The 72,089-nt window shown below is 42.9% G+C and overlaps 1 protein-coding gene across 2 annotated transcripts; it reads left to right on the forward strand.

Annotated features, from left to right (window-relative positions):
- Positions 1-39,056: 39,056 nt before the first annotated feature.
- EDN1 (endothelin 1) lies at positions 39,057-48,349 on the forward strand. 2 transcript variants are annotated; one of them, XM_040353732.1, is made up of 5 exons: positions 39,057-39,559; positions 42,955-43,129; positions 44,960-45,103; positions 45,247-45,360; positions 47,361-48,349. In XM_040353732.1, exons 1-5 carry the CDS (start codon positions 39,499-39,501, stop codon positions 47,500-47,502), a joined length of 636 nt encoding a protein of 211 aa, XP_040209666.1. In that variant the 5' UTR covers positions 39,057-39,498; the 3' UTR covers positions 47,503-48,349. The 2 variants fall into 2 exon arrangements, with proteins under 2 accessions (XP_040209666.1, XP_040209665.1); XM_040353731.1 differs by lacking the exon at positions 39,057-39,559 and having other exon boundaries at positions 41,910-43,129.
- The last annotated feature ends 23,740 nt before the right edge of the window (positions 48,350-72,089 follow it).

A 72,089-nucleotide genomic window follows, 5' to 3' on the forward strand; every position in this document is an offset into this window, starting at 1 on the left:
GCACGTCTGCGCCAAACACCCAGGGTCCAGCCATGACAGCTACATATACCGTCAAAGCCCCATCCCAGCGGAATTTGAACAGAACATGTAAGGGGACAGCTGGCTGGTTGGTGAGTGACATGGGTGTCAGGCATGACTGTCCCCCCCATGATGCAGACATCACGAGGGGCACATGCATGACTAACATCCTCCTGTCTTTTCCCTTCCAGGTGACTCTGCATATGCACTTGGACCCCATCTCATGACTCCATTCCGGAATCCCCAAACCCCTGGAGAGGAAAGATACAATGAAGCACACGCACGTACCCGTGGAGTGGTGGAAGGCACATTTGGCCTCCTGAAGTCCCGTTTCCGATGCCTGGATAAGTCTGGGGGTACCCTGTTGTATTCCCCAAACTTTGTGTGCCAGATCATCGGTGCATGTTGCATGCTGCACAACTTCGCCGTGAGAAAGGGCCTGGAGATTGACATACGTGATGACCTGACCCCCGAACCAGACAATCCCCCCAAAACCGAGGCTACCCCGTCTTCTGAGGGAGCAGCAGTCAGGAGATGCCTCACAGTAGGCATCTTTGCACGTTAAACACACACATTAATCATGGCACAAGGAGAATGCACGCATGCACACCACTGTGGTCCCTAGCACACACACCCCACATCCTCATCAAATTGGATTAGCACAAGTCCACCATGCAGGACTTGGGAGCAGCAACGCCACGCCAAGGCTCCAATTATGTCACTGTACATTCATACATCATTCACACGGACCTGGGGATCACTTCTCCCTGGTCCTGGGGATCCCTTCTCCACCACAACCGAGGGTGACAGCCCTTTTCCAGCAGGAATGTCACCCCCACAATCATACATCATTCACACTGTAGCCTGCCTGGGCTACAACATAAAAAAAATCATAATCACAGTAAAAGAACAAATAAACATAAAACACTAAAAAAAAATAATTACAAAAACCTAACGGCGCTGGCGTGCCCCACGCCTGGGGCGGCCACGGCCCCCGGCTCCTCAGGGGAGACTCATGGGGGGGGGATCAGGGGAAGGAGGAGCATCCCCTGGTCTCTGCCCACCTGGTGGCCTGCCCTCCAAGGCCAGGGCGATGCGCGTGAGGCCCACATTGAGGGCTGCCGTGTTGGCCTGGACAGCCTGGGTCAGGCCACGCACCTCCTCACCCACGCCTGCTGTGGTGGTCTGCAGGTCATTGAAGCAGGTAATCAGAGCCAGGGAGTTGCAACTCATGTCCTGCATGGACTCCTTCATGGAGGCCAGGCTCTCCTCCATCCGGTCCAAAGTCTGGGTGACCTGACCCAGATGGCGGGTCTGACGGGCCTGGTCCCTCCTTAGATTTTCCGGCAGAACCTCTGCCACCCCCCTTGTCTTGCGGGTCGCCTTCCTGCCTCCTGATGAGGCTTGTGGCCTGGGAGAAGAGGAGCCCCTTGGGGGGAAGCCCTGTTGGGGGAGGAGTGGGAGGGGCTACCCCTGATGGAGGCCTGACTCATGCCAGGACTCCGGGCTTGCCTGGGGGGCTGCATCAGCCTGATGTCCGGGGGATGGTGCAGACTGGCCAGATGGCCCAGCACCCTCTTGCACATCTGTGGATGACACAAAACATACACAGGTTGGAGGATCCACACACTTGTCACATATTCCCTTCCCCCCCACACATGCTACACACCAGAGAGAAAAAAAAAACTTACCTGTCCTCAAGAGCTCCTCAATGGAGTCAAAGCCAGGCACTCCCTCCACTTGATGCCTGTGGAGGCACTGGGCAACCAGCCGCTCCTCAGCAGTGAGCCTGATATTGGATGGTGGTCCCCCTCCAGTGCCGCTGGCATGAGCGACCATCTTTGCCAGCTTACCTCTAACCAGGAGCCTGAGATCATTTATCTTTTTAAGGATCTCATTGGGGTCCTGGTCTCACACCCCGATGCATTTACATCGTCTGCAATAAGCTGCAGGATCTGCCTCCTCCTGGCCGCGGTGGTGTCCCGACTCTCAGGCCCACGATCATATTGGGTCATGGCCCTGGCAATGATCTCCTTCTCCCGCAGAGAGAAGTTCAGCTTCCTCTTCTTCGTTGTCATCTGTGCAAAACACACGGTCCAAAAAACACTCTCCAAAAACACTCTCCAAAAACACACGTACACAAACTAACAAACACCAACAGACAACGGAACAAAAGCACCTTGCTTCAGGGGGGGAAACAAATGGATGTACTTTTGCAATGGAAGGGCTTATGTTTGGGCGTATTTATGCACTGGGCGTATCTCACTAATTACGCCGGGCCTAGTTCATATCTCACTGATTACGCCGGGCCGAGTTCTGAGCATGCGCAGAGAGGCGCTGATCATTGTCAGCGTCATGCGCGCATGCGCAGCCCGGCCGGCCCTTCATTTGCATGGGGTCACGGCTCATTTCAATGGAACATGCCCACTTCCTTCCCACTTTCAATTACACCGGCTTACGCCTCGTAATTTACGTTACGCCGGCGCATAGTTGGACGCAAATACTCTGTGGATACGGTACTTGCCTCTCTACATTGAGCCGGCGTAACGTAAATGAGATGCGCTACGCCGGTGTATATATGCGCCGATGTACGTGGATCTGCCCCTTGGTGTTTACTGCACTTGTGCTCTGTAGTTTGCACCTAAAGCTACTTGGTGTGTACTGCACTTGTTCTCTGTAGTTTGCACCTAAACCTACTTGGTGTTTACTGCAAGTGTGCTCTGTAGTTTGCACCTAAAGCTACTTGGTGTGTACTGCACTTGTGCTCTGTAGTTTGCACCTAAAGCTACTTGGTGTGTACAGCACTTGTACTCTGTAGTTTGCACATAAAGCTACTTGGTGTGTACTGCACCTGTGCTCTGTAGTTTGCACCTAAAGCTACTTGGTGTGTACTGCACTTGTGCTCTGTAGTTTGCACCTAAAGCTACTTGGTGTGTACTGCACTTGTGCTCTGTAGTTTGCAATTAAAGCTACTTGGTGTATACTGCATTTGTGCTCTGTAGTTTGCACCTAAAGCTACTTGGTGTGTACTGCACTTGTGCTCTGTAGTTTGCACCTAAAGCTACTTGGTGTGTACTGCACTTGTGCTCTGTAGTTTGCACTTAAACCTACTTAGTGTATACTGCAAGTGTGCTCCATAGTTTGCACCTAAAGCTACTTGGTGTGTACTGCACTTGTGCTCTGTAGTTTGCACCTAAAGCTACGTGGTGTGTACTGCACTTGTGCTCTGTAGTTTGCACCTAAAGCTACTTGGTGTGTACTGCACTTGTGCTCTGTAGTTTGCACCTAAACCTACTTAGTGTATACTGCAAGTGTGCTCTGTAGTTTGCACCTAAAGCTACTTGGTGTGTACTGCACTTGTGCTCTGTAGTTTGCACCTAAACCTACTTAGTGTATACTGCAATTGTGCTCTGTAGTTTGCCAGCAGCACATTCAGTGCTGCTGGAGGCTTTGTGACCGATCACAGGGTGCGCCTCTCCACCGACTCCGTCGATCGACTGACCTTCATTAAAATGAATCAGGCTTGGATCACCACCAGCTACCAAGCACCTGATGCTGATGTAACTGAATAATTTTTTTGAAATGTCAGATCCCTTGGAGACTGCCTATGCTGATGCTGAGTGACTATCCTGTTATGCTGACTGAATATCCTTTTCCTCCTCAATGATCTTGCTGATATCTTGTAAGAACATTGTTGGTTCTGGGCACCGCTACCAGTGGCTAAGGTCCAATTTTTCTGCCCCTGTTTAACAGGGGCGTGTAATTAAAATTTTTGATGAAATACTTTGCAGCAGGCTTTTTTTTCTGCGCTCCAAATAGAGTATCTGTGAGGGGTTGCAGTGTTGTGGCACCAGCACCAGTGCCTAAGGCCCAATTTTTCTGCCCCTGTTTAACAGGGGCGTGTAATTACAATTTTTGATGCAATACTTTGCAGCAGGCTCTTTGCTGCGCTCCAACTAGAGTATCTGTAAAGGGGTTGCAGTGTTGTGGCACCAGCGCCAGTGCCTAAGGCCCAATTTTTCTGCCCCTGTTTAACAGGGGCGTGTGATTAAAATTTTTGATGCAATACTTTGCAACAGGCTCTTTTCTGCGCTTCAAATAGAGTATCTGTGAGGGGTTACAGTGTTGTGGCACCAGCACCAGTGCCGAAGGCCCAATTTTTATGCCCCTGTTTAACAGGCGCGTGTAATTACAATTTTTGATGCAATACTTTGAAGCAGGCTCATTCCTGCGCTCCAACTAGAGTATCTGTGAGGGGTTGCAGTATTGTGGCACCAGCACCAGTGCCTAAGGCCGAATTTTTATGCCCCTGTTTAACAGGCGCGTGTAATTACAATTTTTGATGCAATACTTTGCAGCAGGCTCTTTGCTGCGCTCCAACTAGAGTATCTGTGAGGGGTTGCAGTATTGTGGCACCAGCACCAGTGCCTAAGGCCGAATTTTTCTGCCCCTGTTCAATTCTTGATCTAATATTTCACAGCAGGGCGTTCCAGCACCCACCAAGACTAACTGTGAGGGCTTACAGTGTTGTGGCAACACCAACACCTAGGTCCCAAATTTCTGCAGAGTATATATACGGCAGGCCCCTACTTTGAAACATCCAAATTACAAACGACTCCTACTTGCAAAAGGAAGGAGACAACAGGAAGTGAGAGGAAATCTACCAATAGGAAGGGAAATTCTCTTCTGTAAGAGGTGTCTCCTGTCCACTGATGCTTTATCACCAATCCTTGTTTCACAAAAAAAAAAAAATGTTTTCAAAAAATCATTTGTCATTGGGACAGAAAGTGAGGTGCAATCTTCTGAACAGATGCACACAGACAGCAAAACAAATGTTACAGGGGTGATAACCCTTCTCTATGTTTTCAGAAAAGCTTAAAAAAAGATTTTATGGTTGAAGCTACACTTTAAAGAAATACCAGTTGAAAATTACAAATAGATTCTACTTAACAACAAACCGACAGTCCCTGTCTTGCTTGCACTGCCTGTATACTTCTGTTCAAAGTATATAGGGCCAAAGGGGCTTGTAATGACCTGGGGGGAGGGGGGCGGGGAAACCCATGCTATTTTTCTCAGTGATTTTCATCCATATTGCAGGGACCAAACATTACATTATTTTTTTTTTTTTAAAGTGTATTTTTGTGCGTGTACTCGAGAGAGGAGCCGGACTGCAGGAGTTGGGAGTAGGCAGGCCTCCCCCAGAGGCAATCTGCCACCTTTCTCCATGCCCCGGGTGGCAATGGCGGGTGTGTGAGGGGGTCCTCCCACACAGCCCGCCCTACCTGCTCCGCTTTGAAGCCCAACGGGGCAGAGGGACTCCCTATAAGGGAGTGAGAGGATTAGCCCGCTCAACCAGCCCCATTAGTCCTTCGCCTCTCTTTTAGAGACCGCGTGGTCAAAGTGCGTGTGTTAACCCAATTTAGAGTGCGTGTGTAGGTGTGGTGGTTTTTGTGGGAGGGGGGTGGGCGTACTAAGCACAGGCTTACCTTGCATAGCACACCCACCGGGAGCCGGGCTGAGACCACCAAACTCAATTCACATGAAGCCGAGACCGGGATCCGAACCTCTAGCTGCAGAGGTGAATGGCTTGTCAGCGCAGTGCCAATCGCGTTGAGCCACCGCAGCTCCCGCCAAACAAACATTACATTAAAGCCGCAAGCAGTCTTAAATGACTTTTTTCATATAGTAATCTCATTTTGTGCAGGGACAGTTCTAAACACTTGCCACTACTATAGACACCCAGCAGGTACGATATTTTAAGGAATTTTTCATTTTTTTTTCACTTTAAGCATTATTAAAATCACTGCTCCAGAAAAAACGACCGTTTTTAAAACTTTTTTTTCCATTGATACATGTTTCCTGGGGCAAGACCCGGGTCCCCAAACCCGTTTTCCGACAATAACTTGCATATTGGGCTTTAAAATGAGCACTTTTGAATTCCCATTGACGTCAATGGGGTTCTAAATGTTTGCGCGAACGTTCGGTCCGTTCGAAGGTTCTGGTGCGAACCGAACGGGGGGGGGGGGGGGTGTTCGGCTCATCCCTATCATAGACCAATGACATATGAACAAACAAACAAATGGGGAGAAGAACAGCGCTAAACCACAGACATGAAGATGATCCTCAGGTAAATAACAGTAACTTTATTCCATTGGAAGTGAAGATAAACTCCCCTCCATTGGACCCCTCGTTCCATGGTCCTGGTCGGGCCCCCCTGCCAGTGGTGTTTCTGTTATCTCCCGATCCATGGCTCAGCCATATCCCTTCTAAACCCCTGTGACATCCATGTGGCTCCAGCAGTGCCGGCCCAAGACATGGTGCTGCCTGGGACCAAGAATGAAATGCTGCCCCCCCACAAAAAAAAATAATAATAATAATAACGCCCACTAAAAGCCCCCCCACATTCATTGTTTTACATTTATCACAGCGCTGCTTCTTTTTTCCTTATTTTTTTGTTTGCAATATCTCTGATTGGTGATTGCTGATGACATCCACTTTACTATTTTTTTCTTTTATATACAGTAATGCAATTTTTCCTTTATATGTTGACTTATATTAGGACAAACTCAGTGGTGGTGCATCTATAAAGGGCACCGGAGCACCGCCCCCTCTGGCTCTCGCACCGCCACTGATTAGAATACATGCATTGCATGAATCTATGTTGTTGTTGCCACTGCCGCCGACTATTCAGATGGCCGGATGGTGAGCGCCTGCCACCTGAATAATGGCAGCTGGTTGGCTGTATGGAAGTGCCTATCAGAGACATAGGCTTTCCGAGTACAATCCTCAGGCTGTACTCGGCTTCTGAAAAATTATCTAAGGAACGTACGGGGGTGCGTTCCTTGGATAAGACTGACAGGCGTCTCAGCCAATCAGGTTCACCGGTTCTGGTTACCGGTAACCTGATTGGCTGAAGCATCACTGAGGGCGGGAAAAGACATTGAGGGACGTGGAAGGAGGATGGCTGACCCCCAGAAAGTTAAGTGCCGGGTGTGGGCGCAGTGGCATCAATGGGCACAGTGGCATCAATTGGCACAGTGGCGAAAATTAAAGGGTACAGTGGCAACAATTGGCACAGTGGCGACAATTGATGGCACAGTGGCTGTGTTTGATGGCATGGCACAGTGGCTGCGTTTGATGGCATGGCGCAGTGACTGCGTTTGATGGCATGGCACAGTGGTGACAATTGATGGCACAGTGGCTGCGTTTGATGGCATGGCACAGTGGCTGCATTTGATGGCATGGCACAGTGGCTGCGTTTGATGGCATGGCACAGTGGTGACAATTGATGGCACGGTGACTGCGTTTCATAGCATGGCACAGTGGTGACAATTGATGGCACAGTGGTGACAATTGATGGCACAGTGGCTGCATTTGATGCCATGGCACAGTGGCTGTGTTTGATGGCACAGTGGCTGCGTTTGATGGCATGGCACAGTGGTGACAATTGATGGGCCCAGTGGCTGCCTGCATATGATGGGCACAGTGAGGCTTCAATATTTTTTTTTTTTTTCGTTTGGAGCACCAGCCGCAGGCCACTGGACAAACTAATGAATAATAGTTTGCAGACAGACAGACAGTGCACAGCACTGTGCACATGATGCATGATGTGATGCACAGTACCATGAGGAAGTAAGAGCTGCCCAGGCCCCAGCACACATGCCACAGTGACATTGCCACAGCTACGTACCTTTCTTTCAGAGTCTGAGAGGCTGGCTCTCAGACTCAGTCGGTCGGTGGTCGGCCACAAGTCACACTCAGCACAGTCAGCGACAGTGCCGCACAGGCAGCTCTCTCTCCTCCTTGTCCTCAGAGTCAGACCTCAACCCCACACTTCCCTCGCGCTGCGGACTCGAGATGGGCGGATGCACACTGCGGAGCAATTTGGCACGGAGGCTGTGCGGCGGCGCGCTGTGAATTCTGGGGCGGCCTCCTCGGCTCCTCCTCCTGATGTCCTGATCACTCTGGTTGCTAGGCGCCGGTCACCGCGGTCGGCACCGCTCTGGGCTCCAGCCTCCAGGTACTGTCAGCTCTCCATTCCAGGTCTCTGTATGACCGTTCTCAGACTGCTCTGGTTTTTATCTTCACTTTCAATGGTTAAAGTGTTATTGTTATTTACCTGAGGTTCATAATTATGTCTGTAATTCAGCGATGTTCTTCCCCCCCATTTGTTTGTTAGTTTCCCTTTAAACTGCTCGTACTTGGGCCGATTTTACCTTGACCTATTAAACAGATAGTCAGGTTGGACCTAGGTAGCTGTGTATGCTTGGTTCATTTAAAGTTTAAATGCTCGGTTCACACTGTCACTGAGACCCCAAGTCGCGTGACATGTGAAACCCCATGTTAGTTAATAAGAATTGTCTTAATTAGCACTACTGAACTCACGCCAACTTCAGAAAAGGTTTATGTACTACTTCAAGGCGACTTCTATACGACTATTCTTTTATACTTCTACCAATATAATACTCAAGAGAAAAAGCTACGGGATTTAATGGAACAGGAAACTAAGTGGGTATTTGATAACACGAGTAAGAGGTTTTTGTTTGTTTTTTTCAACTTCTGAATGGATACATTTTTATTTTCTTGGATGACAGCTTGACTGGCAATAAGAAAAGTGCAATTCTGCTTTCCGCATAAAGAAATAAACAGCCCTAAATTCAGGGGTCAAGTCCTGGGGAAAAAAGTGTGGGAACTCCCACCCAAGATCCACTCCCCCACCAAAAATGTTTTAAAATGATACACTCATATGCATAATTACTAAACCGCATGTTTTTTTTTTTTCAATCCTTAGTAATCCTTTATGTTACTGCCCGCTTCCTGTATATGGATTCATCGGGTAGTGTGCGGGTAGCGGCATCGAGGAAGTGACGGAATACCCGCACACTACCCGATGAATCCATATACAGGAAGCGGCCAGTAACATAAAGGATTACTAAGGTTTGTCTTCCCCTGACAGTGACTCGAGCTGGGCATCGCCGCTTAGTGAAGAATCGGCTCGGGCGGCTCGGCTGCTCTAGTCCTGCAAAGGGAACTGCGTTCCTGCTGTGAAAAAAGTGCAGGAACTCCGTTCCCACGCGTTCCCGCAGGACTTGAGCCCTGCCTAAATTACAATACCGGTGTACCATTTATCACTGTTTTTCACTGGGCCAAGATATCACAAATTGCAGTGCTTTTTGATGACCACAAGTTTCAAGATTTGTATGAATATAATAATTACATAAAGATTTTAGAAAAATAAGCAAAATTAAGCTGCCTTTTTTTAATTCAATTCATTTGCTCATCAAGATCATAGAAATGCAAAAAGAATATATTTTACATGATCACACGAGTAAGAGGTTTTATGCCATGGGGAATAAACCCGGCAAACTTTTAGCAAAGACAATTAAACCTAGAAACACACAGAACTTTATTTAAAAAATGAAAGATAAGAATGGAGATATGAGACACTCTACTAAAGATATAACAAAAATCTTTCAAGAGTATTATCACAATTTATATAAAGTAAATAAAGAACAAGGTATAACAGATATACAGAGTAGTGTATAAAAGGATATTACTGCGCTATCTAGTATGTGAAGCAGCCGGCACAAACGAATAGAAAATTGTGTGAAGAAAAAAGTCTAAAAATGTGCAGCGCTAATAGTAAACAATATGTTTGAAAATATCAAAAAATGTCAAACAACATACAAATGAATAAATAGTGTGAATCAATTACACTGAAACAGGTGTGTCTGAGTCACAGGTGAAAGAACATCAGAGAAGTCTAAATACTTAAGAACCATGAAAAACACACCTCCCAGATTAAGTGGAGTGATGAATAAAGTGCAAATGTATAAATAATACTGATCACACATGAAATAAAAAGTCCCATAAAATAAAAGTGTCTCTAAATCGCTAATATGCGATCTCCAAAGTGCCAAGGTGCAGACGAAGAGGGAGGACATCCATCATGGTATCACATGGGTGAAAGCATCAGATACAAAGGTAGTGATCCCGCCACCATGAAGTAAGGGTCGGTACTCTTACCGTAATCGGTGGACTCACACACTGATCAGTGGCAAGTCAGAATCGCAAAACAGCAAGAGTATCAGGGTCTTCTTTTCTTCAGATGCTAATCAGAGTAGATGACCGGTGAGGTTCCTGATGGCTGTCGGATCAGACATGCACCCTGTGTGAGAGATTGGAAAGGATCCCACTTTCAACAACCGTCCCCTTCACCGGGAGATGGAGACCTCAGAAGAACAAAAATGAAAAGAAAAAAAGGAAGCCTCCACATGGCATAGATCAAAAATGACCAAAGAATTTAATGATAAAAAAGGATAAAATACACACATCTGGTAAATGAATGTAGCATAAGTGATCACAAAAATGGTTGTAGGCGCAGTAAATAGCAACAGATGTAAAGCAACCTATGCCTTTCGTCCCATAGTCACACCCCTGTAGAAGTCCTATGGGACAAAATGGTACTATGTTCCAACGAAACTCCATAGAATAAATAGGGAGACATCATCTCTATGCTGGAGAGACTGTGGGATGGATGGAACCCATGCCCATATATGGTGGCAATGTCCCCTGATACAGATATATTGGGGAGAGGTATTAAGTCTGATAAAGAAGATAAGCGGATTTGAGGTAAAATGTGATCCCTGGTTTTGCCTGTTCCATAATACGAGAAAAACAAGGAAAAAATATAGAATGTCTTTGATCCCTTACCTATTGAATGGAGCTAAAGCATTAATACCAAAGAATTGGAACAAAAAGCTCCATCAATAGGGGAATGGCTTAGAGAGGTAGATAGAATTAGAGTGATAGAGGAGCTACTGTCAATTTAAAATGAATGTAGGCCAAGGAAATCTTTACTGATGGATTGGGGTATTAGGAGTATATTGGTGTATTGGTGTATGTCCTTGCCCCCCCCCCCCCTTATCCCTCTCCCCCCTCTCTTTTCTTTTTTTTCTTTTATGAGATATTAGATGTGTAAATTAGCACCATGATTTTTTTGGGGGGGGGGGGGAGGGGGGGAATATATATTTTCCCCTTCTTTTTTCTTTCCCCTTTTTCTTTTCCCTTCCTTTTTTTTTCCCTCCTATTTTTATCTATTACTAGATATTAGATGTGTAAATTAGCACCATGATTTTCTAGGGGAATATTCTCCCCCCCTTTCTACTTTTTTCTTCCCTCTCTTACCAAACTTTTACTAATATGCAGTAACACGAGACTACGTTTTTTTTGGGTAGTTTTGGTTTCTACACATATATAGGCCTAGAATAGGGGCTTTTTTAGTAGTATTATAAATTATATATATATAAAACACTTAACACTATAGATAGTTGGTTAAGGAACTATCTATACTAGCACTTGTTCCCCCTCCCTTCCCCCCCTTTTTTTTTCTTTTTCTCTACATCTTAAACACATAATAATACATTCTTTCCCTTCTTCCCCCCCCCCTCCTTTTTTTTTTTTTACAGACACGGGTCACTTTGTATTTACACTTTAGAGAGTATTGATTCTAGTATTCTAGATCCTAATCACATAATGTATATATATTTTTTTTCATTATAGGCACGGATCACTCTTTACTAGATCCTAAACACATATGGGTAGATTCACACACAATGGCTTAAAATTAGGAGGCCTAGCCTACTTTTTTTAGGCTACACCGCCGAAAATTATTTAGGTTAGAAGTGATTCTCAAACCACTTACCTTCAAATTTTCGGCGGCGTAGCCTAAAACGAGCGGGCGTAAGCGCAGCTAATTCAAATGACTGGGAGGGGGGCGTGTATTATTGAAATGAGGCTTGACCTCACGTTTTTTGATGTTTTTTACACTGCGCATGCGCCGGGCGACTACCTTTCCCAGTGCGCATTGCGGCTAAGTAGGCCGTACGGGCCTATTGATTTCGACGCGTATGTAAACGACGTAAATCCCGATTCGCGGACGACTTGCGCAAACGACGTAAAAAATTCGAACCTCACGGCGGGAACGGTGGCCATACTTAACATTGTTATTCCACCTCATAGGTGGAATAACTTTAGGCGGCCTATCGCGTACGGAAACGACGTAACTCGACGGTGTAGGCCCGGCGTACGCTCGTAAATCGTCGGGAATCGGCGTATCCCCTCATTTCCATAATCTAGGCCGGCCGCAATGTAAGCGCCACCTAGCGGCCAAAAGAAACATTGCAACCTAAGATAGAATGGCGCAAGCCAGCCTATCTTAGGTATGTTTAAGTGTATCTCTGTTTGAGAATACACTTAAACATAGGCCGGCTTAGATTCAGAGTTAGGTCGGCTTATCTGTAGATAAGCTGGCCTAACTCTTTGTAAATCTACCTAATAATATATAATCTCTCCCCCCCCCTCCTTTTTTTTCCCCCTTTTTCATCTTTTCTTTTTCTTTTTCTCTCTCTCTCTCCTTTCCCATTTCCCTCCTAGTTCGTTGACTCCTCTAGCTAGAGATATAGAATACGGGGAGCATAATTTCTAGATAAGTTAAATATAGGATAAGTAGACTATCCAGTATAACTTCTACCAATATTATTAGACCTTTTTATATAGGAAGTATATTGAGACCGTTTATGTATTTGTCTATGTATTTGTATGTGTGAGCGTTGTATGAAATGTAATGTAATGGAAAAGATTAATAAAGAAAGATTGAAACAAAGAGGAAGAAAAAAAAAAAGGAAAAAGTCTCCTGACAAAGTCACACCGCAATTCACTCAACTTGCAGGTTGCGGCAGTGTGAATTTAAGCTGAGCTAAAATTGCACAAAATCATCTTGTCCTGCAACACACTTTATTTCAAGATAACTTTAAAAAATTCTGTGACTTGCCACTGGTTACAAAACTCAGCCTAAATATAGGGAAAGAAAATGTAATAGTACGTTGTGTTTTTTTTTCATCAGACATCATTTATCTGTTCTCAGACTTCAAAGTCATAGAGATCCTTAAGAAGGAAATATTCTAAAGGTCAGACTTTGATGGTATGATCATATTCATGATAAAAAAAAAACACACTGTGTTAAAGTCAGCAGTCATGAAACAATGCTAGGAGCCTTTATGGATGAACTAAAAGGAGGTATTGCCTAGAATAAATGCAGTATAATCCTCTGGGGTTAGGGACTTTCAGGAGAGAGTTCTTGCTGTATGATTCACTCTGTGTCAATAGTGTATGCGGGCAGATGATCTTTATTACTTTTTAATTAATAGAATACTAAAGTGCCCATTTTACCCTTGGCACCATATATATTTTCCAAAAACATCACTGTGCTGATAGGGGAGGAAATAACAGTTTATTCATCAGTGTGACTTCTGAAATGTGTTATATTCTTGTGTTTGATAGCGAAGATGTAATAAAACAATAGCATTCATTTTCATTTTATAGGGTGATGGCCGGGAAATTAGGGAAAAAAGTTTCAGTATATATTTAATATACATGATTTCAAGGGCCATTATCGTAAAATGACAATTAATACTTGTAAATATAGTATTGAAGAATACGTTACCTCAATATTTAATATTCCTGAAATGTGTCTGTTGCAGGGTGGATTTGATTTAAATCAAGTCGATTTAATTCATAATTTTTAAAAAGCAACTGTCTTCTCTGTCGCACAGCGGCTCCTGCTCTGACCCGCTGTTGACTCACCGACAGTCCCATTCACTTTAATGGGATGGCTGGTGATGCGGCAGTGACACAACCAGGTGAAGGACGTAGCGGCAGGTTAATTAACAGGAGCTGCCATGATGGATCTGAAATGACAGGTGCTCTTTAAATGTAAGGACATATTCTTGCTGGTAGTTAGAAACTTTATTATTTGCAAACAAAATTAAGGGGCCAAATTCTCAAAAACGCCGCCTAACTAAACTTTCAGCAGTTAAGTTACACAGGCGTTAAATTTCTACCTAAGTGCCCGATCCACAAAGCACTTACCTAGAAATTTCAGGCCGTGTAACTTAAGTGCCTCCGTCGCAAGGCGGTCCTCCTCTCCGGGGGGCGATTACAATTTAAATGAGGCGCGCTCCCGCGCCGGCCGTACTGCGCATGCATGTGACGTAATTTTCCCAACGTGCAGCGCGAGAACGTAATTTACGCCGGGCTTTGTGGATTGCGACGGGACAATAAAGTTGCGACGGGTGAAAAAAAAAATACGCGCCGGGAAAAAAAATTCAAATTTAACAAAAAATCGCGGCGAACGAAAAAAAGGTCTGGTTTTACATGGTGTACTAACTTTACACATTGTAAAACCAGCCCTAATTTAACGCGTGCAAAACGTAACTTATGCAGAAAACACAAAGCTTAAATGCTTTGTGGATCTGCTTAAGTACTCATTTGCATACGCTAGCCGGCATTTCGACTCGAAATGCCCCCAGCGGCGGATGCGGTACTGCATCCTAAGATCTGACAGTGTAAGTGTCTTACAGATGTCAGATCTTCTGCCTAACTTTGGAAAAATCCTTTTGAGGATCGTTTCCAAAGTTAGGCACAGAGATAGGCAGGCTGAACAGCAGTTCCGCCTGCGTATCTCTTTTGAGAATTTGGCCCAAGGTTTCCTATTTAAAATTTTAAGCTGTCAGGTTAGTAAAACAGCGATTTATATTAAATCAGAACTGATTTTAAGTTAATAGGTTAATTAAACATAGTTGGAGAACAACTCTTTATTGAATGAGTTTACCATTTTTTTTAATATTGCAGACTACATGTATAAGCTAATTAACCCTTTCACGCCGAGCGTACGCATATATGCGTCCTCGGCTTTCAGGGGTTGTACCGGGATGATGCCTGCAGCCGCAGGCATCATCCCGGTACCGTTGTTTAGAGCGGGCGATCGGCTTTCCAAACATAACAACCGATGCGGCTAAAAGCCGCTCGGTTGTTATGCCGGAGGAGCGGGAGGGGACATCCCCCCCCTCCCGCCGCCTCTCGCCGCTCTGACCGGGACTCCCGTCCCACCGGGAGACCCGATCCACGATCCGGCGCCTCCAGCGTCTCGGCGCGCTCTGAAACAAAGCCGTAAACGGCTTTGATTCAGTGTGCGCATTGAAACCACGGAAGCGGCGTCATGACGTCACTTCCGGGTTTCTCGGCTGCCAATGGCGCCGGATTTAAAAAAGTACACAGTATTCAGAATCGCCGTTTTCGGCGATCTGAATACTTTGAAGTGCAAAGGAGGGCTCGGAGGTCTTTTAGACCCCGATCCCTCCATAAAGAGTACCTGTCACGACCTATTGCTGTCACAAGGGATGTTTACATTCCTTGTGACAGCAATAAAAGTGATCAAAATGTAAAAAAAAAAAAAAAAAAAAATGTAATATTAGAAAAAATAAATAAATAAATAAGAAAACAAAAAAAAAAAAAATTTAAAGCGCCCCCCTCCCCGCGAGCTTGCGCAGCAAAGAAAGCGCATACGGAAGTCGCGCCCGCATATGAAAACGGTGTTCAAATAACACATGTGAGGTATCGCCGCGATCGTAAGAGCGAGAGCAATAATTATAGCACTAGGCCTACTCTGTAACTCTAACCTGGTAACCGTAAAAAAAGTTTAAAGCGTCGCCTATGGAGATTTTTAGTTACCGTAGTTTGTCGCCATTCCACGAGTGCGTGCAATTATAAAGCGTGTCATGCTTGGTATCTATTTACTCGGCATAACATCATCTTTCACATTATGCAAAAAAATTGGGCTAATTTTACTTTTTCATTTTTTTAAAATTCATGAAAGTAAATTTTTCCCAAAAAGTTGTGTTTAAAACACCGCCGCACAAATACCGTATGACATAAAATATTGCAACAATCGCCATTTTATTCTCTAGATTCTCTGCTAAAAATATATATATAATGTTTGGGGGTTCTAAGTAATTTTCTAGCCAAAAATATGGATTTTAACTTGTAAACACCAAATGTCATACATAGGCATAGGCATGAAAGGGTTAAGCATTATTTCATGCTTAATAAACTAAATTGTTATTGTATCCTAAATATAAAACTATCTTTGGATAGATTTTTTCACCAAAAGTATTTTATTAAAATAAATTTGATGAAAATCAAAAAAATATAATTGAAATCAAATAAATCAGATTTAAATAAAAAAAATGTTTTTCTTTAGATTTGTTTTAAAAAAAATGTTTTATCCACCCTGGCCTGTTGTACCATGCACTTGTGTTAGGAGAACAGCCTGCCTGCCTGCCTGTCCACCAATGATCCCCCCTGCACAGCCATTAACTGGGCAGATCAGTGAACTGCTGTTTCTCCACCTCATGGCTCTCTAAGCCCCTTATGCAGATGAGAACAAAGGTTATGTGATCACTTATAAAACAAAAGTATGGATAATATTTTGTTTTTTTATTTACGAATACACAAATGTTTTAGCTTTCATTTCTAATTAAACTGAATGGGTTGTTTTACAAGGTAAGGGTTCACGTATACTTTAATATTCTGCTCCCCTTTTAGTTTAAACCAAAGTATATCAAACATTTATAACATTTTAATTAAGGAAACAGAACCAGAATTCCCCCCATATCTGGGAAAATGGGAAGAGGAGATAGGCCCTCTCAGGGATGAGGAACATAGAAGGAAAATCTTAAGAATAGCCTGTTTTTCCTCGGGTGATATAAAGACAGTGGAAATGTGCTATAAACTCCTGGCGAGATGGTACATGACCCTCCCAAGAGGGCGCATAGGCTTGGGGCAGAGGGACCCCCAACCTGTTGGAGGGGTTGTGATGGGACCTTTGCGCATCTGTGGTGGGAATGCACAAAGATTCAACCTTACTGGGAGGGAATTCTAGCATCAACCCACCAAATCACGGGAGAATGGATTCAGATGGGCCCCTGGCAATGTCTTTTTCACGATACGAGGAAAATGGTTCCCCAATATAAGAGCACCCTAGCCCCATTCCTTTTAAATGCAGCTAAAAGCTTGATCCTGAGTCTATGTAGGACCTATGAAGTTCCGAGCATGAAGGAGTGGGTAGTAAGGGTTGAAACGATAAGAGCTTTAGAAGAAACTATTCCCACAGTAGAGGACTCATTAGAGATATATCGGAATATATGGGGAAAATGGATGGAGTTCAAGGAATATGGAGGTTGGAGGAATTTGATGGAGGTATAGGGAATTGTGTGGGGGGGGGGGAGGGAGGAGAGGAATATCCCTTTTATTTTATTTGTTATCGTTGTTTTGGTGGAGGGTCTGGGGATAGGGAGAATGCTTGTATAGAGCTGATGTAATAGGGAATTTAGATATAGGAATATGACTTTTATCATGTGTATTTGTCTATACCTGTTTTTATAATAAAAGAGAGAATATAAAAAAATATATACTTTCATACCTCTAATTACGTGCCTTTACATTTACAGTTAGCTCCACCAGGGTTGGGTAAACTATACCGCTGCCAGGACTGAGGCCAATTACTGAGGTTGCACTTTGCAAGGGAATTTGCCCCTGAGCTTAGCAATTGAGGTGAAACTCTGTTGACTTCCATCATCCATGCAAAAATGCATTTTTTTCCATCAGATTCACTAAGCTTTGAGGAAACTTCCTTTTTCTTTAGAAAACCAATCTCATAGAATCAGCGATCGTCTCTGTACACAATAGAACAGTACCCACAGTGGTCAGTCTTTCACTTTGTCTGAGCTCTAGGTAACAAAATCCTCTTCCAGCTTTCTAGCCCCAGAGCTCTATACAAAGGCTCTCTGGTTCAGAACTGTCTGCACGTGCTTCCGAGCTGACAGCAAAGAAAGCAGTTGAGTCCAGCTCTTTGCTCTTACAAGCACAAAGAAAAACTCTCACCAGGCTCTGTGTAGCAGCAGTCTCTGAGTCCTCAGTCCTGTTCTCCAATTGTAACACACTCTCCAGACCGTTGGCGGTGCGTCTATAGCCCCCTCTGGCTCTTGCACCGCCACTGATTACAATAACATAGATTCATGCATTGCATGAATCTATGTTATTGTTGCCGCTGCCGCGACTATTCAGATGGCCGGATGGTGAGCGCCCGCCATTTGAATAACGGCAGATGGTTGGCTGTGTGGAAGTGCCTATCAGAGCCAGCTGCAGTTGTTTTTTTATTTTTTTTATTTGCGCCCCCCCAAAAATATGAGGAAGCACCAGCCTCCACTGCTCCAGACACCAAGTGCTCTCCTCCCTTGTCCCACAGCACTGTACTTGGATCCAAGGTGGGTCTTTTGTCCTTCCTCTGAGGTAGACAGGACTAAAAACAGCCAGCAGCCAATCAGAAGCCAGCCTGGCCCAGACAGCCAATCAGAAGTCCTCCTTCTCAAGGTCCTTTTCAGCTGTAGCAACAGCCAGTCAGGGTACAGTCCAAAAAAGAAAAAGTAGAGCTGCGCAACACAAAAAATGATAAAGTGAATTACCATGAGTGCCAAAGCTGATAAATCAATAACCAATGTGATGTGAAGCATAAAGAAAAAAACATATAGGGGTAGATTCACGTAGATCGGCGTTTCTTTGTGCAGGCGTAACGTATCCTATTTACGTTACGCCTCCGCAACTTTTACAGGCAAGTGCCGTATTCTTAAAAGAAAGTTGCGGCGGCATAGCGTAAATAGGCCGGCGTTAGCCCGCCTAATTCAAATAGTGAAGAGGTGGGCGTGTGTTATGTAAATTAGGCTTGACCCGACGTGATTGACGTTTTTCCCGAACGGCGCATGCGCCGTCCGTGGAATTTCCCAGTGTGCATTGGTCCAAAGTACGCCGCAAGGACGTCATTGGTTTCGGCGTGAACGTAAATGACGTCCAGCCCCCTTCACGGACGAATTACGCAAACAACGTAAAAAATAAAAAATTTGACGCGGGAAAGACGGCCATACTTAACATTGGTACGCCGCACTTACGTCACCATATAGCAGGGGTAACTATACGCCGGGAAAAGCTTAACGTGAATGGCGTAAAGATACTGCGTCGGCCGGACGTACGTTCGTGAATTCGCGTATCTTGCTGATTTACATATTTTGACACGTAAAGCATACACGCCCCTAGCGATCAGCGGAAAAATGCATTTACGATCCGATGGCGTAAGAGACTTACGCCGGTCGGATCTAATAGAAATCTATGCGTAACTGATTCTATGAATCAGGCGCATAGATACGACCGGCCGGACTTAGAGATACGCCGTCGTATCTTGTCTGTGAATCTACCCCATAGTATATATAAATCAAAGTGCATATATAGTCCATATGTGAACCAACGAAAAAGGAAAAAGGAATATCCAATCACTGATGAATCGATATGATAGTCCTATAGTAAGATACACAGTGCAGTAACCAGTGAGCAAATAGAAATCCTGTGCGAGGAAACAGCAGAACCACAATGTGTCACCAATCACACCTGTGCACCACCACCTATAAAGTTGTATGCTTATCAGAGGTAAGCTGTAATGGGCCAAAAGTATTGGACGTGTTCCCAATAGATAGCATTCTCCAATGGCAGGGAAAGCGAGTGATCAGATGGAACAAACTCAATGGGTACAAAGGCCGCGAAGCTCAGCGTGGATACCCAAAATGAAGAAAGACTCACATAGCGTGTATCGTATGGTGAATCAGATTTAATAACCAAAATGGCAACTTACAGTTTAAAAAAGTAACAAACATCCGTATAGGACAATGGAGAGCCGGCCGGCATATGATCTCCCGTTCAGAGCGATGACGTCAGCGCGTCTACCTCCCGACGTACGTTTCGCTATAAGATAGCGTCGTCTGGAGGTACAGTCCAACCTTTTCTTTCCCTGTAGCTAAGAAAAACAAATTTCCTTGATGCTGTCTAAGTTGTCATCACTGCTGGGTCAGATTTAACCGCTTGACCTCCGGAGGATTTTACCCCCTTCATGACCAGGCCATTTTTTGCTATTCGTCATTGTGCTATTTTAACTGACGATTGCGCGGTCATGCAATGCTGTATGCAAAAAAAATTGTTAGATTTTTTTCACACAAATAGAGCTTTCTTTTGATGGCATATGATCACCGCTTGTTTTTATTTCTTTGCAATACAAATAAAAAAAGACTGAAAATTTTGAAAAAGCATGCAATGTTTTTTACTTTTTTCTACAAAACATATCCAATAAAAAGAAAATCAAATTTTTACATACGTTTTGCCCAAATTGTATTCTGCTACTTCTCCCAATTAGGTGTACAGTGAAACCTCGGATTGCGAGTAACAAGGTTAAAGAGCGTTTCGCAATACGAGCACTGTATTTAAAAAAATCCTAACTCGGTTTGCGAGTGTTGTCTCACAAGACGAGCAGGATTAAAGCCAAAGCAATATGCAGCACCACGTTTGGCCTGAGGTAGGGGGACGCAGAAGCTGAGCAAAGCCAAAAGGCGGCGATTGCAGCAGATCGGCGCCGTTCGAAAATGCACGGAAAAGCCCGAAGACATCTCGACTGACCTCTGCAAGCCTCGGGAACAGAGTCTTTCCTGAGGTTTTCTAAGGTCAGCCAAGGTGTCCTCGGTCCTTTCTGGACGTTTGTGAGGCTCTCCGGCGCACCCCCACCTCTGGCCGCGTGCGGTATTGCATGCCATTGAAGTCAATGCGGAACAAATTATTTAAGTTTCCATTGACTTGAATGGGGAAACTCGCTTTGATATACGAGTACTTTGGATTACGAGTATTCTCCTGGAACGGATTATGCTCGTAATCTGAGGTTCCACTGTATATTGATTGGTTTGCGTGTGGTATATATACTGGATTTTTTTATTTTATTTTTAATACTACTAATGGCAGTGGTAAGCGACTTATAATGGACTGTGATAGTACGATGGGAAACCTGACACTAACTGACACTGGGGGGTACCGACTAACTGCCACTGACATCACCAGTGACATTAATACAGTGATCAGTGATAATATTATACACTGTTATTGTACTAATGACACAGGCCAGGAAGGAGCTAACATCTAGAATAATCAAGGGGTTAAATGTGTGCCTAACCATGTTGATTGTGTGTAAAGTGTGCTGCTTTTACTTATAGATCTCATCCCTGCATGGATCTCTCTGTACAGGTCTCTGTGTTGATTGTCAACACAGAGCTCTGGGCTGTGATCGTATACAGCCGTGAATCATTGGCTTGAACTTACTGACCGGCTCCTGCTGTGTGCAATTACAGTGGGTGCCAGCCGGGGGACCCCCCCGCACTCCCTAAACTCGGAAGTAGGCATAGACGTGCGGGTACGTTGCCTTGCCTACACTGGCAGCCTGTACATTGTGGGCGGGCAGTCGGGAAGTGGTTAAAAGAGCCCAGCCCAATGCTTCACATATTAAATTTGGATGTGAATGATTTGTCTGAAGTTTTCCTATAGCACTGCATATGATATGAAATATTAGGCTGCATTCACACCTAAGTGACAGCCGCGTACGCGTGTAGCGGCAGATTTGCCGCGATTACAAATGTTTCTTTTTTTTTTTTTTCTAAAGTCTTCCCATTGCTGTCTATGGGAAAACGCGCCTGTCGCGTGAAAAAAAGGGTCCGGGACTTTTTTTCAGGCGACAGGCGTTGCGCGTCTATGAGATGTGAACCATCTCCATAGACGGCAATGGGAATTCTCCCCTCAAGCGACAGAAGCGTCCCGCGTCGGGCGTTTTGTCGCTTAGGTGTGAATGGGGCCTTATTGTACTCAGTATCCCCAAGAGCTCTACATTCAATAGAAATAAATTAGTTCCTTCGTATATCATTACTTGTATATGCTATTTGTTTTCCCAGACTAATACAGGAGTTGTTTTATTATTTTCATAATCTGAGCAATAAAAGTGTTCAAGCTTTAATGCCATAAAATATATTATGCTTTTATTGACTTATGATAGCTAAAGTAAGTTAATATAATTATGCATTGGCTTTGTGTCAACAAAATAAATAACAAGCACATCAGAAACAACCACGGCTATGAATATTATATATTGTGAGTTGTATAAATAGTTGTATAATTATCTTTTGATAACAAATGACACCCTTTGCCAAAAAAAGAGAAAATGATGCATTTCACAGTAAACTGTCAGTTATGCTTGCTTTTATAAAGTCAGTTTGGATGGTTATATGAAATTCTAGTCAAATGTAGAATGTGTATCCTATAAAGAGTGCTATTATATGAAAATTGGCATGAAAATATAACTAAAGGATAAACTTTTTTTTTTCATTTAGTTTTGGATAGAGTGGAGAGGGATTACAGTGCCTTAACCACTTCATTACTGGGCACTTAAACCCCCTTCGTGCCCAGACCAATTTTCAGCTTTCAGCACTGACGCATTTTGAATGACAATTGCACGGTCATACAACACTGTACCCAAATTATATTTTTATCATTTTTTCCCCACAAATAGAGCTTTCTTTTGGTGGTATTTGATCATCTCTGCTATTTTTATTTTTTGCGCTATAAACAAAAAAAGACAGAAAATTTGGAAAAAAACCACAATATTTTTTACTTTTTGTTATAATAATATCCCATTTTTTTAAAAAAATTTCCTCGGTTTATTCCGATACGTATTCTTCTACATATTTTTGTAAAAAAAAATCGCAATAAGCGTATTTGATCGGTTTGCGCAAAAGTTATAGCACCTACAAAATAGGGGATAGATTTATGATTTATTTATTTATTTTTTTACTAGTAATGGCGGCGATCTGCGATTGTTTTTTTTGTCAGGCCTGCGATATTGCGACGGACATATCGGACACTTTTGACACAAATTTTGGACCATTCAAATTTATACAGTGATCAGTGCTATAAAAATGCACTAATTACTGTATACATGTGACTGGCAGGGAAGGGGTTAACCACTAGGGGGTGAGGAAGGGGTTAAATGTATTAGCTGGGTGTGTTCTAACTGTGTGGGGGGAGGGGACTGACTGGAGGAGGTGACCGATGCTGTGTCCCTATGTACAAGAGACACAGATCGGTCTCCTCTCTCCCTGACAGGACGTGGAGCTCTGTGTTTACACACAGAGCTCCACGTCCCTGCTGTCACCGCCGATCGCATGTACCCGGCGGACATCGCGGCCGCCAGGTACACGCATCGGCTTCCCAGCGATGCGCCGGCACAGTGTTTACCCGCTGCGCGCCCCCCAGGGTAATGCACAGAAAAAGACGTCCACTCGGCACTTGAGAGCCGCGCTGTAGACGTCTTTTGTCTATAGCGCGGATCTCAAGTGGTTAAAATTTTCCACATTTTGTCATGTTACAACCAAAAACATAAATTAATTATATTGGGATTTTTTTTGGTGATAGACCAACACAAAATGGAACATAATTGTGAAGTGGAAGGCAAATAATAAATAGTTTTTCAAACTATTTACAAATAAATATGTGAAAAGTGTGGCATGCATTTGTATTCAGCCCCCCCCCCCCCCCCGAGTCAATACTTTGTAGAACCACCTTTCACTGCAATTATAGCTGCAAGTCATTTGGGGATGTCTCTACCAGCTTTGCACATCTAGAGATTGACATTTTTGCTCATTCTTCTTTGCAAAAGAGCATCTGTGAACAGCAATTTTCAAGTTTTGCCACAGATTGTCAATTGGATTTAGGTCTGGACTTTGACTGGGCCATTCTAACACATGAATATGCTTTGATCTAAACCATTTCATTGCAGCTCTGGCTGTATGTTTAGGGTTGTTGTCCTGCTGGAAGGTAAACCTCCGCCCCGGTCTCAAGTCTTTTGCAGACTCTAAGGCCTCGTACAGACGAGCAAACATGTACGATGAAAATGGTCCGCCGGACCGTTTTCAGCGTACATGTCTGCCCGGAGATTTCTGTATGATGGCTGTACTCACCATCATACAGAAATCCGCGCGTACTCGAAAACGCGGCGACGAGGCTGTGCCGTCGCCGCGACGATGACGCGGTGACGTGCGCGGCCCTGGCAGTTCAATGCTTCCACGCATGCGTCGAAGTCATTCGACGCATGCGAGGGATGGCGGCCGCTCGGACATGTACGGTAGGTCTGTACAGACGACCGAACATGTCCGACGGACAGGATTCCAGCGGGCATGTTTCTAAATATGTTTAGAAATATTTGCCCGCTCGAAAAAGGCCCGGCGGGCAAATGTACTGTGGAATCCTGTCCGCTCGGCTGTACAGACGACCGAACATGTCTGCTGAAACTGGTCCGCGGACCAGTTTCAGCAGACATGTTCGGTCGTCTGTATGGGGCCTAACAGGTTTTCTTCTAAGATTGCCCTGTATGTGGCCCCATCCATATTTCCCTTAAAACTCTGACCAGCTTCCCTGTCACTGCTGAAGATAAGCATCCCCACAACATGATGCTGCCACCACTGTTTTCAGGGTGATGTGCATTGTTAGCTTTCCACCAAACGTAGCATTTTGCTTGTAGGCCAAAAAGTAAAATTTTGGTCTCATCTGACCAGAGCACCTTCTTCCACATGTTTTCTGTGTCCCCCACATGGCTTCTCGCAAACTGCAAATGGGACTTCTTATGACTTTCTTTCATCAATGGCTTTCTTCTTGCCACTTCCATACAGGCCAGATTTGTGAAGTGCACGACTTACTCCCCGTACACACGTGCAGGATTTCAGACGGGAAAAAATTCCCATCAGAAATCCCGAGGGGAAAGCCGAGAACCTGCTCGGTTCAGTCTTTCCCCCTACACAGCAGTGGCGGCTGGTGCTCAAAATTTTTGGGGGGGGCTCAAACGGAAAAAAAAATTGCAGCCTCACTGTGCCCTTCAAATGCAGCCACTGTGCCATCAATTGTCACCACTGTGCCATGCCATCAAACCCAGCCACTGTGCCATTAATTGTCACCACTGTGCCATGCCATCAAACGCAGCCACTGTGCCATCAATTCGCACCACTGTGCCATGCCATTAAACGCAGCCACTGTGCCATGCCATTAAACACAGCCACTGTGCCATCAATTGTCACCACTGTGCCCTTTAATTGTCGCCACTGTGCCCATTGTCCCGTCCCCACTGTGCCTATTGTCGCCACTGTGCCCATTGATGTCGCCGCTGTGCCCTGTAAAGTGCCCCTTTCCCCCCCCCACCCGGCACTTACCTTTACTGGAGTCAGCCATCCACGTCCCTCGATGTCTTCTACCGCCCTCGATGACTGACAGGCGTCTCAGCCAATCAGGTTACCGGTAGCCAGAACCGGCCAACCTGATTGGCTGAGATGCCTGTCAGTCTTATACAAGGAGCGCATCCCTAGTGCGTTCCTTGTATAAGCTTCCGGGACCCGAGGGCTGTACTCGGAAAAGCCTATCAGAGCCATTGGCTCTGATAGGCACTTCCGTACAGCCGACCAGCTGCCATTATTCAGATGGCCGGACATGAGCGCCGACCATCTGAATAGAACAGCGGCAGCGGCGATAATAACATAGATTCGTGCAATGCATGAATCTAAGTTATTAGACTCAGTGGCGGTGAGAGCCAGAGGGGGCGGCGCTCCAGCGCCCTCTATGGACGAACCGCCACTGCTACACAGTGACGGTTTTCCCGACAGGAAAACTGCAATGGAGCTTTGGCCGGGAATCCCGGCCGTGTGTATGCTCAATCGCAGTTTTTCCCATAGGAAAACTGCTAAAAACCGCCGGGAAAAAGTCTGCCTGTTTACCCGGAAGGAAAAAAGAGAGCTGGTTCTCTTTTTTTTGTCTGGCGTTTTTTGGCCAGTTTTCACTTCGGAAAAACTGTGAGGAGCATACACAAGGCCGGGATTCCAGGCCAAAAACTCTCCCCGCAGTTTTCCCATCTGGAAAACCGGTCATATGTACGAGGCATTATAGTTGTTCTGTAGACAGATTCTCCCACCTGAGCTGTGGATCTCTGCAGAGTTGCCATGGGCCTCTTGGCTGCTTCTCTGATTAATGCTCTCCTTGCCTGGCCTGTCAGTTTAGGTGGATGGCCATTTTTTTTGTAGGTTTGCAGTTGTGCCATACTCTTCCCATTTTCGGATGATGGATTGAACAGTGCTCTGTGAGATGTTCAAAGCTTGGGATATTTGTTTTATAACCTAACCCTGCTTTAAACTTCTCCACAACATTATCCCTGACCTGTTTGGTGTGTTCCTTGGTCTTCATGATGCTGTTTGTTCACTTAGGTTCTCTAACAAACCTCTGAGGGCTTCACAGAACAGCTGTATTTGTACTGAGACTAAATTACACACAGTTGGACTCTATTTATTAATTAGGTGACTTTTAAAGGCAATTGGATCCACTAGATTTTAGTTAGGGGTATCAGAGTAAAGGGGGCTGAATACAAATGCATGCCACACTTTTAAAACCATTTATCATTTTCCTTCCACGTCACAACTATGTGCCACTTTGTGTTGGCCTATCACATAAAATTCCAATAAAATACATTTACATTTTTGGTTGTAACATGACAATATGTGGAAAATTTCAAGGGGTATGAATACTTTTTCAAGGCACTGTAGAACACCTGTCAGGTGTTTATTGCTGTCTGTTAGGCTTGGTTCACACTATGCTGTTTCCCTGCAGACCCATTTGCACCAACACAGCAGCCCTTTCATTTAAATGGCCTGTTGTACCTACGAAAAACACAAGGAAAAGATTTCTGTACCTTTTTTTTTTAAATGGTAACTGCAGGGAAACCACATAAAGGTATGCAGGTCTCAGCACAGGAAAACGCTCTGTAGTTTCCAGTGAATGGGAGTTCCACTAAGAGCTAATGGAACCCTAGCATGTCTGCTAACTGCAATTTACATCCACTCAGATTGAAACCTAACCTTAGGGAGATTTACCCTCTCTATTTGTCCTGTTTACCGTTATCACTGAGAGTGAAATTGAAAGCAAATCCCAAATTTTGGGGTTTCACCAGAACAGGAATAGGGTAAACCTTCCAATGGGGACACTAGTTCTGGTGACAACCAGGAACTCCCTAACTATAGAATAAAAAGTGAATAGAAATTTCACCAGTGGGACACAGATGGCAAAAAAAACAAAAACTGACAGTGGTCATAACCCTCCCTAAGTCTATCAAAAAGTAAAGTTAATGTTTTTTTAATTCCTAATAGGCTGGCCATTTATGACAGAAGAGACCCTATTGGTCTCTTCTGTCATAAATGCTTTTTTTCTGCCTATCAGCCTTCATATACACTGAGCCAAGCATGTGCAGTTCAGCGATTATTTATGGCCCCAGATCTGTGCCGTGGCAATGTGACTTCTATGTGCATGTGCGGAAGGGACGTCATCATGGCCTGGCCATTCAAACGGCCAAGGGCACTGAATCCAGAAGGAAGATCGGGTGAATATAGATGCACTGGGGGCCAGCCAGGTCAATCACACTGTGGAGCTGTGAACAGAGGTGATTCCCTTCCTGGAAAAATAACCAATAATCTAATAGGAGCAATTGTGAGCAGAGGAGCTACTGCAACTAGCATTTAACATTAATCATAAGTATATAGATGCACACCAGTATGGAAATAATACAAGCTTTATATAAGAAAAGATTATGAATAGTATATACATCCAATGGACACATAAGAATTATCAGCAAAGGGCCCAACAAGAGTCCTGGTGGAATTGTGCACATATACCCGGGTATATATAGTTATTAATAGAGATACCTCCAGATTAATGTTGCAGCAAAGTTCAGTTGCAGGGGCCCCTGAGGATCACGATGTGGAGTCTTTCTTCATTTCAGGGACCTGAAGAAAAGATCATCAGTGATGAGAAGATTTTCCAACTGTTGTCCAAACAGCCTGGAACACAGCTTCTCACAGGCAGACACTGTGGTGTTGCACTGGAACACAGAGTCAGTCTACTCTGCACTTTAGTTCCTTCCTAATAGTTTCTAATCTGACATGCAATCGGGCCTCTAACTACCAGAAGTGGCTGTCTGATGTCTAACCTGGTTCTAGCCTATGCTGTTTGTCGAGCCTTAAAGCGGAGGTTCACCCAACGCTTCGAAAATTAAAAACCAGCAGCTGCACATACTGCAGCTGCTGACTTTAAATAATCAGACACTTACCTGTCCTGGAGTCCAGCGATGTCAGTACCCACCCACTATTGCGGGTAAGGGAACCCAGCAGGTAGCCTTACGGCTTCACGCTAGGAACCCTATTGCGCATGCGCAAGGCTCCACTTATCTCTCCTATTGGTCCGGTGGCAGGGGAAGGAGGAGGAAACGAAGCAGTGACGTCAAGGGCCATGGCACAGGCTCCCGGAAGTGGGGCCAGGATACCTGTGAAAGACGGGTATCCGCTCCATCCTCCCCCCGAAAGGTGCCAAATGTGGCACCGGAGGGGAGGGGGGGAATCAGATGAGCGGAAGTTCCACTTTTGGATGGAACTCCCCTTTAAGCTAAAACTAGCTATGGAATCCCAGACCAGAAGGACAAGGACAGGGTTAACTAAAATAACAGGAGCTACATAAAAGTAAAATATCAGGAGCTGCATATACCTAAAATAACAGGAGCAAAATTTTAATTCTGACACTGTGCATGTAAGATAACAATAATAGGAGATAGGCTATTCAGAACAAGAAGTTTTGGGTAGCTACAGTTAGAACATGAAACAGAGGAACAATTACCCAATAGTATCTGCTTCTGGTCTGGACAATCCACAGCATTGCAACATTGAAACAACAGAACTCCTGTATGTGGAAATGTGATGACAGCACTCTCTCTCTTCCTCTCCACTTCCTCCCTCTGGGGTTTGAAAGCCAGCAACCCAGGGACTGGAAGTGCCTACATAATACTCAGAATACTTATACAATCATACAATGACAAAACTGAAACATATCATGAGTACTTGTTGTTACATATTTTTTTGTCATAAAAGAGTACATAATATAATAAAATTGATAAACTGGGATTTGGTCGCTTCTTCAGAGCCTTTAGGAGAGTGGTAGCTATGTCTTATAAATAAATATGGGATACGGATCACAGAGCATTGCCATTCAGCAGTCTCAGTTAGGCCATAAGGGTGGCAATGGGCAAACTTTAATTCATAATGAAAAAAGTACATAATCAATATGTTAGGGCCGTGTTTATTATTTGTTTAAGTACAGATACAGTTTAACTATTTATTCATTTTGAGTTCCTATAGGGAAACAGAATCCTTAAAGTTGAACTCTGAGCTAATCAAATATTGTCTCAATACAATCAGGGATGGTGCAAGGTTTTTTGACACCCTAGGCAAAACCTAATTTTGCCACCCCCCTTGGCTCCACCCCTGACTCCATCCCCCTTTCCGTACCCATGTAAATCACGCCTTTTTAATGAGGCGCCCATCAAATACAGTCTCACCAGTGCCCATCAAATGCAGCCACACCAGCGCCCATAAAATGAAGCCTACCAGTGCCCATCAATGAATGTTTGCTTGCTTCTATTCATTCGGGAATCAGGACACAGACACAGTCCTCCTTCGCCGCTGCGCCTCTGACACTATGTGCGAATGAAGCGGCGGCTGTCTGATGCTGAGACTTAGTTGCTTGCTGCAGAGAGAAGAGAGTAGGAACATCAGTGGATAGGCGCCCTAGGCAGCAGGGCACCCTAGGCGGCTGCCTAGTTTGCCTAGTGGTAGCGCCGGCCCTGAATACAATTGACGTGTGTATTTTTACTTGACTCTTGGCCTCCTTTGTGTAGTTCTTCAATAAGTGCATTAATTCAGCATGAACAAACTCCTTCATGTTTCCTTTGTGCAGAAGTTTCTTCTAATAAAGACTGGTCACTGATGCTTTCTCTCCTTGTGCAAGGTGACTGGTCCACGATCTCCTGTAGTTTCCTGCAGGCAGCTTCTAATAGGAGAACCCTTTCCACAGCTCTGCTCTCTGTAGAGATTGTGCAGCCCAGTGATAATGTCACAGCTACTTTTACAAGGCATAAACTGGGTTTTCAAGCATATCTGGTGAACATATCTATGCTTTGTGACTATTGCGAAATATACACTATATTAGCAAAAGTTTTGGGACGACTGCCACATAAACTTTAATGGCATCGCAGTCTCCGCTTTAATTCATCCCAAATGTGTTCTATCGGGTTGAGGTCAGGACTCTGTGCAGGCCAGTCAAGTTCCCCTACCCCAGTGTTTCTCAATTCCAGTCGTCAGGCCCCCCCAACAGGTCAGGTTTTCAGGATTTCCCTCAGATGAAAAGGCTGTGGTGATTACTAAGGCAGTGAAACTGATCAAATCACCTGTGCAAAATAATGGAAATCCTGAAAACCTGACCTGTTGGGGGGCCTGAGGACTGGAATTGAGAAACACTGCCCTACCCCAAGCTCGCTCATTCATGTCTTTATGGACCTTGCTTTGTGCTCTGGTGTGGAGTCATATTGGAACAGGAAGGAGCCATCCCCAAACTTTTGCCACAAAGTTGGGAGCATGAAATTATCCAAAATGTCTTGGTATGCTGACTCCTTAAGAGTTCCCTTCACTGGAGCTAAGGTGCCCAACTCCTGAAAAACAACCCCACACCATAATCCTTCCTCCACCAAATGATTTGGACCAGTGCACAAAGCATGGGTCCAAAAAAAAACATGGATGAGCGAGTGGAGGAACATGACTTGCCTGCACAGAGTTCTGACCTCAACCCAATAGAACACCTTTGGGATGAATTAAAATAGAGACTGCGAGCCAGGCCATCTTGTCCACATCAGTGCCTGACCTCACAAATGAGCTTCTGGAAGAATGGTCAAACATTCCCATAGACACACTCCTAAACCTTGTGGACAGTCTTTCCAGAAGAGTTGAAGCTTTTATAGCTGAAAAGGGTGAGCCAATGCAATATTGAACCCTACGCAATAAGACTGGGATGTCGTGAAAGTTTAGGTTTGTGTAAAGGCAGGCGTCCCAATACTTTTGGTAATATAGTATATTTAAATGTGTCTGGAATTCAGCTCTACGCATATGACAGGATTTTTGCCAGCTGGAATGCTTAATTGGGCCTTTTGCTTACTTCATCTGTAACAAGACTAACATAAAGTTACAATAGTACAGAATAACAATATAAAGTATACAATCTCCTTCATCTTAAATAGTTAAGAAAGTAAAGAAAGAATGTTTTTATCATGTTGGCTCCAGTGTCATTCAACACACTACTCTATGTGTAGCTGGATTTACAATGTGTATGTTCCTGTAGTTGATCCAAAATTGGGTACTTACTTGGCTTAGTAGACATTTTATTGTACTGTTGTTCTTAAAATTCAATCCATAGCACATTATTTTAAGGTCTTTTGATTTCGAAAACAATTTGTAGTGACAGATCCCTTGTTACATCATCATGTACTGGAGGCAGTTAGCAGGAGCTTTAAAAAATAAAATAAAATAAAAAAATTGTTTTCAGGCTCATATCAAAAGGGTATGTGTGTGCCAATGTAATTTTAATTGAGATTAGGGTATTTGCTCTTCCTGTTTTATTTTATCATTGATTTTGGGAAGTTCTCTATCTTGGATTTTTTTTTAAAGGAAGCCTGTGTTGGGAACAATGTTTATTAACCACTTCAATACCCGCCCATAGTCATACGACGTCCACAGATGGGATCTCCCATTCTGGGTGGACGTCATATGACATCTTGGGCTTTGTGAGGGGATATGATGGCTGCAGCTTGAGGCATCATTCAGATATCATTATTTTCCGGCTGCGATTCTGCGCACCATAAAAATGACCATAGCGGCTTGATCCTTCTTATAGGCGGCAGGACGGGACATCCCCCCCTCCCGCCGCCATTTGGTGCTTCTCCGGGTTCTCCCGTGCCATCGGGGGCCCGGAGAAAGAATCGTCCAGCGCCGGATGGAAAGCATAGAGATGACTGGTGACCAGATGGTCACCATTCACCTCTATGACCGTCGGAGGCCCCTAGCGCGATGTGATGATGTCACGCCTGGGTTCCCAGAAGTAAACAAAGCAGCGATTGCGGCTAGTAAGCATGAGATCTGTGAATTTTTTTTCACAATCTCATGCTTTCCAGCCTGGAGGTGAGATGAGGGGTCTTATTGACCCTGCATCTCTCCATAAAGAGGACCTTTCACACACCATTCCTATTAAAACAAATGTTTACATTCCTTGAAATAGGAATAAAAGTGATAAAAAAAATGTAAAGAAAGGTGTAAAAATAAAAAAAATAAGTAAAATAAAAAAATAAATAATATATATTTTTTTTTAAACGCCCCTGTCCCCTGTAGCTCGTGCTCAGAAGCGAACGCACACGTAAGTCCCGCCCATGTACAGTATGTAAACGCTGTTCAGACCACATATGTGAGGTATCGCCGCGTGCGTTAGAGTGTGTGCAACAATTCTAGCACTAGACCTCCTCTGTAACTCTAAACTGGTAACCTGTAAAAAAGTGTTGCCTCTGGAGATTTTTAAGTACCGAAGTTTGGTGCCATTTCATGAGTGTGCGCAATTTTAAAGCGTGACATGTTAGGTATCTGTTTACTCAGCGTTACATCACCTTTAATATTTTACAAAAAATTTGGCTAACTTTACTGTTTTGTTATTTTTTTATTCATTTTTTTTCCAAAAAAAAAAGCATTAGCATCTGACTGATAGATTTCACTTGTTGCCTGGGGTGTCTCTTTAAGCATCCACTGTCTATTCTGGTCACAACAGACTCTATAAGGTATTACCGGGACTGCATTAACAAAATACCACAAGTACATTAGACCAGCAGAATTTCCTCTTGGGGAAGTTATGACAGAGAGACTTGGAATGCAGTCTACGTTCCCTAGTGCTGAAGTCCATCAGTGCTCCCGTAATATGCGACTTCCAGAACAAAGATATTCTTTCTGTATGAATCAGTAGACATTAATTATTAGACAAACATTGGCATTTGGCACTGACATTGCAGCATTGTTTGAATTTCAAAACAGCTGTCTGATTTCTCTGTTTCAGTATATAATATCTTTCAGATATATCACAAACTTCACAGCCAGACAGACTACAGTTTTATGATATGTTGGAAAGTACATAATTAGCTCACTAATGACCGATAATAGAAGTTTAGCCTTGAAAAAGTAAAAATTACCCATGATTTTTTTTTTTTTTTGCAGCATTTGGAGATAAATGCACTGTTGCCAGCTTCAGCTACTCATTATTAAATGAAGCTGCTGATGACCATGGCACACCATCCATTTGTAGCTGCCTGGATAAGTATTGTAGTCGCCAACAGCAGTAATTGTAGCTAGTTAGAGATAGCTGGAAAAATTATGCATAGAGATTTGTAGCTGCCACAAAGTTAACAGTGTGACATGGCCCTTATAGTGGAGATTCAGAAGTTGGCTGTGTTCTCTGAAATAGGTGTTTAGATCAGTGTTTAGCCTCATACACACGATCGGACTTCCATCTGACTTTTCCGTGGATTTTGCTACGAATGGGCGTTGGCCATGAACTTGTACTGCATACACACGGCAGGACTTTTTCAGCCAACATTCACCAAATCCCATGGTTTTTCAGCTCTTTACCGCCACCCTTTGGGCAAATTCTACTATTGTTGTCCGATCTGTAGCATTGGTTCTGAGCATGTGTGTTTTTTCTCTTTGGACTTTAGTCCGATGGACTTGTGTATATACGATTAGGATTATCCCCCATCAGACATTTGTTGCCGGAAAGTTTGAGAGCATTTACAGCGAACATTTGTCCATTGAAAAACCGAAAACAATTGTCCGATGGAGCATACACATGGTCGGATTGTCCGATAAAACACATCTGTGAGACAATTGTTGTCAAAAAGTCAGATCGTGTGTATGAGCCTTTACTCAACTCCAGTCCTCATGGCGCCCCAGCAGGTTATGTTTTCAGGATTTCCCTCAGATGAAACGGCTGTGGTAATTACTAAGGCAGTGACACTGATCAAATCACCTGTGCAAAAAGCCTGAAAACATGACCTGTTGGGGCGTCTTGAGGACTAGAGTTGAGAAAAAAACGTCCTTGATTGACAGACTGAACGCACAGCTGGTGAAGCTCAGACCATTGCCTCATTTGTCAAGGGACATGGAATGCCTGATAGATGTTCCAGTTCCTGCACAGCTACCCAACTCGCCAATGTTTAGAGAATGGACTTGGCCTCCCATGCATTATACTGACAAGAAAGTGGATGGAAAATTTGCAGCTCAACTAATGATAATCGTAGCATTAAAATATTGCACAACTGAATCAAAATCATTGGCAGCTTAATTCTGTATATCTAGACCTTTGAAGAGTATTCACCATAAAGGGCCCACCCCCTAATGCCCATACCTCACCCACTGCAGGACCCAAGGAGTACTCCCTGAGTATTTGGGGTCTTTTAATACTTACATTTTCTTATAGGCTGCTCACATGACTTGAGTCCTCTTGCAATCCCTTCCAGTGGTGGGCAGTCTTCAAAGATGTAGAAAGTGACACTAACAGGATGACATCACTACCACTCCTGGCATCTTTGTATTTGAGTGCATGGTGCTGTGGTGCTGTGGTGTCACCCCCTCAGAACTCGCAAGATGTCTTCAGTTTATGGTCTGGTCTTCATTCAACATTTAAGACTGATGACATCTAGTGGTGGAAAATAATTACTGCTGGCTGGGAAGGGGGGCTAGACAGATGAGTATAGTAGCTAGAGCTGCTTTTGTGTTTGAAAGACCAGCTGGAGTTTTCCCAGAGTTGGCCCTAAACCCCTTCCCACCAAGCAAACGCATATATGTGGCCTCACAGAAATGGGTCTTTATTTGTAGGAATTAATGAATGTGTCGCTGTGTTTGTGCTGAGCATGCTCCCAGAACAGAGACTAAGCTCTCACCGACAGTTCTGGGTCTGGTACTGAGAATCAGGAACTGGAATAACCCCTTTCCCGATCACCTGATTGCTGTGATAACCTCTGACTGGCTATCAAATTGATCAGTCCCTGTACAGCTTGCCCTTGTGGTGTTCTATTTAATGGAGATTTTTTTTTAATCTAATACAGGATACATTATATCATACATTGTATCCTGTTCTCCTTAATAAACAAGAAAAGTGTGAACAAAAAAAAAAGTGTGTGTAAAAAATAAATATATAATCATAAAGAGGTTAGATTAGGGATTGATCCAGGTCAGTGTCAGGGTTAGAGTAGGGGTCAAGGCTGGGGTTAAAGGTCAGGTTCAAAGGTCAGGTTCAGTGTATCATGGGTAGGATCAAAAAAATGTCACTGCCCAAGGGCCCCATGCCACTAGGGGGCCCCTGTCAGGGTTGCCAGCCTCAATAAAATCAGGGACAGTATGTAAACATCTGTGTTTTTTAAAAAAAATCACAAGATTATAGCTGCCCTGCCTCTCCAGTACCTTTTCAGTGTGTGTATGTGTAATCTGTGTGTATGTATACTGTGTGTGTATATTGTGTGTCTGTGTGTATACTGTGTGGCCCCATGATCTATTGCCTGGGGGACCCATAATCTCCTATTGCCGAGGGGCCCCATAATCTCCTATTGCCAGGGGGCCCCATGAGTTGTCAGTCCGCCCCTGAACCCCACTATTTATTATTATTATTATACACGATTTATATAGCGCCAACAGTTTACACATCGCTTTACAATGTAGAGGGGGGCAGCACAATTACAGTACAGTTCAATACAGAAGGTACAGGAGAGCTTACATTCTGAAGGGAGGGGTGGTTGTACAAAAGGTAATAGCTGTGGGGGATGATTTGATGGGGTGGCTCTGGTAAAGTTCTTAGGTGGGTGTGGGATAGGCTTACCTGAATAAATGAGTTTTCAGGGATCTCCTAAAGGTGGACAGGTTAGGGGCTGATCGGACATACCGTTCAGGATGTTCCAGAGGATGGGAGAGGCTCTGGAGAAGTCATGAAGGCAAGCATGGAAGGAGGTGATAAGGGAGCTAGAGTGCAGGAGGTCCTGGGAGAAGCGGAGGGGGCAATTTAGTTACCTTAATATTATTGGATCTCTGAAAGCCTTGAACACACACAGATTATAAAGCACAATTAACAGTTTTTTTTAGCCTGATTTTTTTATTTATTTTTGCTCACAGTGGGCTGGGATTAACAAAAATAATGTCAGTTTTATGATGTAAATACGATGTATGGTGTGTCAAATTAGCAATGTCGAAGGACAACTTCTAAGTGGTCCTGCACCAGCCGCACACAATCACATAGAAAGTGCTATGGGATCCTATTTATGTCCAATAGTGTGTGCCAAATTACTCACATTACTAAGTTACTAAGAACACCATTACCACAGTGGCATGATATCTTTACAAAGGTGCTAGTTGTGAAGTGGCATATGTGGGCAAGAGTATAAATTGAAGCAAGCATTTCAGCCAAGAACTGTAAAAGTATATTTGAACTGTAAAAAAAAAAAAAATAATAATAAAAAAATATATATATAATATATATATTATTGTTTTTAGCTTGTCAAAAACTTCAATCCTCCATTAAGCAATCATTATATGTGAAACTGGAGAATGAGTGCTGTGCATATTTGTATTTCATGCGACACATTAAGGAATTCTTAATTTGGCACAAAATGCTCCACATTGATACTCATAATGCACTTGCTTCATTTCTCTCCATGTGCCAGTCTGTATTTAAAGTGGCACTAAACTCACACATTTTTTACATCAGTCCTTCTAAAATATAAATTATACCACAGCTCTGTTTTTTTAAAGTCTCTTACAGTTTTTTTTATGGTTTGTTTTTGTCCTCGGCGCACTCCTGATCCTCCACTGATGTGCCTTACCACTACTAGCTCAGAGCTAGCAGCAGAGCTGGCGCTACCACTAGGTGAACTAGGCAGTCGCCTATGGTGCAGCCCCAGCACATGGATGTAGATAAGGTAGCGGTTAGGGGGTCTGAACCCCCCTCTCCCAGAGCACCCTGCCCAAATGCCCATTTGGTCCTAGCAACCAATCACATGCTTGCCCCGCCCCCAGGCCCTGACATTCAGAGAAGGAGGAGGGCAAGGATGGAACTTCCTCAATCAGACCTACCCGGCCAGGGAGTGACACCACTGCAGGCATGAAACTGGGACCTAGGGCGGGCTCTGCACAGATATTTCAGGCTGACCGGCGACACTGAGGAATTCAGGTGAGCTGAATATCCTGCTACTGGTACCTGTAAAAATGTTTTCCCACCTCACTACCCACCACCTCACCCAATCCCCATACTGCCTCACCCACCCCTCATACTGTCTCACCTGTCCTTATACCGCCTCCTCCACCTCCGATACTGCCTCCCCCCACCCCTATCCTGAATCACCCACCCCTCATACTGCCTTATCCACCCCATATCCTGTCTTAACTACCCCTCATACTACCTCACCCACCACTCATATAGCCTCACCCACCCCCCTATGCTGACTCACTTTCCCCCCATTCTGCCTCACCCACCCCTTATCCTTAACCACCCTCATACTGTCTCACCCACCCCTTATACCACCTCACTCACCCCTCATACTGCCTCACCCACCCCCCTATGCTGCCTCACTTACCCCCCATACTGCCTCACCCACCCCTCATACTGCCTCACCCACCCCTCATACTGCCTCATCTACCCCTCATACTGCCTCACCAACCCCCCTACTGCCTCACCTCCCCCCTCCCCCCATACTGACTTACCTACCCCTCACCCCCTCATCATGGAGGGGGCTGCAAGTAGCTGCTCTTGCCCAGGGTGCAAAATAGTCTAGCACCAGCCCTGGCTAGCAGTGCCCTTAATTTCTGGTCGTATACTCTGCTCATTGCATACCACGATGCCCGTGGTTTGGGGGTGAGCAGTAAAGGGTGGCTGCTTTCATATACACAAGGGGGGCATGGAGAACAAACACAGCCACCCTAAAACATGAATTCTCAGAATACTAGGATAAAGCCTCCAAAGTACACTCTACTTATATTTGAACATATTGGGGCAGATCCACATACATCTGCACCGGGCGCAGCGTATCTAAGATACGCTACGCCGCCGTAACTTATCTTTTTTTTTTAATCCACAAAGAATCCGTGCCATAAGTTACGGCGGCGTAGTGTATCTCTCGCGGCGTAAGGGCGCGGTATTCAAATGGATCTAATGGGGGTGTGATTTATGTTAATACGTTGTGACCCGACGTAAACAACGTTTTTAGGAACTGCGCAAGCGCCGTCCCTGGGGATACCCCAGTGGATACCCCAGTGCGCATGCTCGAAATTAAACCGGAACCCGCCAATGCTTACGACGGTGACGTCATTCTACGCAAATTCCTATTCGCGAACGACTTACGCAAACGACGTAAAAAATTCAAAATTGTAGGCGGGAAGGACGGCCATACTTAACATTGAATACGCCTCAGTATAGCAGCTTTAACTATACGCCGGAAAAAGCCGAACGGAAACGACGTAAAAAAAATGCGCCGGCCGGACGTACGTTCGTGGATCGCCGTAAATAGCTAATTTGCATACTCGACGTGGATTTTAACGGAAACGCCGCCTAGCGGCCGCCGAAAAGTTGCATCTAAGATCCGACGGCGTACGAAGACGTACGCCTGTCGGATCTAGCCGAGATGCCGGCGTATCTTATTTTGAGGATTCAAAACAAAGATAGGACGTGGGAATTTTGAAATGATGCCGGCGTATCAGTAGATACGCCGGCGTAATTTCTTTGTGGATCTGCCCCATTGCATTTGTTTTAATCCATAAACAATGTTTACTGTCACTTTAATTCCCCCCCCCCCAGCATTAAAAACGGATAACTAAACCCACTCCTAATATCTAATTAATATACTATTTTGCTGCCCACACAGTGTCTGATAAAAAGTAAAAATGATGAATTGTTAAGGTGGCCCTTGCTGCTAAATTATGTTTGGCAGGATCTGCCAAAGAATCCAACAAGGTGTCAAATTCCACAATAATCTACAGTTAATTGTGTACAGAGCTGTGATGGAAAAGAAAACCGCTCATTAATAGAACATTCTTGTTTCTAAGAGTATTTACCATCCAGTTCCAGTTTTTCCAGTTGGTAGCAATATTAAGCTGACAGGTGAAATAAGAAATGTAATTACAGTGCAGCTCCCAGTCCTCATAGCAGCTCTCATCATGTATTTCTGCAGGTGAGGATCTCGCTCCCTCTAGTGGCAGGAACACACAATGTCACGTTGTATCCTGTAGACCGGAGTCAGGGATTTCTTCTGTAGCCCTGCCCATGGTGGGTCAGACACGGCGTCTCCCTTTCTGTAGTTAGCAGAGGGTTTCCTTTCCAACCTGCCCTTATCTTAGTCTGCACGTTGCTTCTCGGTGACTAATAGCACAATAACATTGTCTAAGGATAATATAAATTGAGGGCTGTTTACAAAGTCTATGGCTGTTCAATATAAAAAGGAGCACTCAGGCTGGCTACATCACAATCACTTTGGGACCTCTCTGAGCAATAACCAGCACTAATACCTTCTTCTCAAGGACTTTGGACAACTCATTGAGGACATTCATTTACAGATACTGGAACTACCAAGGACCATTTTCTTCACTTTTCTACAGAATCAAAAAGCACTGGGACTTTTATCATTAATACTATTTATTGATTTTTTTTTTTTGGAATTCTTTTTTTTTTCCTGATTTTCCAGGAGACTATTTAAGAAGTACAATGGAAATAGAAATGTTATTTTATCTGTTCTTGGTTCTTCTTCAAGGGACTTTTGGAGCAGGTAAAGTAGACTTTGCTGGATCTGTTACTATGTCCTCTGCTAACAATGTGTGACTATTAAATTAGAATGCTAGTTAGTTCTGGATTGTCTAAGCACCTGCTTATTAATTCTTGTGAGACTGTAGTCAAGACTTGGGGATCTAGGTAACATTTAGAAGGCAATCTTTGGGTCCTTTCCCAGGTAAAAAAGAAATAGAAAGGGAAATACCTGCAAATGCATTCTTTAGATGAAATATGTGATCTACACATTATAGCCGCAGGCTGGAAGATGTACATTAAAAATCACTTTGTGAACATTGTTCAGTCCAGCGATGGCATCATGGCATGGGACAAGTAGGGTTAGTCTTGTCACTGCAGGACATAGTCCAGTTCATAGACCTTTGATCTTTAAAGGTCACATATAAATATATAGGTATAACCTGGCACAGGCAGGGTGATCTTGGCACTGTGGGACATAGTCCATCCTATAGACTTAGGTCATACAGAAATATACATATATAAAGTCATGGCACAGGTAGGGTAATCATGCCAATACAGGACACAGTCATTGTCATAACTATAATGGTGTGTGTAAGTATATATATATATATATATATATATATATATATATATATATATATATATATATATATATATATATATATTTATTTATTTATTTATTTATAAATGATGTTACAGGTAGGGTGATCATGCCAATACAGGACACTGTTTGATAACTTGAATGGTTATACTGTGTGTGTATATATATATATATATATATATATATATATATAAAAAATTTTTTTTAAATACATTATGGTGCAGGACAGGACACAATCATATTAATATATGCAATGCTTATACTGTAAATAAATATATATATATATATATATATATATATATATATATATATATATATATATATATATATATATATATATATATATATATATATATATATTTATTTATTTATTTATTTTTTATGTTGTATACCATAGTATAAATATTTTGACATTGTCTACCAGTAATAATGAATAGAGAGCTGTGTTTGGAAACTCTGTGGGTGTTCAGTATATATAAAAAAAAAAAAAGCCCGTAAATTGGCTACACTACAGTTTAGGACCCTATATTACATTCGATTTTTATAGTATTTATGACCTATTATTAGATATCAGATTTAATACAGTATCCCCTTTTAATAGCTTTTTTACTTGCTATGCATTATACAGAGTAGTAGCAAACTTTGATCAGAAGTGGGGGAAAAAAAAGGTTCTGTCCCAAGCTCCTGATCCCTTGTTAATTTTTGCGATGGGAATATGCACAATTAGAACAGGTTGTGCTCGGTAGGCGATGTATCATGGCTGTAAAAGTGTGATTGTTGTGGATTGTTAAATTGCTATGTGGATGCGTTTTATGGCCGGATTTGGCAGCCGGCAGAGATCAGGTGTAGGAAGGAGAAGCAGATCGGGATTAGGAGGAAGGATTCTCTCTGGGAGATGAAGCTGACAGGCTGAGCAGCTTGTTGTGGGTGTTCCAGCATTGAGCTCTACATTTATTGAGCACATGGGATCAGGAAAGGCTGAGCAGCAGGACTGAGTTGTGCAATGACAGGGACTCTTTATGTGCTATCCTAAATCTCCCTCGCACCTGTCGCTGCATCACATCATGACTTCATTTTTATCATAAGATGCTCAGAAAAATAGGCAGAACCTCATTAGCTGAATGCATACTGACTATAAGTTAAATTCATCATTATGTAGTTACATGTAAGATGACAGATGTAAGATTACACATTCCATGTGTGGAGCTGTATGAAATGTAGTCTTTGCAGAAGTAGGGGGAAGCCAGGAATACAATCCAGAATGCTGCATGGATTCTGATAAACCTTGTGTTCATGTGGCAGGGCATCTTTAGCAGTCAGTTATGATGATAAAGTAGAGCCAGTGAGTGTGCTTGGCTCATGCCTGGTTGCATGAAGATGCTCAATGCTCTACATGATTGTGAGCAGAGTCCTACTTATTGTGTATTACTTGGAGCTATGCTAGCAATAAACCCATCTCTTGATGTTTTAATACCTGATGGTAATATGCTGCTATAAGACATTGGGGGTTATTTACGAAAGACAAATCCACTGCAAAGTGCACTGCAAATTGCACTGAAAGTGCACTTGGATGTGCAGTCGCTGTAGATCCGAGAGGGACATGCAAGGAAAATAAAAAACAGCATTTTAATTTGCACATGATTGGATAATAAAATCAGCAGAGCTTCCCCTCATTTCAGATCTACCCCTCAGATTTACAGGGACTGAACTTTCAGTGCAATTTCAAGTGCACTTTGCACTTGTAGTTTGCACCTGTAGTGCAAAGTGGATTTGCCTTTCGTAAATAACCCCTATTGTGTGTTTGTTATATAGTACTTTGCTGCCAAAATACAAGAATTTAGTATACTAATTACCTAGTACTTGGTGCATTGCTGCCATAAGACATAGATCTCAGTGTGCCTATTACCTAGTACTCAGTGCCATGCTGCCTTAAAACATAGATCTTTGTGTGCCTATTGCCTAGTATTTGGTGCTATGCTGCCATAAGACAACGATCTCAGTATGCCTTTTACCTAGTACTTGGTGCTATGCTGCCATAAGACATAGATCTCATTATGCCTATTGCCTAGTATTTGGTGCTATGCTGCCATAAGACAACGATCTCAGTATGCCTTTTACCTAGTACTTGGTGCTATGCTGCCATAAGACAACGATCTCAGTATGCCTTTTACCTAGTACTTGGTGCTATGCTGCCATAAGATGTAGATCTCAGGGTACTCATTACCTAGTACTTGGTGCTATGCTGCCATAGAACATAGATCTCAGTATGCCTTTTATCTAGTACTTGGTGCTATGCTGCCATAAGATGTAGATCTCGGTGTACCCATTACCTAGTACTTGGTAATATGCTTCCATAAGACATAGATCTCAGTGTGCTTATTATCTAGTACTTGGTGCCATGCTGCCATATAGAATTCATTGTGCTTCCTACTTTCAATCCTGCCTTGCAGACTCCACATGTAAATGGATGTTTAAAGCTGCTTCGTTACATCTGTGGGACAGCATGTTTAGTCCTGCCTGCTCCTATTATTATGATAGGAATGCATTACATTGCATTGCACAACAGACAGCTGGAGTTACATGATGTCCTGACGTAGCAATACTAATTTCAGTTTTAAAAGAAACTCAATCAGGAAAGAAATAAAGAAATTTATGATACCCCTAATGTAGATAGCAGGGGTGCACATATGCTTTCGAATGTCTTAATGTTATGATTTTTATTTTAATTTATGATTACACCATTAACAAAAGTTTGTTAAATAAGCGCTGTATGCTTTCAGTATCATCATTTAACCAGTGTCTTCTACTTTTTGCAGGGTTAAGCAGCACTTTTTTGGAAGAGACTTCCCCATCTGGAGCTCCAGACTCTCCTCACAACTCTGGTGCCCCCTGGAGGCCGCGCAGATTTAAACGTTGTTCTTGTTCTTCCCTTATGGACAAAGAATGTGTATACTTCTGTCATCTAGACATCATTTGGATCAACACACCAGAGTAAGTATCAAGCTCTTGGGTTGTTTAGTTAAACACATTCTTCAAGAGTTATTCTAAACAGATAAGCATTTTATATTACAAATCTCATGCTTGCTACAACCTGTGGTTGTAAACGTGTGGCTGTGTATATTAACATCTCACAGCATTTCATTTCAGGGAGATATATATATATATATATATATATATATATATATATATATATATATATATATATATATATATATATATATATATTAGGGTTGTCCCAATACCACTTTTTTAGGACCGAGTACAAGTACCGATACTTTTTTTTAAATGTCATGTGACAGTTTTCAAACCACAATACAGACTAAGGATATTTTCTTTAGAATTATGAAGAACTCTAACTCAAGACATTATAAAATAATAAAAATGAGTAAAAATGAATAAAAATGTTTTATTTGCTTGTCACGCAGTAGTAAAAAACTCAAAGAATTTTCATAGAACATGTTGATAAATACAAAAAAGTATTCGGCCAGGCATCGGGAGCATTTGCGCGAGTACAAGTACTCCCGCAAATACTCGGTATCGGTCCCGATACCGATACTAGTATCGGTATCTGGACAACCCTAATAATAATAATATATATATATATATATATATATATATATATATATATATATATATATATATATATATATATATATATATATATATATATATATATATTGTATGAGGAACCCCGATTTCATGAGATGCTATTGAGATTGCACAATTCTTTTCCATTAAACCTGACTTTGGAGAAGAATTGACAGCAGCTAATGGCCATTTGGCACACCCAGCCTTTCCAATTTGTCTGCTTTTTCTATATTGTATAAATGATTGTTTGGGATAGTCTCTGATTACTGGTTGCTACCTCTGTGACCATCCCAGTATTTCATAATTTTCAAGACAGTTTTTTGCTCAAATATACATAGCAATAAAATTATACTGAAGTAGTAAAACATTAAGGACTTAAGTGGATTTTAATGAATTGATCTGGGCCACAACATTTATGACTAAAGCTAAAAACCTTAAGATCCCAAGGAAAACAAACTCTGCATTAAAATATTAACTTAACCATAAAAATAAAAAGGTTATTGGACAAATATAAAGTAGATGTAAGCTAATGACTACAAAGCACATGCAGTAGCCTAGGTGACTTATGAAATACAGCCTATATAGCCTATCAAACTTAATTTTTATCAGTTCAGATAAAGAGTGAAGGTATGACCTACTTGGCCGCTGTAGGCAACAGTTCTTTATTTTTATTGCTAATCAGATGAAGCCACCTCTGTGTTATAAGTGCTCTAAATTCTTAGCTCCTCGATCGGCTAACACAGTAATAGATTTGGTTTTGTATCTGTTGACACATAACTGGAGAGCTTTAAGCATGTATAATGCACTAATTACTCAGAACCCATATTATGATAAGCTGTAAATGTTTGACTTACTTTTTACCTCTTAGGCATTTACAGCAAAATACTCCTAAACTGTGATTTAACAACCATTAACAAGCTATTAATTGAAATACAGGTCGCAACCTGAACAAGTTGATGGTATGCCACTGTGAAACCAAATCTTGCAATTTGTGAAATTGTATGTCATTAAAAATAAGCTGGAAATTAAGATCTTTTGTACAATGGTTACTACTGCAGTGCATTGTGTGGGAAGTTTTCATATTCTGACATTTTCTTGGTTGGACACCGAATACTGCTCACAGAACGCTTTATTTTTCTAATCTGCGGTTGCATCATCTTTATGTTGAAATGTATACTGGTATTATTTTACAGCATTATTGACAAAGCCTGTTTCCTTTTTTTTCTTCTGCAGGAAAACGGTGCCTTACGGTCTCGGTGGGCCTCGCTTGAAACGTTCAGTGCGGGACACAAACACGGAGTCTACAGACAGGTGTATCTGTGCCAAGCGTGAGGACAAGAAATGCCTGGGTTTCTGCCAAGCCTCAACAGAGCTCAGGTGTGTGCAAATATTTCCAGTATGTAGGACTGACAAAGCTAACTCTGAGTACACCTGTAGCAGAGGCTGCCTTTATCTGGAAAGCATGTGTTGTGAAAAGGTGTTCCTTGGTTTGTGCCTTACAATGCTTTGTTTTCTTACAGTGTCCAGCCTTCGCTGAAAAAAGAAATGCGCCAAAAACAGCAGGCCAAAGTTTGCAACGGCCTCGAGATGGGATCACTCTGTGTTGAAAAGCACCTTTCTAGTAACAGAGAAAGGTGAGAGAATACTCGTTTTTTTAAAAACTGATTTCTACTGTACAAAATCACCGTCTGTGCTGTTTCTTTATAATAAAAGCAACAGATAGATAAAACAAATAGTTATAATTTGGTAGCTGATCATTTTCAAGTTTCAAAGTCTAATTTCATGTTAAAAAAAGCCAAAATAGCTCCTCCGGATAGCTTAGCTGCATATTTGTGCTCTGGGAATGCGTTTGTTGTTTGACGTTTCTAGGTGTGGTGACGAGAAACACCTATTATGCGTGCTTGATACATCTGTCTAAACTTAAGTTCTCAGTCAACAGACTTCATTCACGTGTTCGTTTGACATTTTTTTCACAGGAAAATATTTAGAACTCACAGCTAAGGGGGAACAAGGGAGCTCTGAGGATAAGGTCACATATAATGCATGTATAAACCAGCAAACATTACAGGCTTTTATTACGTAAATATAGTGTATTATAAAAGTCAAAGGTTATAGTGTAGGTCACAAGTCAAGTAGTTTAGTAGTCCTTATTGGTGGAGTTCTTAATTTTTTGGGTGTGCTAGCTGAAAATCACATATTATTTTTCTTGAAACAGCTCACTGCCGCACAGAATTAGTTGATACTGGTAGACTGTGTATATGAATAGGTGTCCCACCTATCCAATGTGCAGTTATAATGTTTAAACGTTGTGTGCTCCCACCTAGCTGTAGTGGTCATGGAGAATATTTGGATGAACTTTTTTTAAAAAGTAGAGCTATAGGCAAAACTTTTGTTTTATTTTGGATATAGTAACGAAGGGTTATTATTATTAGGCCTCATGCACAATGGATGTCATAATAAGGTTTTAAAAACGGCAGTAGCTTTGCAATGAGTTTTTCAATGTTTTTTGTACTAGCGTTTTTTTACTTTTTTTTTCCCCAATGAATCAAAAACGTTAAAAAATTTTAATGAGCCACGTTTTTGAGCGTTTATCTGCGTTTTAGGCGTTTTTTGGCGTTAGAACGTTTTTACAGCTGAAAACAGCGGAAAAAATCCTCCCAGAACCCACCAGTTTTGGGTTATTTTTACAGCCAAAAAACGCCCCAGCCAAAAACAGGTTGATAACAGCCAATGTGTGCATGGACACATAGGATAACATGTTGGAGAGTTTATTGACTGTAGAAAAAAACATCTGAAGCCAAAAACAGCAGCTGTAAAAATGTCCAATGTTCATGAGGCCTTAATATTTATTATTGTACAGCATTTATATAACTCCAGTTTACGCAGTGCTTTACAATATAAAAAGGGACAGGTTATCCCCATGAGTAAGCTCCAGCGGGCATAGTGAAACGTGTTGAGGACGTGGCCTCTCAGGGGTCTTGGCTGATACTGGCACTTGTCTACACACAGCGGGTCTTGTTATGATGTGCAGCTCCCAGAATCTTCTGCTCTTATCTTTCATTTTCTGGAGCGACATTGGGCTCCTTCCGAACCAGCACTCACAGCAGCAGGCAGAGGACTACACTTCCTAGCAGCCTGAGCAGCTCACATACTTACCATAGTTTCACATGGGTTATAACCCCTGTCAGATCATTGCTGAGAATTACCTTCACTTCCTGTTCTATAGCCAAAACAGGAAGTGAAATGAAATCCCTGAAAATCATGGGAATCCCCCGGGTCACCAGAACAAGTATCCCTATTGGAATATTATCCTTCTTTTATTTTTATGGGGACAACCCAAAATTTGAGAATTTGTTTTACTTTCACTTTGAATGATAATGGTAAACAGGACAATAATGGAGGGTAAATCTCCCCAACAGGGGGCACAAACAGCAAACAAAAAAAAAAAAACTGACATGTGTTCTAATTCCTCTCTACTCTATCCAAAACTAAAAAAAAAATTGTTTGCCTTGAGTTATACTTTAAATATAAGATTTCTTTCTAGGAAATAATTATTGATAACATGACATATATATTAAAGATAAGTAAAAATGGTTAATGACATCTTAACTTACAAACACATTTGCTTTTACAGAATGGATGACATTACAAGGTCCATTAAAAGATCATTCGCTATTGCCAGACTACTGAAGAAGCTCAATGAAATGAAAGAAGTAACGCGTCCTTGGACACAGAGGAAGAGAGGACTTTGGAAACATATAAAAACAACATCTTAGTTAAAGGCTTGCACCTATTTCTTTTAAAGTGTGGAAGATATTGCTGTCAGTGCGTTGCTGTGTGCCCTACACCTTCTCCTTGATGGCTCTTTGCACGTGAAAAAAAAAGTATGAAGACTGAATCTGGAGATGTGGGACAATAGTAAAACTTCAGAAATGGCACACGTGGTAACTTCATAGGAGACACACAAGAGGTCTAATGGAGAAGAATGCCATGAAAACAATCAGAAGGAAAATACTGGAACCCAAATTTTGGATTATCTGCCAAGCATTTCTACTGACAGTAAAACACTGGAATGCAATATGCAAAAACGCATGCCTTATTCTACACATGAGATGCTGCATATGGATGTGTATTGTAAATGGACATCTATGCCATTTTGAGGACTTATCACATACATACATGACTACCTCAGGTTTACTCCTCTCAAGGGCTTTCTTCCTGCCTATTGTTTAGCTTGTTCTGTGAAAATGCCTTTTTTTCCCTGGAACCCTTCACCTGAGCTACTCAAATCTTTGATACATAATAAATCCCAGATTTGTCTAGTGACTGGTTGGGGTGGCCTTAGAGAGCAGTTCAGTTTTTTTTCTTCATGTTAACTGCTCTCACAAGCTAAAACTTTGGTCGTAAAAAGCAGTGGAGTTATCTGCTATCGCTTATCTAAATTTATTATGTGAATATTTTTTAAAATAAATATTTATATTATTTTTAAACTGACTATATTTACTGTGTTAAATATCTATTGAAATAGGCCATATTGGTCTATGCATGTTGTATTTCTGTATGAAAAAAAGACCTTAGTTTTTCTTCAATAATAATGTTAAAATAAATATTTTGTAACCCTTATACAGCATTTGTGATTTTTTCTGTTGACTTTTAATTGTTTTAACCTGTATTAATAGGTTTGTACTGTAGGTTGTGACTGCTGTTGTAAAGGTCAGATATTCCACAGAACTGGATGTATGACTTAAAATGCCACTAGGGCAATAATTCATGAGCAAAGAATGCAGCAGAGTCATTTTCTGTCACGACCTAAACCTGTAATATAGTCTAAAAAAATCCTAAAGTAACTCAAGTACTTGCAGAGAACCTGCTAAATTGAGAATGTAGTTAGTTTAGCCTGAGCCCTTGAATATTACGCTTTTGTCACAACCTTCATTTTGACAGACACCTTAAAGTCCAACTCCGATCAAAGTTTTGTTAAGGGAGGTAAAGGATAGAGCATTTTGGTTGTTATGTGGTTTATGTTCCGATTTGGGAGATTTGCCCTCACTTTCTGTTAGGACAGGAAATAAGTTAACATCTCTCCAATATGGTAACATACTGCAAGTACCCACCTAAATAGGTTTTTAGACTTTGCACCAGTTCTATTGATATTATTGTATACAGATGTACAGTTGTGCTCAAATATTTGCATACCCTGGCAGAAATTGTGAGATGTTGGCATTAATATTAAAAATATGACTGTTCATGCCTAAAAAAATTATTTTATTTGGGGACAGTGATCATATGAAGCCATTTATTATCACATAGTTCTTTGGCTCCTTTTTAAAATCAGAATGATAACATAAATCACCCAAATGACACTGATTAAAAGTTTACCTACCCTGGAATCTTTGGCCTTGGTATAGAAACATAAGGTGACACACACAGGTTAAAATGGCAATTAAAGGTTAATTTCCCACATCTCTGGTTTTCTAAATTGCAATTAGTCTCTGTGTCTAAATAGTTGATAAGTTTGTTAGCTCTCATGTGGATGCACTGAGCAGGCTAGATACTGAGCCATGGGGGAGCAGAAAAGAACTGTCATAAGACCTGCTTAAGAAGGTATTAAAACTTTAAAAATGAAAAAGGATATAAAAAGATAAAAATATGTGTTGTGGGGCACGTTGTAACCAGGCTTTTTTGTGGCACTGGCACAGTGGAGGCTTCTACCTCCCAACTTGACAATGCAGCTCATATGATGACACTGTACTGTACTGGTGACAGTATATAAAAAAAGGAAAAACATCAATTATTCAATTTCTTCATTTTCATAAAAAAAAAAAATGCACCATGCCTCAGATTGTCTACTTTCCAAGATGAGGGGTCATTTGGGGGGGAATTTGTACTGCCATGGCATTTTTGGGCCTCAATAAAAGAGAAATGAAACGAGTCTGTCAGTGCATCAGAACTGATCAATATTCAGATGTTTATATATATATACCATAGTTTGTAGACTTTCACACAAACCAATTAATATACACCTATTATGAATGCATGACTGCACAATTACCAGTTATAGTAGCAAAATGCTGAATAGAAAAAAATGCCCTGGTCATGAAGATGGTCAATCCCTCTGGAGCTCAAGTGGTTAAAATATGAAGAACAAAAATGTAAGCAATGCCTTATAATACTGCTTTGTCAAACTGATATAGTGTGTATCTATATATATATATATATATATACACACATACTATATTATCAAAAGTATCATCCCAAAGGTGTTCTAATGGGTTAAGGCCAGGACTTTGTGCAGGCCAGTCAAGTTCCTCCACCCCAAACTCGCTCATCCATGTCTGGACCTTGCTTTGTGCACTGGTGTGCAGTCATGTTGGAACAGAAAAGGGGCCATCCACAAACTGTTCCCACAAAGTTGGGAGCAGGAAATTTTTCAAAAACTCTTGGTATGCTGACGTCTTAAGAGTTTCCTTCATTAGAACTAAGGAGCCAAGCCCAACACCATAATTCCCCTCCACCATATGATTTGAACCATTGCACAAAGCAAGGTCCATAAAGACATGGATAATCGAGTTTGAGGTGGAGGAACATGACTGGCCTGCACAACATTCTGACCTCAACTTGATAGAAAACCTTTGGGATGAATTAAAGCAGAGACTTCGAGCCAGGCCTTCTCGCCAAACATTAGTGCCTGACCTCACAAATGTGCTTCTGGAAGAATGGTCAAAAATTCCCATAGACACATTTCTAAACCTTGTGCACAGCCTTCCCAGAAGAGTTGAAGCTGTTATAGCTGGAAAGGGTGGGCCAGCTCAATATTGAGCCCCATGGACAAAGACTGGGATGCCATTAAAGTTCACGTGCGTGTAAAGGCAGGTGTCCCAATACTTTTGGTAATATATATATATATATATATATATATATATATATATATATATGTATGTATAAAAAACCTATGTAAGTATTTTTCTGACAAAGAAACTGTCAATCTTATTTAGCGCAAATAAATAGTAATCTCCAAAGTACAGCATATCAGCAAGCAATCAGATTTAATCTTTCTTCTGGCTGGAGCAATCAAAACAACCATTGACTGAATGACTGATTGTTTGCTGCGGGTTAGTGTTACATTTTACACATTGTATGCTGTATTATTAAACAGTCTGGATGTGAGCATGCATTAGGTACATATACCATACTTACTGAATAAATCTGCAACAATAAACAAAGCAGATAATATAATGTTTTCTTTTTTGTCTTTCAGTTGCGATGCATTTAATGCTCTTATAGTCATAGTCCCAGAACATTGATAAAACCACTTAGAACTCCTGATCTGCATATTTGTTCTAAGTCTGTGACAGAGTGGGCATTGAAGCCACTGGATCCCCAAGGCAGCCATGCAGATAGCATTTTCGGAAGGATAGGTCAGCAGTGGTAGCCTGCACATTTCTTTCAGTACAAGTTTCCTTTCAATGAGGCAAATGGTTTGCAGCTGCTGCTGAATAATGCACTTTGGTACATTAACAGGAAATATTACATTGAAATGTGTAGCGCCTGGTTACTTTTCAGAACCAATGCTATTGAAATTTAGAGGGGGTCAGAGAGTTAAGTGACTCTGACCATTGTTAATTAGTACAAATTTGGAGCTTCTGTCCCAGCTTGGCTGTGCTGTGGGCTCAAGCTGTTGTTCCACCCCAGGTCGGCAGGTGGCAGCAGTGGAGTCAGGGGATGGATACTTTTTCCCAGCAGCCTATCAGGAGGAGGCTTCCTCGCTGTGCATGCTGGGAGGTGTATTTATGGGGCAGACGCCATCTTCCTGGGTCTTCTCCTCGTGTGGCGCCCACCTTCAGGGTAGCCATTACAAGGCCCCCCCGGCATATGGTCTTCCGGGCCGGGGTGCACGTGCTATGCAGAGATCCTGGCTTCGGGACCACGTTGGCCCGGAGCATTTGATCTGCTGACTCAGTAATCGACTGGGTCCCTACCTAAAGAGGTCCTGGGCTGTCCATCCTGTTTGGAGGAAGCTGTTCGGTGTAGAGTCTGCCTGAGGAGTGCCTAGAGAGGCTGGTGTTCCAATAGGGGCCTGACCATCCATCTGGGACCATGGGAACCGGACACTGAGAGGCTGGATGTTGGTCACCTGTCAGTCGGTACCCTAATTTAAACTACCTGAAGGAGATCCAGGTGTTAAGTCCAGTCAAGAGGACTCCGTCCTACTATTTTCTGCAACCATTGGGAGGGTCTGTGGCAGAGAGTGTCATTCTGGCTGCCAGGCTTGGGAGAGAGGCCTGTCCAGGTACGCTATACCCATTCCGGCTGGAGTGGCGAAGTGAAAGTTTGTCGTTGGAAGCAGGACTGTTTCCCTTTTGCTTATACCTGAATCTGTGTTCTCCATCTCTGCTATTCCTCTATTCTTCACCAAGTTCAACTGTTTTACCTTGTTGGGTAAATAAAAGCACAAGAAAAAGACACCTGCTGTGTGGACATTCCATTACTACAGCTCTCATCAACTACCCTAGACGGCGGAGTCACAGAGGTAACATGCCACCAAAAACAAACCAGCAGCTCCTCCGGGGGTAGTGCTACAATGTGTTGCTAATGTTGGCTCTAAATACAAGAAAATATACTAGGTTTCAAAGTGTTGGGGGAGATGAAAAATGTAGGTGTCAAGGTAATTAAAGTAGGGTGACCAGACATCCCTGGTTTCCGGGGACAGTTCCCGGATTGAGGACACTGTCCCCAGACCAAGTCTATCCCCGGTTTTGTCCCCAGATTTGGTTTAACTAGGGGCTGGGGCAATTTAAAAGACAGTCAGTGCAAAAAAAAAAAAATTCTGAATTATACCCCCCGCTCCAACTACTAGCTTAGGGGGGTGATTGTTATGTACATAGGCAGAACGGTGGTCTGCCTATGTAAACAAGGCAGATCGCCGTTCTGTCAGTATGGAAGACATTGACCCTGTATTTATGCAAAGCAGGTAAAGAAAGCTTTGCCTTCCCTTAGTAAAAGCAACTCCCCCACAGTAACAAAACACTTGTTAGGCACATATTTAACCCTCTGATTGCCCTAGATATTATCCCCTTCTCCTCTTGTCATTAGTACAGTGACAGTGCCAGCAATGCTCACTGTATTAGTGTCACTGGTTCCCACAAAGTGTCACTTAGTGTTCGATTTGTCTGCCGTGATATCACAGTCCAGCTATGAGTCGCTGATTGCCACCATTACTAGTAAAAAAAAAATGTCCCCGGATTTCATTTTAAAAATCTGGTCACCTTAAATTAAGCAAATTTTACTTACCCACCATTTAACCATAAATGTGTAAGTTATAGGTCATGTTTTTTTTATTTTATTACCATAACAATGCATGCTAATCATAGTTTTAAAAATACATTTTACTAAAAATGTAGAAGAGGACATTGGGACCTTGTTTGAAGCAATAATAGAGGGAATAGTATTATAGCAGCACTAATTAAAGCCTTATTTAGGCTTTAATTAGTGCTTATTAAAGCAATGAATGGAACGGAAAAGGAATTTGCAGTATATAGTGGTCAATTATATTTCAGTTTACTGTTGTCAGAAAACTAATATATGAATTCGGGTTGGTTATAAGGGGTTAAATGGTACGTACATAAGAGCTGTATTATACAAATTGCACAGCACTTGGATCCCTTAGGGGTCAAACAGGTAAACAATGACCTTTAAGATGTCGTTTCACTGAATGGAAACTTCCTTAACATTTGCTATAAGTATTCCTCTGTGAAAAATCCACTCTCCAGTGGATATGCATGTGCAGATGGAAAAAACAATAGTGTAAGTATATAATAATGCCTAACAATTATCAAAGGTAGGGTAGGTAGCAAGACGGCTCATGAGACCTGTTTGTGTGACTTTAAGCATTTTCCATAGAATACAAATAGTGATAACTGGACCAATATTTGTAAAATAGAATAAGAACAATTTACTGGTTGAACCAACTCACCGAGATACATGGTTATTTTAAATCACGCCACATAATCTTTTGTTCCTTCTGCATATCAACAAAAGGAGGATCTCCTTTGGATCCTTGTTACCCATGGACTGCAATTTCATACAGTAAGGTGTGGAGAAATCATGCCCAAAATCAGTGGTGTAACTATAGCCATAGCAGCCCATGCAGAGACTATGAGGCCTGGATGCAGTGGGGTGGCTCTGGTTGGGAGGCTGCTAAGGAAGGTCTGTAGGAATTGTCCATAGTAACATCCATCTTGCTTTATCTGTGGAACAAGCAGCATTTGTTAAGCTGTTCTAAAGACTGTTGGGTGTCATGGCAATACAGCCCAGTCCTCCTTCCTATCTGAGGGTAGATTTATTGCCTTGAGAACTGTTTGTGCATCCTTAACCTCCTTAGCGGTATTCCCGAGCGTGACTCGGGGTTGTTTTTCTACGCTAAGATCGGTATCCCCGAGTCACGCTCTGGGTAGATGTGCAGAGCCTGCAGCGGCGCGGCTTACCTTCTCCTGGCGATCCAGCGATGATCTCCCATTGCTGTGATCGCCGCCGAGATCCCCGCCGCGCCGTCCATCGGTCATCTGACTTCCTGGTTCCATTCCCTGCAGCAGAAATGGTGCATGGAGCGGAACTGGGAGGGAAATTCAAATGTTGCACAAACACAAACACATAAAAAGGAGGTGATACAATGTAATCTGAGAGGATTACACTGTACCACCTTAGTATCAGACACAGTGCCCTTTCAGTGGCCCTTGCCATTGTCATTTGTGACAAATAAAACCCTTTGAAAATGGCATCAAAAAAGCGCTGTCCTACAAATGCGCTTTTGGATCAGCTGAGCGACAGCAACATGGAGTTGCTCGCAGAACAGAGCGATAGTGAGTCGTGGGGAGATTTGTCATCTGACTTTGACACCGACACCGATTTACACTTCGCCAACAACGAAGAGTTTGATGAGGCCACGCATTATGCGCCCAAACGAAAAAAAATCTGGGAGGTATGCCAAATGATTATCACCAACTTCCAGCGGACCTACATGCTAGAAAGGGATGTCAGTGTGGACGAAAGTCTGATGGCCTACAAGGGACGCCTGAGCTGGATACAATTTATTGCATCCAAAAGAGCGCGGTTTGGCATCAAATTTTATATGCTCTGTGAATCATCCATCGGATATATCTGGAATGCTGTAATTTACACCGGTAAAGGTACCAAGTTCAATCCCAGGTACAGCCGCTATGGGATAAACACATCATCTGTCCTTACACTGCTGGACCCATTGCTGAACCAGGGATATTGCGTGACAACGGACAATTTTTACACATCTCCGGAACTTTATGAGGTTTTGCTCCTAAACAAAACTGATGGGTATGGTACCGTTAGGCCAAACCGGCGTGACATGCCATCAATGTTTGGCAAGAAAAAACTAAAAAAAGGAGAAATGGTTGCCTTTCATAAGGGTAAAATGATGGCAATGCGATGGCGAGACATGCGATGTGTCTCATGAGCACCGTGCACAGCACCTCCACTGCCATGGTCCGCACAAAACATGGAAAAGATGTGCTGAAGCCGCAAGTCGTGATCGACTATAATCACACGATGGGAGGTGTCGACCGAGCCAATCAGGCAATGACATTTTACCCGGTGATGCGGAAACAACAGAAGAAGTATTACAAAAAGATTTTCAGGCATCACCTTGAACAATGCCTTTGGAACGCCTATATCCTTTATAAAGCAAACACTAACATACCTCTTTTTCATTCTGACTTTATCTGTAAGGTCGCTGAGCAGATTTTTGTCAACCACCAGACGCCATCAGTATCTGCTAACAGACCCTGACGACGCACTGTTGACGTTGTCAACCCAGAACGCCTGACAGGTCGTCATTTTGTAGACTTCGTACCGCCAACCGCAAGAAAGTTAGCGCCTACCAGGATGTGCGTCGTTTGCTGTTCCAAGAGAGATGGCAATGGAAAAAAAGTCCGAAAAGAAACAAGGTACTATTGTCCTGATTGCGACATCGGACTTTGTCTAGTTCCATGCTTCAAACTGTTTCACACTCAGGATGTGTATTGAATTTCTTTGTTTGACAAATTTCATTATTTTTCATTACATTATTGAATAAAATTATATTATTGATTAGATTATAATTCATGCGTTTGTGTTTCAAATTTATCACATCTGGAATGTCTACTGGAGTCTTGTTTTGGTCAGGTTTAAGTAAGTAATTACTAAGAATGACAGGCCTATAATACATATCACCACATTTCCATGCAAAAAATTGTACCGCTTTTGGTACAAAATTCCAGACAGAATCATACCGCCAGGAAGGTTAACCCTCCTGGCGGTAACCCTGAGCGTGACTCGGGGTTGATTTTTTTCTACCAAAATCGGTAACCCCGAGTCACGCTTGGGGTAGCTGTGCAGAGCCTGCAGCGCGCGCTGGCTTACCTTCTCCTGGATCCAGCGATGTCACCGCGCTGTGTGAGCGAGCGGGACCTCGCTCGATTCACACAGTGTCCTCCTGTGCCGTCGATCTCCGTTCCCTGCGACGTTACGACGCACGGGAGCGGAGATTGGCGCCAAATTCAAAAAAGTATACAAACACTATACATACAGTATACTGTAATCTTATAGATTACAGTACTGTATGTAAAAAAAACACCCCCCCCCCTTGTCCCTAGTGGTCTGCCCAGTGCTCTACATGTTCTTTTATATAATAAAAACCTTTCTTTCTCCCTGCAAACTGTAGATTGTCCATAGCAACCAAAAGTGTCCCTTTATGTCAAAAATGGTTTTAGAGCAGCTAGAAAACAGCGATAATAAATTATAATCACTTGCAGAATTGTGCGATAGCGATTTGTCATAAAAAAAAAAAGTAATGACAGCAACAATTCTGCAACTGAGCAAATTTCAGTGATTTTGAGTTGATTACATCATTGAATTATTTTTATTATAATTATATTATTATTTGTTATAAATATTTAGAATTATTTATTATATTATAATTTATAATTTTGTTTTTAAAAAAATGTCATACCCGGGATGCCTATTAGATTCTTGTTTGGTCAGATTTAAGTGAGTTATTCCTAAAAATTACAGGCCTACAGTATAAAACTCCAAATTTCCTTGCAAATAATGGTACCGCTTTCAGCATGTTTTTTCTGAAAGAATCATACCGCCAGGGAGGTTAACATGTCTTGACACTTAAAAGGCAGCTCGATACAACCTTCCTTTACTATATGGTGGTTTCCCGTCCTCCCCAAACAAAAAAAGAAAAAACAGAAAAAAAAAACGTTTGTCTGTGCCTTCTTATATTTATTTTTCTGTGATTCAGGATTAACCTCACTTATTGAGGGGTAAAAAAGAAAAAGAAAAAAAAAGGGGGTTGTGTTTAAAATGTTGTATTTATATGTGTCTTCTTATTTATAATTATAGTATTCCCTTCTAAATTATATGTGTGCTCACCACCATTTGGACGTGCTTCTGTAACCTGTTTTCTATCCAGGTACATATTGTACACTATCACCAATTTCGTAAATTAAAGTGGAACTTTAGTCCTGCGTTTAAAAATCAGTGGACAGGCAGGAATTTTAATGCAGAAGAGACATGCTTTGTCTCTTCTTCATTAAATTTACTTACCTGCCTTTCCACTGCTGTTTAGTGAGCTGCGCACGCAATGCTGAATCTGACTGAGTGACATCAGCCCATCCAACGACAGCAGCTGGCAATCAAGACACAAAAGACAGCTTTCCGAAGATGTCAGCAGCCTGTCAGGGAGTTCAGGGATGCTGCATTGCTTAATTCTAGGTGAGTATTGTTCTTCTTTAAGTGTTATGTGGTACAGTGTCAAATGCTTTGGCAAAATCTAGATACACTACATCCACAGGCCTTCCTCTATCCAGATTACAGTTCATTTCCTGTTAATAGGTTGGTCTGGCAAGAACAATCCTTCATAAATCCATGCTGATGGCTAGTAATGATACTACAACTTTGTATTTTCATCAGCAAATTATTGGATGGTCTCTTATTATCCCATCTAATAGTCTACATACTATTGATGTTAGGCTGACTGGCCTGTAGTTTCTAGGTATGTATCGCAAGTTCTTGGAAGACTTTCGGGTGTAAGTCATCTGGTACTTGTGATCTGTTCACATTAAGTTTTCCAAGTCTTTTTAGAATACTGGCTTCTGTTAGTCACAAGGGTGCAAACCATGCTGTGTTTCTAACAATACTGTCTCGTCTATTATAGCTCCCCCTCTCCATAGTGCAAACTGAGGAGAACAATGTATTTAACATAGTTGCCTACTCCTAGTCACTTGTAACCAACTTCCCTTCATGGTGTCAAAATGCTCTGATGTTGCCTTTTTACAATATATATATAAAAAAAATGTTGGGATTCTTTTTACTCTCCTCTGCTACGTGTTTCTTGTGATCTATTATTGCTGCCCTGATCACGCCCCTTACATTTCTTATTGCATTCTTTGTAGTGCAGGAATGTTGCAATGTCCCTTCGGGCCTTATATTCTTTAAAGGACAGTTTTTTCCACTTCATTCGGGTTCACGTCATATGACATTGAAGTGGCAATATCTGAATGATTCCTGCAGCTACAGGCATCATCCAGATATAATTCTTTTCAGCCAGCAATTCTCTGTACAGTAAAAACAATCATAAGAGCTGTTTCAACTTGTTTTGACAGATTGATTGACAGATTGATTGTTTTGACAGATGGCAGAAGGGGACATCCTCCCTCCCGCCACCCTCTGGTGCTTCTCCTGTCTCACCCGTGCGATCGGCGAGCCGGAGAATGAACCCGCCGGTGGCCGAAGTTTACCATAGAGCTGACCGAGGACCAGATAGTCCCTGGCCATCTCTATGACTATCGGAGGCCTGATGCCACATTATGATGTCACGTCCTGCCCTGGCAGTTGTAAACACTGCCGTGTATTCGGCTGGAAAGCCTGAGATCTATTTATTTTTTTATCTCAGGCTTTCCAGCCTAGAGGAGAGATGTGGGGTCTTATAGACCCCAGATTTCTCCATTAAGAGGACCTATAATGCCATATTCCAAGCATTTTTTATTCATATTACAAGGAATGTTTACATTCCTTGAAATAGGAATAAAAGTGATCAAAAAGTAAAAAATTAAAGGGAAAGTGTAAGAAAAGAATAATACAATTAAATGAAATAAACAATTAACATTTTCTTTTTTTTTAAAGCGCCTCCATCCCTGCATGCTCGCACGCAGAAGTGAACCCATTTCTAGGTCGGTCCCGCATATGTAAACAACATTCAAACCACATGTGAGGTATCGGCATGTGGTTTGAACGTTAGAATGAGAGCAATATTTCTAGCACTAGACCTGCTCTGGTAACCTGTAAATTTTTTTTAAGGGTAGCCGTATTTTTAAGAACCAAAGTTTGGTGCCATTCCATGAGTGTGCGCAATTTTAACGCGTTACATGTTAGGTTTCTATTTACTCGCCGTAGGATCATCTTTAATCTCTTACAGACTGGAAGATTTGGCTGCTTAATGACTAGGCCCTTTTTTCCGATACAGCACTGCGTCACCTTAACTGACAATTGTGCGGTCGTGTGACGTTGTTCCCGAAAAAAATTGACATCCTTTTTTTCCCACAAATAGAGCTTTATTTTGGTAGTATTTGATCACTTCTACAGTTTTTTTTTTGCGCTATAAATAAAAAAGAGCGCCAATTTAAAAAAATATATATTGTTTTACTTTTTGCTATAATAAATATCCCCAAAAACGTTTTTAAAAAACAAATTTCTTCATCAGTTTAGGCCGATATATATTCTGTTAAATATTGTTTGTAAAAAAAAATCACAATAAGTGTACATTGATTTGTTTGCGCAAAAGTTATAGCATCAACAAACTATGGGAAAGATTTATGGCATTTTTATGGCATTTTTTTTACTAGTAATGGCAGTCATTTGTGATTTTTAGCAGTGCTGCAATATTGCGGCAGACAGATCGGACAATTTTGACAAATTTTTGGAACCATTGAGATTTATACAGCGATCAGAGCTATAAAAATGCACTGATTATTGTGTAAATGTCACTGGCAGGTATGGGGTTAACACTAGGAGGCGATCAAGGGGTTAAATGTGTTCCCTAGTTAGTGTTTCTAACTGTATGGGCATAAGACTGACTGGGGGAGGAGACATATCGTTGTTCCTACTTAAAGGAACAAACAATATGTCTCCTCTCCCCTGAAAGAAATAGGGATTTGTGTGTTTACTCTCGTTCCAGCAATCACAGATGGCTGGCGGTGATCGCACCTTCTGACCATGTGCATCGCCTCTCCCACTGTGCCGTGTGCGTGCATGCCCCTGGTGGCTCTTAAAGTAGAAGACGTACCTGTACGGCTATTCGTGGGGACGTACCACTTTGCCGACGTATATTGGCGTGAGCCGGTTGGCAAGTGGTTAACATTATACAAAAAAATATGGCTAACTTTAGTGTTTTTTTTAAATTCATGACATTTTTTTTCTTTTTTCTTTTTTATCGAGTTTGAAAAATTGCTGCGCAAATACAGTGTGACATAAAAAATTGCAAAAACTGCCATTTTATTCCCTATGGTTTCTGCTAAATATATATATAATGTTTTGGGTCCTGAGTAATTTTTTTGCAAAGAAATTATGATGTTTACATGTAGGAGAGAAGTGTCATTATTGGCTAGGGAGGCAAGTGGTTAATATGCCTTTTTATGCTCAAATTTAGCTACCCAATTTTAACTTTAGTTATTTTATATTTTTTGCCCATTCGAATACATTGGCTAATGGCATTAATTAAAATGTTTTTAGTTAACTGCAAAAAAATAAAAAAAAAGTCCCTGCATCACATACTAACACAGACTTACTTTAAAACGAAGCCTCCAGTGCTGCGCTTCCACATGAATGGCCGCGGCACAGAGCTCAGAATGGATGGCTCTGCAGAGGGAAAATGATACTAGACAGTGGGTGATTGCGCTGCACACCCAAAATTGTTGTGAAAGGAAAAAGTACCCCAGGGGCTTTGTGTTGCAGCAAAAAATGATGAATGATGATATTAGATTGTATCAAAAGCATTTAAATTGGATAAATATATCACAGAGAAGATGTCTGTTGTATTTAAAACATGAGTGCCAAGTAGTAACGCTAAAAAAACATTCACATGATATACAATAACATAACATGATTATGTAGTAATTAAATAAAAAATATTTTTTAAATCCTGATGCGTTTCAACCTTTTCACTTGCGTTCATCTTCAGGGAGTAAAATGGAGATACTCTAGACTGCTTTAGTTGAGGAACCATTTCCCCTTGAAGGTTATCTAAACGGAGCCCCGAAAGGGGGGTCCTGGTGAATATGTAATTAGAGGTGACTAGGACCGAAGGATTTTCAACTGGATACCGTTTAAGGTCTGTCCTTCGTGATGGCTACATGGGCTCAGAATGGACGGCTCTGTCTATTCAGAGCGCAGTGTGCAAGTGCCAGTGATGTCACTGACTGCTAATAAGGTAATTATCTCCTAAACAGTGCATGTTTAGGTGATATTTACTGTACGTACAGGTAAGCCTTATTCTTTACCTGTAGATATAAATCAAAAAGCAGACTTTACTAACCCTTTAAAGCATTCCCACTTTTTTTCCATCTTTTTTGTTTCTAAAATATCTTCTCATTTAATATCATGAAGTAGAGTAGAGTTTAGTAAATTTTTCCTTGAAAATGTTCTTGTCCCACATGGATGTCAGACTGCGAGCAGTGGCTGTGTCCATGCAGTTGCTGTGCCCCAATTGACATGAATGGGACTCTCTGCACGGGGATGAATGGACGAGCTGTGCATTCTCATGTGGGTAATAAGAGCCCTCCACAGGTGTACCCTTTAGTACGCCTAATGTGAGTAAGTTAGTAAAAATGTTGCAATAATTTTGCAATAAGTTATGTTGTGTTTATGTAAAAAAGGTTTTATTATATGTTTAATGAAAATTGTGATTTGATAAACATTTGTGCAACCAATGCTGAGTCAAAGAAATCAGTAGCCCCCCTTTTTTTTTACAGGTCATGTGATTTTAGAAAATATATGGTTTGGGGATCTTTTACAAACTCCGAAAGCTGTAAGTAAAAGATGATAATCTCCAGATTTTTAGAGTAAATTGCTCATATATATATATATATTTTTTGTATTTTGTATTTTGATTATCACCATTTTACAAAAAGGTGCAATTTAAAATTGACAACATTTTTTTTATTTATTAACTCAGAACAGTTTTAGCTTTATGTTTATTTAGAGTTTAGCAAAAAATGGTCTGGCCACCTGATTTTAAAAGTGGAGCGCAGGGTTTGACATGGAAAGGGCTAACTATTTTTTTTTTTTTTATCCATAAAGATTTTATTGAGAGAAAAGGAACAGCTTTACATAGTTACATAGTTAGTCAGGCTGAAAAAAGACACAAGTCCATCCAGTTCAACTACAAAAAATAAACAAACAAAATAAAAAACACAGTACAATCCCATACACCCAACCACATACCCACAGTTGATCCAGAGGAAGGCAAAAAAAAACCCAGCAGAGCATGATCCAATTTGCTACAGCAGGGGAAAAAATTCCTTCCTGATCCCCCGAGAGGCAATCAGATTTACCCTGGATCAACTTTACCTACAAATCTTAGTACTCAGTTATTTTATGTACATTTAGGAAAGTATCCAGGCCTTTCTTAAAGCAATCTACTGAGCTGGCCAGAACCACCTCTGGAGGGAGTCTGTTCCACATTTTCACAGCTCTTACTGTGAAAAAACCTTTCCGTATTTGGAGGTGAAATCTCTTTTCCTCTAGACGTAAAGAGTGCCCTCTTGTCCTCAGTGTTGACCGTAAAGTGAATAACTCAACACCAAGTCCACTGTATGGAGCTCTTATATATTTGTACATGTTGATCATATCCCCCCTAATTTTCCTCTTCTCAAGAGTGAATAAATTCAGTTCCTCTAATCTTTCCTCATAGCTGAGCTCCTCCATGCCTCTTATCAGTTTGGTTGCCCTTCTCTGCACTTTCTCCAGTTCCCGGATATCCTTTTTGAGAACTGGTGCCCAAAACTGAACTGCATATTCCAGATGAGGTCTTACTAATGATTTGTACAGGGGCAAAATTATATCTCTGTCTCTGGAGTCCATACCTCTCTTAATACAAGAAAGGACTTTGCTCGCTTTGGAAACCGCAGCTTGGCATTGCATGTTATTATTGAGCTTATGATCTACCAAGACCCCCAGATCCTTCTCCATTACAGATCCCCCCAGTTGTACTCCCCCTAGCATGTATGATGCATGCATATTCTTAGTCCCTAAGTGCATAACTTTACATTTATCAACATTAAACCTCATCTGCCACTCAGTCGCCCAATTAGACAGAGCATTGAGGTCGGCTTGTAAATTGGCGACATCCTGCAAGGACGTTATTCCACTGCATAGCTTGGTGTCATCTGCAAAGACAGAAATGTTACTTTTGATAAAACAGCATCAGCATCATACATGGCAAGCAAGTACAAGAGGCGCTACAACGTGTTGCTACACTTGAGATATAGGTACAAGCAGAATATCTATGACAAAATTCTAATAATCTTCTCACGATCCATATGAACACTCTCCTCTATTGCATATCTCCCATGGAGGATGTATCTCAAAGTGGCAAAGAAGGAAGACATCAGGATGCTCGTGTTCAAAGGCCTCTGAATCCTTCCACAAATTCTAACTTATATCCAATTATGGCTCCTTGATCACAGAATCAGGTCCTATATCTGTCATTAAGGCCTACCTATTACAAACGGGATGGGTGGGTGGGTCAGTCCAAAACCAACCCGCCCTCCCATCATTGATGGAAGAGGAAGAGGGAATAGAAAAGATAAAGGGGGAGAGAGAAAGATACAGAAGATACAGAAGCCGAGGGAAAGAGAGAGAGAGAGAGAGAGAGAGAGAGAAGAAGAGAAAAAAAAAGGGGGGGAGATGGGGAGGTCCACTGCCCTCGCCGTCCACATCATATTGGAAGAAATACAGACTAGTGATGTCACAAACCAGTCACCAATGGGGCTTAAAGTCACCGGATTTCAATCAGCCCACGTGTCGCACCAGAGCTTGATAATCCGCTGTGTTTCGGAATTAGAACCATTCGCTCCAAACGTAAGTGAAGGTGGGAATTCTGTCTTGTGCAGTGCATATCAGCTCCTCTATCGCTGCCAAATGGTTAATGCGTGTCACCCATTCTTTCATCGTTGGTGGCACAGTGGTTTTCCAATGAACAGGAAAACATAGTCTAGCTGCATTGATCATATGTATCGCCAACGAGTTACGATATCTTTTCCTGGAAATTTTGGAAAGATGAATTAAGTACTGTGCAGGTGAGAACTCCAGGGGGATTGACGAGACCGCTGTCGTCACATCATGCACCTGCCCATAAGGCTGAATCAGCAGGCAGTCCCACCAGATGTGGAGGAAGGAGCCCAAGGCTTGTCCACACCTCCAACACCTGTCAGGTAACGAAGGGGAGAACTTATGGACGATATCCGGTGTCCTGTACCACCGTGTCCTGATCTTGTATCCATTCTCCTGAATGTTCACACTCAGTGAACCTTTAAAGATTAACCAGTTGATCTTTTCCCAGGCCTTCGGCTCAATCGGTCTGTCCAACCGAGCTTCCCAGAAAGCCTTTTCTGTCTGCAGAGACGCAAAGGGTGCCTCAAACATGGACGCATAAAGCATCAAGATCACATGCCTCTGAGGTGCCATACTAGAACATAGCGATTCAAACACAGTAAGTGATTTCGTAAAGCTTCTCCTAACCCTTGGGTCATCAAGAAAGTGTTTCACCTGGAAATAGGCGAATAAGGGAAATTTCTTGGTACGGGATATCTTCTCAAGTACTTTTATAGTCAGGAATCTATTCCCAGAAAAGAAGTGTTTGGCCAGCATATCTGCATGTGGCCACTCGTCTGTCAGGTAGAGCCCATCTCGTATGAAGTCCGGGTTACCTCTAAGGCCTTGTACACACGACCGGACAGTCCGCTGAAAACGGTCCGCCGGACCATTTTCATCGGACATGTCTGGTCGGAGATTTCTGTCTGATGGTTGTACACACCATCAGACAGAAATGAGAGGCAATCCGCGTGGACAGACAGCGCGGTGACGTGTCCGCGCTGTCGCCGCGACGATGACGCGGCGACGTGCGCGACGCAGGAAGGTCAATGCTTCCACGCATGCCTCGAAGTCATTCGACGCATGCGAGGGATGGCGGCCGCTCGGACATGTACGGTAGGTCTGTACAGACGACCGAACATGTCCAACGGACAGGATTCCAGCAGGCTGTTTCTAAACAAGTTTGGAAATATTTGCCCGCTGGAAAAAGGCCCGGCGGGCAAATGTACGCTGGAATCCTGTCCGCTCGGCTGTACAGACGACCGAACATGTCTGCTGAAACTGGTCCGCGGACCTGTTTCAGCAGACATGTTCGGTCGTCTGTACGGGACCTTAGAGGGGTCAGTCTGCATTCCGTCTTCGATATTGAGTATGCCTGACAAGCCTTCGTGAAAGCCAACAGAGTTGCCCCTATTAGTGGATGAGATTGGACGTTAGACGTCCAATGTCTCTTGGAGGTCCAAGGTATTTTCCCGAGGTCAGCCCCGGCGATCCAATTTTCCAGCCGTACCCAGCCTTTACAGCGTGTATGGGCCCGCCAGTCCACCACTCTGGCTAGATGTGTAGCCCAGTAGTATCTTTGCAAGTCCGGGAGACCAATACCCCCCTCCGCTTTTGGCAATACCAGTTTCGCCCAGCTTATTCTAGGTGCTGTGGATCCCCACAGAAACTTTCTACATAGTCTTTTATATGTTGCAAAGAAGGAAGGAGGTAGAGAAATCGGAATTGTCTGAAAAGTTCTTATCAAACAAGTCTGAAAGTTTACCTGGGAGCCGAATGCCCAGGTAAGTAATGTCATCTGTTTTCCATCGAAAGGGAAAGTTCTCCTGGCAGCGGGTAACCAGCGATGAAGGAAGTGTAACATGTAACAATGCAAATGACTTGGAATAGTTAATCTTCAAGTATGCGATATAGCGGAATTGTTCAAAGACTTGTAACAGGTTCGGTAGGGATATCAAGGGGGAAGAGAGGAAAAGCAAGATGTCAACGGCAAAAGCCGCTAGCTTAAATTCATTATGATGTACTTTAACCCCTACTATGTCAGGATGGGCCCGAAGGCAACGGAGAAGTGGCTCCAGTGTGAGGATATACAGTATGGGGGAAAGGGGGCACCCTTGTCTGGTGCCATTATGGATGGAGAAGGCCTCTGACAGGTGACCATTGACCCGGACCCGAGCTCGAGGATTCGTGTACAGGGCTCCAACAAAGCCCCTCAATCTGGTCCCAAGACCCAGTGCTTCCAAGACCGAGTTCATGTAGTCCCAGGTCACCCGGTCAAAGGCCTTCTCCGCATCCAATGATAGAAAGAACCCTTCACTTTTTGTAGAGGTAAGCCAATGATGTAAGTTGAGAGCCTTGATGGTGTTGTCCCTGGCCTCTCTGCCAGGGACGAAACCCACCTGATCAAGGCCCACCCACGTCGGAACGTAAAAGGTTAGCCGCGTCGCCAGGATATTTGAGAAGATCTTCACATCAACATTTAAGAGCGAGATCGGCCTGTAACTAGCCACTTCTGAGGGATCCTTGCCCTCTTTAGGGATTACCCCGATATATGCTTCCAAGAGGGTGTTGGAATTATGGGAAGAGCTTGCCAGTGAGTTAAATGCCTTAAGGAACCCCGGCGCTAAAAGTTTAGAGAAGCATTTGTAATATTGTGCCGTTAGGCCATCCGGGCCTGGGCTCTTGCCCGGTTTGGTAGCTTTTAGAGCTTCTACCCATTCTTCTGACGTCAATGGCGACTCTAAAATTTGCTGATCCTCTACAGACACTGCCCGTGGGGAATATTTGTGCAAACAGTCCTTTATCAGGGCTTCCCTAGTAACCGACGAGCCCACTCCTTCCTCCCTTGTCCTGATATTATATAATTTGCTATAATACTCTTGGAATTGACGAGCAATATCCTCTGTCTTAGTATGAATCCCACCCTGCTTATCTTTCACGTGATGGATAGTGGAAGCAAGCACATGTTTTTGCATGAACTTCGCCAAAAGTCTTCCCGGCTTGGTCCCTTGCTGAAAAAACAATTTCTGTGATAACATCATGCACTTGCGTGCTTTTTTATATAGTTCTTCATGCAAGAGTGCTCTTGTATCAGCTAGGTCGGCCGCTACCTTAACTGCCATGGAGCCTTTGTGTTGCGCCTTCAGTCTAGAGATTTTATCCGTAAGCTCCTGGATAAGGGCCACATGTTCCCTTTTTCTCCTCGCCGCGATGGACAACAGATGACCTCTCACCACGCATTTATGTGCCTCCCATTGAGTCATGGGTGACACATCAGGCGTGTCATTAAGCTGGAAGTACTCTCCAATTGCCTGTTTAAGGGTAGCTGCGTCTGCGACGTCCGTAAGTAGGGAGGCATCTAGTCTCCAAACCTTTGTGAATGCTTCCTTCCGTGGAAACCGCAAAGTCAGCGTAACTGGATGATGGTCAGATAAGACCATGTTCTCAATTGTTGTGTCATACAGGTACGAGAGATCATTTTGGGAAAGAAAAATATAGTCCAACCTCGAGTAGCGTTGGTGTGGCGATGAGAAGAAGAAGTGTAATCCCTACCTCTGGGATTCAAGGTGCGCCATGTATCATGGAGAGCCAGAGAGGCCAGGCCTAATTTTGCTTGTCTTAAGGCTGAAAAAGGAAGGGACGAGGCTCCTGTAGAGGTATCGAGAATTGGGTCTAGGGCCATGTTGAGATCCCCTCCAAGAATTAAGAGACCCGATTTAAATGAAGTAAGTTTCAAAAGCGTCTCCTTCAAGAAGGAGACCTGCTTGGAGTTAGGGCAATAGACATTAGCAAGCATCATTGACCTGTCTTTCCAGAACCCCTTAAGGAAGATGAATCTACCTTCTGGGTCAACCATCTGGTCAGTGAGGCGGAATGCAAGTGACTTTGCGAGCAAGATCGCTACCCCTTTCGTCTTAGAATCAGCACAGGTCGAATGGAAAACCTCAGGGTATTTTTTGTTAGTGAGACGTTGAATGCTACCTGATTTGAAATGCGTCTCTTGGAAAAAGACGATTTGAGCCTTTTGTCTACGTGCTTCTGCAAGAAAACTTGAACGTTTCTCAGGGAGATTGAGGCCCTTGGCATTAACCGAGAGAACCTTGAGCGACAGAGGAGCTGAGGATTTCATTATGGAAGCCATATGTACTTAACAGATGATATGACACCTACTGTTTCCTATCGTAGACGGAGAGGTCAGTAGGCCAGGAAGGAGCAAAACAACAATCAAACAGACAGAGGAAAAAAAAAAGGGGGGGGGGGGAATCAGAAAAAATCAGAAAAGGAAAGAAAGAAGGAAGAAGTGTGGTAAGCGTCTCTGTAAGCCCTGCAGATGTGTCCAGTAATGAATGGGAGTCCTTACCTGTGTAAGATGTGAAGCACCAACACAGGTAATATAAACTATATACCGGAGGAGGATGTAGTCTTGCTACTCCACCACTAAAGAATCAAGGGGTATGGGGAAGGAAAAGCCGGTAACAATCAAAGGAGAACCTGCCTCCTTAAGGCGGAGAAGAGGTCTAACACCAGGGAAGAAACCCACACATCTACCGCCCAGCTACTCCTGGGGAGAAGTTTTGAGTTATGGGACAATCCCAAACTAACGACCCGTTGAAATCCTATATAGACCCGCCTAAGGTGAGTCACCCCGCCTCCATCGAGAAGCCCCCCTATTCTTCTGTTACATACCCAGCACCCAAGTAAAGGGAGAGGAATGATCCCTGATACGACTATCCATAACCTAAGGGACAGAATGCTTCTGCAATCTATGCCAGAAACCGTGAGGGAGCCAAGATCACTTAAACCATTTTATAATAGCAACAATAGCAATAACAAAACCCATACCCAGAACCCCCCATCCCCCAAAGCTTCCAGTACCCAGACCACGGTGCGACCCGCAAGTACTAGGCACTGGAAACACACCAGGTTCAAGGCGTCACCCTGAACTGAGACGGCGTCCAGCTCTTCCTTTGAAGAGCAGAGCACTCGTCTGGTACACCTACACATTTAAAATGAAACATTCTGAGCAAGGCAAAAGAGAAAAAAAAGGGTACATAACAAAACATCAAGAAACACAAATGCAGGTCAAAATATTTTGTGGAAACATGGAACAAAGTGGGCTGGGGCCCAACATAGCATAAATACTCCACTTACCAACTTTGCACTCCCACCCCCACCCTCCTGTAATGTTCCCTACCCCTCTGCTGTGACATGGCCAGGGAGTGGATGGGGGAGGCTTTCGGCATAAGGGATTATCTCACAAGAACGCAGGGGTCAATAAAGTAATGACTCTCTGGGGCCACAATTACTGTGAGTGCCAAAAAAAAGGGGGGGGAAGGAAGAGGAACAAACATGTGAACAGGGAGGTCAGTGGCTCAGCTGCAATTACCAGCCCAGCGTTGTTAGCCACAAGAACGGTGCTGGAGAAGAGGGCACACAGTCAATGTTCAGGAGCCAGCTTGCGGTTCAAAAGCTCTGTCGCAGGAGCACAGGCAGCTCCCATGGGTTCATCTGTACACGTGGCCCACATGTTACCCCTAGCAACCTTAACAGTGGAATACCTGAGGCCTGCACACATAGAAGGGACAAGCTTCTCCTCCTGATAAGCATTCCCTGTACGGGCTAAGTTGACAGTCCGCTTACTGGGACTTCAGGAGTTGACATGGAATTGTTCGGGGGAAGAACAACAAAAACCGCTCCCCTGTGTCAAAAAAAACTACCCAAGGGACTTGACTGACAGGGATGAGAGTCACTCGACCTCGGGGGGCACAACAAGTGCACAGAATTCCTGACCCAGCATAGTGGGAACTAAAGGCTGTCATTGCAGATATGGACCGCTGCTGGTGTAGCAATAATATATATATAAAAAAAAAGAATAAAACATAATGTTGAGGCCCCAGAGTCATAGTCAACAAGAGAAGGCGTTATGAACAGCTCACCAAACCATTGGATCTACAGCTAGTGATCCATTCTGCGGCGAACAGATGAAGGTGAAGCCCGTGGACTTGCTTCCGTTTCCATGTCTCCATGGTATCGCGATGGGGATTCGGCAGACGTTCTGCGACGTCTCTGGCGATGTCTTTGCGACTTTGGAGTATCATCGGGTTGTGTAGGGATCCAGGGGTCCGGTTGCATGAATGCACTGTACCAGTCCGGGACGTCCGGTATCGGGATGCCCAGGGTCTCACAGAAAGGGCGCAGGTCAGCAGGTGTTTTCAGTTGTGCCGTCCGATTGCCGGCAGTTGCCTGGAGGCAGAAGGGAAACTTCCATTTATAAATGATGTGCCTATCGCGCAGAACCTGCAAGAGGGGACGCAGGTCTCTCCTGTGCTGTAAGGTGATTGCGGATAGGTCTTGGAACAGCTGTATGCACGCACCATCATGTTCCAGCCGATCGTGGTGGCGTGCCAAACGTAGTATGTCCTCTTTCTGTGTAAAATTAACCAGACAACATACCACGTCTCTGGGGGGATCAGTGTCTCTGCCTCTCGGTCTAAGGGCTCTGTGGCATCTCTCCAACTCCACAGGGGCATCAGGTGGTCATCCAAGGAGGGTATTAAAGATGGCCCAAACCACAGGCTGTAATTGGGGTCCCTCCACCGTTTCTGGGATGCCCCTCACCCGCAAGTTCCGCCTGCGACCCCTATTGTCCAGGTCTTCCATATGTCTGTGCATGTCAATTAAGTGCTGGCCATGTACACTGACGACTTTCTGTACTTGCTGGATGGCCGTTCCGTGAGTAATGGTGGCGGCCTCCACGTGCTCCAAACGTGAGGCTACTGCTCTTATTTCCACCTTAAGTTCGGTCACCGAGCTGGAGATCTGACATGCACAGCGGGGGAGCGGTGAGCTGAGCAGGCTGACCCGCGGAGAGGACCGACGTGCCTTTGGATGCCGCGTTGCTGATGGCAGCGGTGTAGCTCACCTCAGGCAAGTCCGAGGCTTGAGATGCAGCCTGTGTATCCACGTGTTGCGTCCGGAACATCGCTGGTATGTTCCGGCTGAGCTGCGTGGCCGGGTCCTGTTGTGACCGGGTGGTCGAGGAGCTCCTCCCGGTCATCTCTGGCAGCAAATGGAGGGATTGTCCCGCTAATGTAAGGCAAACAGGAGCACTAGGCGGCGGAGCTCACGAATCACACTGCCATCTTCCTCCGGTGCTAGGCCACGCCCCAGGGCTAACTACTTTAGATATAGAACCTATGGCCATGCTTATTATGCACTCATTAAGTCGCACTGTTGTTACTGTATGTGTAAAGTATTCTATTGTGCAACACAGTCATAAATGGCATTTTACAGAAGTGTGGTGATAGCTTATTCTGTGTTTTTAAGGAATGGTGTTACACAATGGTGATGATCCTGTATACTAAGCTACACAGCATCATATTGACAAATGCCATGTTATTTAGATGCCATCTCACACAGTTGCTATGTTTCCTTATCATGTCTTAGGCCCCATACACACGATAGAATCCATCCGCAGATAAATCCCAGCAAATGGGTTTCTGCGGATAGATCCTATGGTGTGTACACGCCAGCGGATCCGTTTCCGCGGAGAAATCTCCTCTGGGATGGATTCCAGCAGATCGGATATTTGCTGACATGCACAACAAATCCATCTGCTGGAATCCATTCCAACGGATGGATCCGCTCGTCTGTACAGACTTACCGGATCCATCCGTCCAAAGGGATTCCCCGCACGCGTCGTAATGATTTGACGCATGCGTGGAATTCCTTATATGACAGCGTCGCGCCCGTCGCTGCGTCATAATAGCGGCGACGGCGCGACACGTCATCGCCAGAGGATTTCAGCGCGGATTTCAATGCGATGGTGTGTACACGCCATCGCATAGAAATCTTCTGAAATCCTCGAGAGGATTTATCCGCGGATACGGTCCGCTGGACCGTATCTGCGGATAAATCCTCTCGTGTGTATGGGGCCTAAGGATGAGATGAGAGAGTGCAGCTTTTTTTAATTCTCTCTTGTTTATAAGAACACCAATACATTTGTACAGTATTATGTTTGCAGATAATATTTTTTCCTATGCCTTCATGTTGTTCCCAGAAAAATAGTGATAGAATAGCATTTGTTTCCTTACCTTTTACTTATAGCTTGATTTGTGTACAAAAGTCCAAAGCTCAGCAAAGGGTGTGCCTGGCTGCTGCTTACAAATGAAGACTGGTGAATTGTAGAAAAATACATTTT

Source organism: Rana temporaria, chromosome 5, assembly GCF_905171775.1.
Source record: "Rana temporaria chromosome 5, aRanTem1.1, whole genome shotgun sequence".
NCBI classification, from domain to species: Eukaryota; Metazoa; Chordata; class Amphibia; order Anura; family Ranidae; genus Rana; species Rana temporaria.

Excerpts from the sequence above, each read along its gene's own strand:
- EDN1 (XM_040353731.1), top strand. The coding sequence starts at position 42,849 with ATGATTTTTATTTTAATTTATGATTACACCATTAACAAAAGTTTGTTA. Across the intron at positions 43,130-44,959 it reads ATTTGGATCAACACACCAGA|GAAAACGGTGCCTTACGGTC; the intron begins GTAAGTATCAAG and ends TTTCTTCTGCAG. Across the intron at positions 45,104-45,246 it reads CAAGCCTCAACAGAGCTCAG|TGTCCAGCCTTCGCTGAAAA; the intron begins GTGTGTGCAAAT and ends GTTTTCTTACAG.